A 72,089-nucleotide genomic window follows, 5' to 3' on the forward strand; every position below is an offset into this window, starting at 1 on the left:
CCCTCCACTTATCCCCTAGTACCTTGGAAAAAGGATTTCACTCTTTCCTTTCTTTGCTCCTCAGGCCATTTCTACTGGTCCTTATAAGAGAAAGACCAGATCATTCTTAGGCCCTGGAGGTGAGTGTCCCAAGAGGTTACTCTAGGCTTGGGTGTGTTGAAATGCAGAGCTCAGCGGGCCGACCCTTCCAGCTGCTAGAGAACATTTCGTGGAAACACATATTCGGTGAACAATAACATTTCACCAAAGACAGCTTGAGCTCTGAAGACAATTTTTCTTTGCTACGGCTGAAAACCACATTTTCCCAAACCAAATTACAATGAAGGTAAACCAGAGAAGTCCCACTTTTGTTGCAAACTCGACTGTAGGGTATAATTTTGAAGTTTAGAGGAGTTTGGGAGTATTTGAAAAATTTTTCTAATTACAGAAAACAACATAGGCACAGAGGAAAATCTGTAAAAACCTGGACTAACTGGCTAGAGGAATCGAGCAATCAGGTCACAGCCTGAAAGCGGAGAGTTGCTCAAGGCTGATACGTATCTTGGTATATTTTATCTTCTGTGGAGATTTTGGAGTTAATTCATTTTGCGATGGTTCATCTCATCTCAGCCCGGTTTTCTGGGATTCCTCTAAAACGGACCATCGTTTTCCAAGTGGACAAAAAGTGTCAGCTGGTATTTAGGGTGATGCATGATGGGAAGTGCAGTCACAGATTTCTTGCATGTCTCAAGGAGAAAGCTGGGCTCTGAAGTTTTCTCTTCCACATGCTCAGAGGCATTCAGGGACATGGCAGAGAAATTAGGGTGCAGAGGATTACTCATCTTATCTTTAAGGTACCGTCTTGCGCTGCTCTGCAATTATGAGGAATGTTCCCGCTGCTGGTGTTGGTTGGGAGAAGGCTGGATGGCAAAGCAGCAAGATAATTAGGCACAATTGAATTAACTAAAGAACAAGTGTCAGCCTCAGTTGCAGTCCCCCTCATTTCATTATACTCAACCCTGTAATGTCTTTTTAGTTTTTGGTTTCATTAAATCATTTTTAAGCAGCACCAGAAACACCAAGAAGACAGTGAAAAAGTGAAACTAAGTGAGAAGAATGTATATTCCCTTAGCTCCATCTGGAAAATATTTAATTGGATTAGCTCCTTTCAGGCGCCACTGTAGTAGAATTGTTAGCTTAGAGTTCACACCCAGCCAAAACATTGTGTGTGTGTTTCCTTCCTCCCTTCCGCCCCTCCCTCCCTGCCTCCTTCCTCCCTCCCTCCCTCCCTTCCTTCCTTCCTTCCTTCTTCTTTCCTTCCAATTCCATTCTGTACAATGAACATTTATCAAGGTCCTCATTGTACTGTAACAGAGCAGGACCCTATGCGGCCTTCCTGGGACCCACCCGTCCCATGTCCTTCACCTGCTTCTTATTTGTAGAAAAACTTTAGCCTCCTAGGCCTTCCCTGAGTTCCAAAGAATAAATTTAGTCAGATGTGAGAAAATGTAGAAACAAAGAAAAACAGTGAAGCAAGACAAAATAATAATAGTTTAGCTGTTACACAAGGTCAAGGACCTTTAGTTCCTCCTCAAGGGTGATAGATAATAATATTCTGAGCCATGTCCCTGAGCTGTGTTGCAGATACTGAAACTCCCACCAGGTGGAAGGAGTTAACTGTCTGTTGCCCACAAGCCTGTAGACCCCAGACCAGTTGGAGCCAGAAGGCTGATGGGGTTGACTCCTGATTACCTCACCAACAACCAGTCAGAAGAATGTCCATGAGCTGATCAGGCACCCCACAACCCTCTCCCTCACCCTGTCTTTAAAAACCTTTCCCTAAAAGCTGTCAGGGAGTTCGGGCTTTTTGAGCATTAGCTGCCTGGACTCCTTGCTTGGCACCTGCAATAAACCCTGCACTTTCCTTCACCACAACCTGGTGTCAGTAAATAGGCTTTACCACTCGGGGATGAGCAGACCCACGTTTGGTTTGGTAACAGTTCCAGGTCATGTGCTGGTTGTTAGGAAACAGAGTCAAAACTAAGCCCAACTCTTTGGGTTCTGAAAGGCCATGTTAGGAAGAACGGGAGGTCCGTCAAAGCTGGAGTTTTATCCAGAAGCAGGCTCGGTAGATCCAGCAAACAAGTGTTCTTTGAGGGCTAGTGGTGACAAAGGAGCTGTAGGGAGCACAGACATTGTCCCAACAGCCTTCCTCTGAGTTTATGGTATTATCTGAGGAACCACTTCTGGCTCTCCTGCAGGTATGTAGCACTCCCTTGATCTTACCTATTTTTCCATTATTTTAATTTTCCAAAACTCATCCTTTCATGTACTGTTTGGTAGGATGATGGACCCACTTTTGAGGTAGGGTTGACAGATTTAGCAACAAAACAAAACAAACGAAATAAAAATAACACCTCCCCCACCCCTACTGGCCCTGGAGGATGCCCAGTTAAATTTGAATTTCAGATAAGCAATAAATAATTTTTTAGTACAGGTAGACCATGTGCCATATTTGGGACATACTCATACAAAATTTTTGGTTGTTTATCTGATATTCACATTTAACTGAGTATCAGGTATATTTTATGCCAACTCTTCTCTGAGGAACTCAGGAGACACGATTTAAACTCAGGGGTAGTTTAAGAGATGCTTAGGTTTTATGCCTCCATCTTTTAACTTTTAAAGGAGAGGCTGAAATACATAATATTTAAACTTTTTAATTAAAAGCAACAGTGCAACTGCAGAGTATAGAGGAAAGGGCACAGGCTGTGTGATCAAAGAGACAAGGATCCCATTTTGGCTCAAAGACACCTGCTATCTAATATGAGGTCCTGGCTCTGTTTCTCCTTCTCTTCTCTCTGTCTCTCTCTTAGCACATGGTAGGATGGACTTTCTCTGCCCACTGCCAGTTAGCTGGCTGTGCCCAAAGGACTATGAAATGAAGGTGAAATCAGTCATTTCCAGGTGGCAGCATGAAGAGCCAGGGCACCACTGGCCATGCCCCGTCTCAGCCATGGTGCCCCCAGTGCTCCAGATAGGGGCTGCCCTCTCAGTCCTGGATCTGTCCTCTGGATTAAGGATGACCCTGACTCAGAGCTCCCAGCCCACCTGCGATGGCCACGTAGTGTGAAGGCAAATAAATAGGTGGTGTATCAAGTCCCTGAGATGGGCGATTGCTTTTCCGCAGCACAAGCAAGCCCACCCTGACTGGTACACTGCGTCAGTGCACCTTGGGCAAGCCCCCTACCTTCCGTGAACTTGGCATCCGTATTTGAAAAGATGGGGATAGCATAACCAATCTTGTATACAATTTAAAAATTTTGAAGTAGTCTAAGACTCACAAGAAGTTGCAAAAATAGTGCAGTGTAGGCTGAGACATGAGTAAAGAGCATTAAACATAGTTTGTGGAAAATCCTGGCTTGGTTCACCTGAGGCATAACTCTTCCTGGTAATCGATGGATGTGCTTAAAGCCAAAACGGTTGAAAGCTGGTTCTCAAAATGTTCCCATAGTTTACTGGGGAGACAAGCACCTCGTATAGCGAATAACCAGCCTGCCGCTCGGCCGTCACCATCCCAAGTCCAGCTGGTGAAGGGCAGCCCTGTTGAAGAAGGATCTGCTCTTTATTAACTGCAAGTTGACATTTAAGGTTTCTTCTTTCCTTAGGGAACTGATCCAAAGGCTTATGTAAGTTTTCTCTCTTACACACATTTTAAAAGCATGTTAAAACAATACAGCATGTCTACTGAAACCACATGAGAGCTGAGAAAGCAGGCAGAAGCTCTTCTTTCCACATATAACATACCCTTGATGGGCCGAGGTCTTTGGCTACATACATCATTTTAGAAAGGTCTGTCCTGTGTCTGGGGCTCTCTGATGGCAAGTCATCCCCCGCCACACATTTTGGCCAAATGGGATGTGCAGATTCTCCCCCCTTTTAAGGGGAGCTGTTAAGATGGGGGCAGTTCAGCAGGGTCCCAGTGAGCTCAAGGACAGAGAGTATTAGAGAGTGGTACATTATTTCATATTTTCATTGGTACCCGTGTCCAGGAATGCCCTTCTTGTCATCACATATTTATTATGCATCTATCTCTGAGTCCTCGGACTTTAAAATGAAAGGTCGGGATGCTTTTCTTTCCAAGTTTCTTTCTAGTTCAGGAGCTCTGTGTTTGTGGATCCTCCAACACTTAGAAACTCCTCCCCATTTCCTCCCACCAAACCAGGTGTCTGTATACAAAGCCTGGTCAGGAAGGGATTGCATGCTCAAGGGGCCCTGAAGGCCGACTCTGTCTCCCTCAGGAGTTCGATTATTTTATTAGTCTTATCACACCAGCATTTAAATCATTTCAGTATTTACAATTTTCATTATTTAAAGAGAAGGCTAGACCCTGGAGCTTCTAGAAAGATAGTGTGAAACGGGAGAGGAGTATCATTTTTTACTAGGAGCTGTTTGTTCCAAGTGACAACTGAAGCCTCTTACAAATACTGGTTTACTCGTTAGCTACATTTCAAGGCCTGCAATGGATGGATTTACTAGTTCCCAGACTTGTGCTGCACCTCAGCTCCTGTGGTGTAAAGACCATAGCCTGTTTCTTGGACTAATTTCCATGTATTATATAATTTTTTTTCTGGATGTGCTTTTTTAATGCCATGTCTCGATTCGGAGCGTGGTCTCTGAAGCTGCCAACGGTTGCCTGTTCTGCTCTTGGATCCATTTCAAGTTGCTGAGCTGCCTGGGCTGAGGATTCCTACCCAGGTGGTGGAGAATGAGAGCTGAGCCTGTGGGGACTGGAGACAAATTGTCTCCGTGAGCCCAGTCTTGTAACTGAAGGACTCCGGTCAACATCTGAGGAACTTGAGCATGAGAAGAGGCGAGCCAATGGGCTGTTATGTTGTTCCTGAGAATCTTGGAATTGTATACTTAGGTGCACCCCACCCCCGTCTCCTGATGGGTTTTGGTGGCAGCCCCGCATACCTAATGGCATTTTCTCCCTGGCTTCATCACTTCAGGTTGACATAACAAAATAGCATAGACTGTGTGGCTTAAAAACAAACACGTATGTCTCACAGTTCTGGAGGCTGGAAGTCTGAGATGACATTGCCAGCAGACCTGATGTCTGGTGAGGACCCACTTCCTGGTTTGCAGACAGCCACCTTCTTGCTGTGTCTTCATGTGATGGAGAGAGAGCTCTGGTCCTTTCATCCCCTATTAGGGCATCACTCCTATCGTGGAAGCTCCACCCTCATGACGTCATCTAAACCTAATTCCTTCCCAAAGACCCCACCTCCAGATACCATCACATTGGGGTTCGGGCTTGAGCATTCGGGTTTTGCGGGGATGCAAACATTCAGTCCATGGCACTGCCTCTTCATCCCCTTCTCCTCCCACATTCACCGAGTACCTTTTTCCTGCCCGGCTGGAGGCTGAGGCTCCACACATTGAGAAGACCTGGTTCCTGCCTCCTGCAACACACACTCCCGTGGAGATAGAGGGTAAACCAATCCTCATGAGTCAGTGCGGCAGGGGCTGAGCTGGAGGTGTGCACTGATTGCCGTGGTCCATCTTAGAAGCGTGGGATGAGCTCCTGAGTTCTCTAGAAAGCAGAGAAGTTATAAGGGGCCTCAGCAGAATGTAGCAGCGTGAGAGGACACGATTTGTTTAGGGAAACAAGATTGACCCATGTTGGGTCATGAAGGCATGGCAGCAGATCAGATGGCGCTTGGTGGTGTTGGGCCTTGAATGCTGAACTAAGGGGTTTGGAGATTAAATTATAAATTAGTAACAGAAAGAAATCTTCAAAATCTCTGAAATGTCAGAATTTTAAACACAATCCACACTTCTAAATAACCCGTGGGACAAAAAAGATATCTCAGGGACAATTGAGAAAATTTTTTGAGCTGAGTACAAACCTGACCACAGCGTATTCTAATGTGTGAAATGATTGGGGGGAACACGTATCACTTTAAATATTTATATTAGAAGAGAAGAAAGATCCTAAATCAACTACCACTTTAAGCTAGAGGAAAAAAGAGCAAATTGAAATCAAAATAAGTAGAAAAAAGAAAATAAGATAGGTAAAAGCAGAAATCAATGAAAGAAGAATGAGAAAAAAAATAGAGAAAATCCATGTAACCAAAAGCTGCTTCTTTGGAAAGATCAGTGCAATTAACAAATGTTTAGTAAGACTGAAAAAGAAGCGTGAAAGTACAAATTACTAATATTAGGAGTGAAAGAGGGGAAATCACTGAAAATCCTACAGAAATTTAAAAGATAACAAGGCAATACAATGAACAACTTTAGGCCATACTTCTACAACTTAGATGAAATAGACATATTCCTTACATTAGGTTTTTTTAAATTGAAGCATAGTTGATTTACAATGTTAATTTCTGCTGTACAGCAAAGTGATTCAGTTATACATATACATACATTCTTTCATATTCTTTTCCATTATGGTTTTTCACAGGATATTGAATATAGTTCCCTGTGCTATACAGTAGGACCTTGTTGTTTATCCTTTCTATATATATAATAGTTTGCATCTGCTAACTCCAAATTCCCAGTTCATTCTTCCCCTACCCCCACCCCCACCCCCTTGGCAGCCACAGCTCTGTTCTCTATGCCTGTGAGTCTGTTTCTCTTTTGTAGTAGGTTCATTTGTGTATTATTTTAGATTCCACATGTAAGTGATATCATGTGGTATTTATCTTTCTCTTTCTGACTTACTTCACTTAGTATGATAATCTCTAGTTCCATCCATGTTGCTGTGAATGGCATTATTTCATTCTTTTTTATGGCTGCAGTATTCCATTGTATATATGTAGAAATGGACGTATTTTTTTTGTTGTTTGACGTATTTCCTGAAAGACAAAAATAACCAACACTGATTTAAGAAGAAATAAAACAATGGAATAACTCCATCGCTATTATTTTAACTGAATTTGTAATAACACACTTTCCCCCCAAAATTCAAATTCAGATGGCCTCACAGGTGAATTATAGAAAATATTTAAGTAATGATATTAATCCTACACAATTTCTTTCAGAAAAATAGCGGAAGATGGAAAAACTTTTAAACTCATTTTATAAGGCCTGTATTAGCCCAGTACCGAATGCAGGTGGTGTCTTTTTAGGAAAACTGCAGACCAGTATCCCTCATACACTTAGAAGCAAAAATCCTTAATCTTTGCTTATTTTCAAAGCAAATCTGATAATATAATAAATCGATAATGAACTATGATCACGTGTGATTATCCCAGAAATGTAAAGTTGGCTTAACATTAAAAAAATTAATATAATTTACCATATTCACAGAACAAAAGAGAAAAACCATACGATCATATCAGCAGTTTCAGAAAAAGTGTTTGACAAAATTCAGTACTCATTCATGATAAAAACTCTCATTAAGCTAGGAATAGAAGGGATTTTCCTCAATCTGATAAAGAGCAGTTTTGAAAAGCCTACAGCTAGCATCATACTTAATGGTAAAAGACTGAATGCTTTCCTCCTTAAATGAGGAACAAGGCAAAGATGTCCACTGCTTTTTATTCAACATTTTATTGGGTGCCCTAGTGGGCAATACAAAGAAATGAAAGGCATTCAGAAAGAAAAAGATGAAACAAAACCATCTTTATTCACAGGTGACTGATTGTGTAAGAAGAAAATCCTAAGGAAGCTATTTTTAAAATTTACTAGAATTAATAAGTGAGCTTAGCAGGATTTTAGTATACCTATAGTATCACTATATACTGGTAGCTAATTTATAGTAGCTTAAGAAAAGCTTGGAATAATCAGGGATAAATTCAACAAAATATACAAAGACCTGAATGCTAAAAATTATGATATATTTTTAAGCAAAATTAAAGGAGAGCTAAGTAATTGAAGGGATATCCCTGCTTGTGGACTGGAAGACTTGGTAATGTTAAGACGTCCATTATCACCAGATTAATTTATAGATTCGGTGCAATCACAGTAAAACCCCTAGTATGTGTTTTGGTTGAAATTGACAAGTGATTCTAAAACTTACATGGAGAGTCAAAGGACTTAGAATAGCTAGAGCATTTTGAATAAAGAATAGCAATGCTGGAGGGCTTGGGCTGCCCAATTTTAAGACCTACTATCAAGCTACAAGAATTGAGATAGTGTAGTATTGGCTTGAGGACAGACATATAGATCAGTGGAACAGAACAGAGAGTCTGGAAATAGATCAAGCATGATCTATTGACAGGTGATCAATTGAGTTTTGATAAAAGAACCAAATTTCAATGGGGAAAGGAAAAGTTTTTCAACAGTTGGTGCTGAAACAACGGGGTATCCATGAGAAGATATGAAACTGGACTCTTGTTTCATGACATATGCAAAAAGTTATCGCCAAGTGGGGCATTGACCTATACCTAAAATCTGAAAGAATGAAACTTCTGGAAGAAAATGTTAGAAAAATCTTGTGATCCTGGAGTAGGCAAAGTTTTCTTAGGACACATATACACAAATCAAAAATCATAAAAATTAATTTGGAATTTATCAAAAGCATAAACTTGCTTTTCAGAATACACTGTTAAAATTAAAAGGTAAGGCAAAGAATGGGAGAAAAGGGTCTTCCCTGGTGGCTCAATGGTTAAAACTCCACGCTCCCAATGCAGGGGGCCCAGGTTCGATCCCTGATCAGGGAACTAGATCCCACATGCATGCCGCAACTAAGAGTTCACACGCCACAATTAAGGAGCTGGCGAGCTGCAACTAAGACCTGGTGCAACCAAAAAAAATAAAATAAAAAAAAAGAATGGGAGAAAATATTCATCATACATATCTTACAAAATCCTGTCTGTAGCATGTAGCATGTAGAGAGAGCTTTAAAAACAGTAACATGGAGACAGATCCCTTTAACATTGGGAGAATTTATCTGGCGACTTAAAATGGGCTTATTTTGTTGGATGTAAATTATAGCTTTAATTCCCCAAAGCTGATACAAATATTTCTTTTGGTGCTTCTGCTTCCACACAAGATAGAGTCCCAGGGACTGGATTTATCCTCATGCCTGAAACAGCTAAAAAACTAAAAACTAAAAACCAGACAAGAGGTATACAAAAACAGTTTTCAAGGCACTGGGTAATCACACAACAAAGGACATGGATCCCTGAGAAATGGTAAGGGATTGAGTGAGCCCTAGGGTTGCCCTAGCTTCCTTACTGCTTTGACAACGTTTCTGGGCTGCTGCACATGGATGTGGAACCCAGACAGGGCCTGGCTGACTTGCCGAGTTGAGGACAAGGAGCAGAGGTCTAGGGAGACCAAGGCAGCTGAAGTTTGCAGGGCAGAGCACTGGAGAGCAGAAAACTACATGTGGCGAAGTCGGGAGAACTGCAGGAGTTCAGCAGAGCGTGGTCAACACATGCATGTGAGGGAATTACCTGAAGCTGGGAAAAATACATCCAAAAGGCACGCATACAGGACCAGGAATAGTGCCTGTTCCCATCAGCTGGACTGGAAAAACTCATAACTCATGGGCATTGGTAGAATTCTCAGGAGAGTCTTGCCTTCCTAGTGGGGAATAATTAGACTTAGACTGAGCTGTGTTCCAAACCCACCTAATAAATCATGAAAAAAGACCTGAAGGAATCAAGTTTTCCTAAGTAACTTAATGTCATCCTCAAGTTATGCCAAGAAAGTGCAAGAATATTTATAGAAATAAAAAAGTCCAACACCCAACAAGGTAAAATTCACGTCTGGTTTCTAGTTCCAGATTACCAGATATGCAAAGAAGCACGAAGATACGGCCTGTCATGAGAATAATCAATCAACCAACCAATAAATCAAACCTGACCCAGAACCAACACATACGTTAGATTTAGCAGATAAGGGCATTAAAATGTTATTATAACTGTATTCTGTATGTTAAAAAGTTAAGCAGAGACCTGGAACATATAAAAATGACCTGAATGAAACTTGCAGAGATGAGTGCTACAATGTGTGAGAAGAAAAGTACACTGGATTGGATTAATAGGAGATTAGACATTGCAGAAGAAAAGATTAAGGAACTTGAAGACATAGCAATAGAAACTCTCCAAAATGAAACACACAGAAAAAAAGAACAGAGCATCAGTGATCTGTGGGAAAACTTCAAGTGGCCTAATATAAGTGGAACAGGAGGTCCTGAAAACAGGGAAGGATGGGAGATAGGAAAGGCATATTGAGAAATAATGGCCCCCCAATTTCATAGAATTTGGTTTCCAAATTCTATGAAAACTATACACCTATAGACCTGAGAAGCTCCATGAACCCCAAGGACAAGAAATAAGATAAAAACCACATTGAGGTACATCATAATCAAGTTGGTCAAAACCAATAAGGAGATAGTATTATAAGGCACCAGAGGAAAAAGACACATTATATATGGAGCAACAAAGATAAAGATGACAGCAGATTTCTCCTTGGAAACGACATGAGAAGAGCAACATCTTTAAAGCACTGCAAGTATATATTCTCAATCTAGCATTGTGTATCCAGAGAAAATAGTTTTCAAAAGTGAAGGGGGGTTTCAGACATACAGTACCCAAAAGAGTTTATCACCAGCGACGGGCACTGCAGGAAATGTGAATGCAAGTTGGTTAAGCAAAAAGAAGATGATACCAGATGAAACAGGGCTCAACACAAAGGAAGGAGGAACACCAGAAATGGTAACTATGTGGGCAAACGAGGAAGACATTTTCTTATTATTTCCATCTCTTTAAAGGAGAGCTGGCTGTTGGAACAACGATTGTCACAATGTATTTTGTGCTTTAGGACATATGTGTACGTTAAACGTATGAAACAACAGCGTAAAGATTGGGTCGGGAGAAACGGAAGTAAGTTTCCTATACGTGCGGTGGTATAATTCAGTATAGACTGAAAACCGGTCTCAGGGAACTTTGGGGGATGATAAAAATATTCTGTACCTGGTTACTTGAGTGTATACATTTGTCCAAACTCATGTGGAGACTTAGAATGAGTCCATTTTATTGTATATAAATGATTCCCTTAATCCCCAAAGTGGATTAAAATGATTTCTTATGTTATCACTGTCATCATCATCATCACCATCACCATCGTGACCACCACCACCAACAATACCACAACAATAACAGTAGCAACATTATCAATACTTGTCATATGCCAGGAACTGTTAAGTGCTTTATGTGCGTTGGGTCTTTTAATTGCCATTTCATAACCATATGAGTCACGTACTTTTATTTCTCCCAATTTAGTGATGAGGAAACTCAGGCTTTCAGAATCTTGAGATGGAGGTTTAATTTCTGGCTGTCCAACTCAAGAGGCCAGATTGATATCTCTACCACTTTGCCTTCCCTCTCCATAGGAATGACAGTTACATTTCTACATGAAATTGGGTCATAGAGCTTAAAGCACTACACAAACATAAATCAGGGGCTTGGGATGAACATATGCACACAACTATATATAAGGTAGATAACCAACAAGGGTCTACTGTGTAGCACAGGGAACTCTACTCAATATTCTGTGATAACTTATATGAGAAAAGAATCTAAAAAAGAATAGATACATGTATATGTATAATTGAATCACTTTGCTGTACACCTGAAACTAACACAACATTGTAAATCAACTATACTCGAATAAAATTTTAAAGGAAATAGGAAAAAAAACCACATAAATGCTATTAAAATCGTTGTAATTCTTCCCCAAAGCGCCAGTGGCCATGTCCTGGGAAAGTTCATCTGGTTTGTACTTGGCTCAGGACATATCTCATCTGAAGGATTAATACATTAAAGAAACAGGGACAGTCACAGAGAACTTCGTGAAGCCATTATCACCCCAGTCCAGACTGAGGGTGTGGCAGATGTGGTCATAGGCTCAGAAGAGAAAGGCAAAGTGTTATCTTTAAAATGAGGGGAGTAAAATAGACAACTGATGAGAACATACTGTATAGCACAGGGAGTTCTATTTAATGCACTGCAGTGAAAAAGGAAATCCAAAAAAGAGGGGATATATGTATAGCTGATTCATTTTGCTGTACAGTAGAAACTAACACAACATTGTAAAGCCACTATACTCCAATAAAAATTAATTTAAAAAATAAAATGAGGGGAGTATCAGTGTTTTCTTTGATCAGTCAGAAAGTATTCAGGACTGTATAAACACTAAGATAGCAGTTAAGTAGAAAAAGCTGAGTACAAACCCACACATAAACCCATAGCTACACGTACCCAGAAAAAAGCACCGAAGAGAAATGCACCCACCGATAAAGCTACGATCTTTATGAGTTGGGATTGTGTGTGCTTTATACTCCTTTTTTCTTTATGTTTGTTGGTGCTTTTCATATTTTCTATAGTAAGCATATGTTGCTTGTATAATCAGAAAAGCACTGACTTTTAGGGAAATCAAACGTGCTTTTAAAATGAAGGAATTAAGTGCTGTGGAGACAGGATTCCAGCCCTAGATATGGGGGCTTAAGTGAAATGAAAGCTTTCTCAGAACACGGGGGTGGACACTCTTAGCAGAGTCTCGGTCAGACCTCCCCGTGTGGAACACTTCTGCTGGGCTTTGGGATGTGTTATCTTGTTTATGGCTGCCAACATGCACAGTGTTGCTCTGGAAGGACTCAGGAATCCGAGACTAAATATTTAGAGAAATTAAGGCTTTCCTTACAAAACTGAGGGCTTACACATGGGTTTGCATTTTCACCTATCAAACTGCTGGGGGAAGTCTCAGAATGCTGGGTGTCCAAATGCTTTCCAGGGGCCGTCGCCGCAGTGACTTTTATTTTTTCTGTTCATTTTCCATGTTCACTTCTGCTAGTTTGGCCTATTACCATTAAATGAGAAGATATTTGGCACCGATATAATTTAATCCTTCTTTTCACTGCGCGGCACCTCCTTCTTTAGCGAGCTCGTCAAGAAAGTGAGGTGATGTGGAGGGGACGGAGAGCAGGAGGCAGGTGTGGGCTCTGCACCCCTCCTCCACCTCTTACCTCCATGACCTTGAGCCATTACCTAACCTCTCTATGCCTTGGTTTCTTTTTAATTAATCTCGTTCTTTATGACTATTTAAGATACGTGAATCATAAGAGAGCTTCTATGTTACATGTATTTAGGTTGTAAAGCAGAATGATAAACAGCCGTGAACCGGTAACTTGGGGCCTCCTATATGCTATCTGCCTGTCCCAGAAATAAACTAAATCAGTTTCTTATACTTTTACTTAAAAGAAAAAAACTCACTTGTGTATTTATGCCTAAGTATGTGTTTAATTTTTATTTGCTTCTGGGCTCTAAAAAAACGTTATGTTGCTGCATGTAACTGTAGTGTATTTATCATCGTTGATACATAACATTCTATTGTGAGGGGTGTTTGGGTAGGTTTCTCTTATGCATACACCTGGTAGTGGGACTGTCAGGTCGTTAAGTATGTGAATGGCCAACTTCACAAAATAATACCAAGTTGTTTTCTAAAGTGTTTGTATCAATTCACACTCCTACTAACAATGTTTAGGACTATCTGTTTATCTATACCCTCTCCAACATGGTATAGTCTGACTTCTTAATTTTTACCAACAAAGGTAAAGTGATAGCTTATCAGTGACCTTGATTTGCATTTTTCTGATTATTAATGAGATTGAGCCCCTTTTCATAAATGTATTGGAATTTGTGCTTCTTCTATAAAATGCCTATTAACATGTTTTACTTATTTTTCACTTGGATTTTTGGTTTTATTTTCTTTTGTTTTGAAGGAGTTCCCTATATGTTTTGGATGCTAGTTCTTTGTCCTTTATAGGACAATGTGTTTCAAACATTATATCCCAGTTTGTGGCTTTTCTTTTTACTGTTTTATGGTAACTTTTGATGAACATAAGTTATTAATTTTAAAAACTTAAAATTTATTAATATTTTATGTTTAATACTTTTTATGTCTTATTAAATACTTTCTTATACAGAGTAGCCCCTGCTTGCCGCAACTAGAGAAAGCCCGCATGCAGCAACAGAGACCCAACGCAGCCAAAAATAAATAAATAAATAAATATTTTCTTCTAACAGTTTTTGTTTTGTTTTCCACATTGCAGACTTTAACCCATTTAGAGCTGATGATGTTATTGGCTTGAGGTGGCGGTCTAGTGTCATCCCATCTGAGCAGCTGTTGGTACCAGCATCATTTTAAACAGTTCCTGCTCTCTCTACTGACCTGCAGAGCAACCTCTGTTATATCTCAGAGTTCCATGTTTGTTTGGGTCTATTTAGAGGCTCCGTGTTCTGTTCCAATGGCCATTTTGTTGATATCTGCACCGATATCACACTATTTTATTTGCTCTAACTTTATGAATGAACCTTTGTATTAGGACAAGTCTCTAACTCATTCTTCAAAAGTGCCTTATCGAGTCTTGACCCTTTGCTTTTCCATAGACATTTTAGAGTCAGCTTGTCGGTCTCACAAAAAGCCCAGTTAAAGTTTGATTGGGATTGTAGACCTCCTTTCAGGAAAGACTCACATCTCCATGATATTGAGTGTTCCTATCCATGAACATAGACTACCTCTCACTTATGTAGGCACTCTTTCGTGAATTTCAGTAGAGTTCAAAAACTCTAGAGTTCAATAGAGTTTAAAGCATACAGATCTTACCCATTTCTAATTAGATTCATTTCTGGATACCTTTTGACTTTGGTCACTATTATAAAAGGTGTCTTTCTTTTTACTAATTGACTCCAAGTGTTTTCTGATGGTCTATAGTAATGCAATTTATATTTGTATATAGCCAACCCCTTGCTAGACTTATTACCCTAATGATATTTTATTTAGATTCTTCTGAGACTCCATGTAGACAGTTGTCACATTTTCTTTATTTAAAAATGGACATAGTACTACTACTAATAATTCACCTACTTGTAAGTTATAGAAGTAATACATGTAAAGTGCTTAGAATTGTGAGCTATACATATTGTTCCCATTATTATTAGTTTAAAGTAATGGCTTTATTGTTTTTTTCTAAAGGTTTTACATGTGCATTATAAAAACTAAAGCAATACAGAGAAGTGCAAATAGAAAACCAACAAATCACCCATCACCCAGAAACAAATAGGATAACATTTGGTGAACGTCATGCCAGGTTTCTCTCTATGAATAGATAGAAAAATAGGTGAATGTATAGACAAGATGAACTAATTTTTATAAAAGTAGTATCATGTTTTGCATGATTAAAAATATTAAGTTTTAGGGCTTCCCTGGTGGCGCATTAGTTGAGAGTCCGCCTGCCGATGCAGGGGACACGGGTTCGTGCCCCGGTCCGGGAAGATCCCACATGCCGCAGAGCGGCTGGGCCCGTGAGCCATGGCTGCTGAGCCTGCGCGTCCGGAGCCTGTGCTCCGCAACGGGAGAGGACACAGTAGTGAGAGGCCCGCGTACCGCAAAAAAAAAAAAAAAAAAAAAAAAAAAAATTAAATTTTAATTTGATTTGATTTTTTTAAAAATCTGATAGCATAGCTGAACTTTAATTTCCTCACCACAAGACATATCAATCTTTAAAAATCCTATTTAAGAAAAAAGTTTTGAAAAACCATTAAGTTGATGAGTCATTAGGTTGTTTTTCAAGCACATGTTTTGGTTTTTGGCAGCTGCTCTTGACTCTCCACTATAACTATAGGGTGAGCAGGTGTCTCGCGCCACTCCGCTCCTCCCCCACTACAACCATAGGGTGAGCAGGTGTCTCGCGCCACTCCGCTCCTCCCCCACTACAACCATAGGGTGAGCAGGTGTCTCGCGCCACTCCGCTCCTCCATTTCCCATCTACCTGTTTTTGTTACATATATTATTTTCGTTTTGCTTGGTGTGCTGGCATGGGTTCTTTGAGAATAGCTGGAAGTACAAAAGGTTGATTGAGGGGTGACACCTGCAAAAGAAAAGGGCGGGGGAGCCGTCAGTCTGTGGTGCAGACCTGGCTGACCCTCTGCCCATCCAATGAGGAGTTCCAGGGCAAAGGTTGTCCCTTAGAGGGATCCCACGCTGGGCAGAACTGGCCAGACCCTTCCATCACCACCCTGCTCAGTCATTGGCTGTGACCACCCCGAGAAGAACATGCCCTCTGCTCAGAAGCAGAAAGAAGGAACAGCTGGAGCTAACTCCTCACAGCTGCATCTGCAGGGGGCTCTGAGAGGAGCATCTCCCTGTCTCCCAGGGTTTATAATATTTACCATCGTCATAGCATAATCCTCCATTGTTTCATTTTAGCCATAGTTGTATTTGCATCACTAACCACCAGCACTTTTACCATGCCATGGCTATGCTAGGGTTCTTAATTTTGGCTTGTCTTTTGTTTGCTTGGATTTCTTGTCCAATATTTCTTTCAAGAAGGATTCACGTGTTCTATATTCCTGAACCCTTTTATATTCGAGTATGTCTGACTTTTGCTTTCTTCCTGATGGACCACTTGGTTAAATCAATCACTTTTTCCCTCTGAGTTGTTGTAGACATTGCTCTTTGGATGAGTGTGAAGTTAATGGATTTTTTTTCCTATTGTAAGTTATGTACTTTTTTTCTGGTTGTATGCTTACAGAATTAATTCTTTAACTTGATGTTTAATAACAACCAGGGGATATCTCCTAATCTTTTTGTATCAAGAAATAATCTTTTCCCTGGTATATGTGTGTTCTTTCAGTTGGTACATCTACTTTTTCCTTCATTTTGGGAAAAATATTTCTTGCATTGCATCTTGGACTAATTTCTTCTATTCCACTTGTTATCTACTTTAGGGGAAGTGTTTTCCTTTTATTGGAATACGCTGCTTGCCCTCCATATTCATTATCTTCTCTTTGATTTACTTTTATCTCTTCGTTTTTTTTTTTTCTCTCTCACATTCTGTGACTGCTTCAGATATTAACTCCATGTCATTTATTTGATTTTCAGCAATGTCTAGTTTCTTCTTGATTATCATTTCTTTATTAGATCTATAAAATCTATAAATTGTCTCTAAATTTGGTTCCTTTGCTGGGCAATATTATTCTTTTACTTTATAATCTCACTTTTTGGTTTTTGTGAAATTGCACTCATTTTTAAATATATATTTGGTGTGCAAAACTCACAGGGACTCTGCTTCTGTGTCTTAGGTCATGTTTTCTTCTAGACTTTATTCTTCCACTGTGTCTCATGTTTCTTTCCTCCCTCCTCCCCCTCCTTCTTTCCTTCTGTGCCACCCTCCTTTTGGCAGGATATCTTCATTTGTTGCCTTACTGTTCTTTCAGCCTTTTCATCACGTGACAGGGCTGCTCAGTCTAGCCTTCCTATTTGTGTGATACATTCTTCCATCTTGCACGGGACTAATTTGTCTTTCCCTCTCTGAGCTATGCAGTCATCCCTCAGCATCTAGGGGGAATTGGTTCCAGGAGCCCCTCGGACACCAGAATCCGCGGATGCTCAAGTCCCTTACATAAAATGGCGCAGCGTGATGAACACAGTTTGCTGCTGGATCCGCGGATTTCTGCCTCCTCAGATTCAACCAACTATGCATCGAAATTTCGCATCGGTTGAATCCGTGGATGTGAAACCCTTGGATGTGAACCCCGTGGATGTGAAACCTGCAGGTAGGGAGCACGGACCATAATTTGAAACTCCACGTCCCTCTCAGATTTCCTGTGGTCACCGTTTGGGGGCGGTGAGGGGTAGCAAGCCGCCCTCTGCCAAGGCTGAGTGCGGTTGGCGCCAAGAGCCCCAGTTCTGACGTCTTCCTTGAGTGTCCTGTCCCAGGGCCCACTGACCCAGCCAGGGCACACTCTTCCTGCCAGGGGCACCAGACTGTGACTCCAGCTCAACACAGTGCCCTGGTAGGGTTGCCAGAAACAATGTAGGCTGCCCCGTGAAATGTCAATTTAACTTAAAACAATGAGTAATTGTTTTGGGTAAGCGTATCCCACATGGGACATCTTGGCACATTTCTATGCTTTCAATCTGGCAACTCCATGCCCTGGAAAATGGCAAAGTCTTGTCCCCTCTGCTGAGCTCCTTCTAATAAGCGGGGACTTCTCCTCTTGAGGGTTTTGCCTTCACTTCTGCCAGGCTGCCCGTGCCCACCATCCCTACCAGCCGCCCATTGCAGGAGCTGTGTGAGAATTCTCGGCATTAATGTCTTTCCTCAGAAAAGCTTCCAGGGCTTAAGGGTGGGGTCAGGAACCACACGTCTTTGTGCCAAACTGGAAATCTCCTGCCCCTTTCTCTTAGCTGCGCTTCCCAATGCTTCTGGCATGAGGTGGTTAGTGCTGGTGAATTTCGTTTTTCTGAATGTTTTTCTCTTTGTTGGGTATCGGAGGACAGTGAGTCTGTGATTCTTCTTCATTCTGCCATCTTCACCCGGAAGTGCTCCCTTTAATTGTTTATCCATTCGAATACTTAGTGCCTCAGTGCCTACCATGCATTCTCTGCCTCTGAGGGAGAAGAGGTGATCCAGGAATTCTCGCCCATTGTGACAAGGCTATTGTAGGTGCCAGGAAGGATGACCGCATTTTACAGTTCATCCTGGCACCTGGGTTCATCTCGTCTCCCCATTAGACTGAGAGCTCCTTCAAGGCAGGAGTGGGGTGTTAGTCACCTCCATCCTTACCTGAAGGGGTCACAAATGTTTGTTGCACGGATGACTGAATGAGTGTCTGAGATGCAGGTTTGCAAGAGTAAAAGGGGGGATCTCTAGGTACAGTAGATTTGGGGGGACAAGGACATTAGTGCCCTGATCCCTCCGACTGCCAACGTGGCTTTGGCACACAAAGATGGACATGCTTGGCCCTGCTGGTCGAGGCTCACTGGTGGAACGGGGGTGGAACAAATCAGTAACAGAGTTCTAGCTCTCATTTCGCCTCTGTTACCATAGACCAAATGCTAGATGAGTGGAAGGAATCTAGGAACAAACTATCAACACAAAGCTGTAAAGGCAGGAAAAATGTACCAGGCAATGGGGGCTTAGGAAGCAATGAGACCCAGGGGGTTTCAGGGGAATTTGTCATAAGGTGGGGAAGAGAGTGAGACAAGCCTGTGGGTGCAGAGGGGCTCAGTGGGGGCAGAGAGGACTGGGTGGGCTCTGGGCGACCAGCCAGGAGGAGGCTGGGGAAGGGACCGACAGCACTGCATGGAGGAGAAACTGGAGCTGCGTTTTCAGGGTCGCTCAGGGTTCGCCAAGGGAGGGAGGCTGTAGAGTGGGGCTAAGGCACAGAGGGTCTATTCCTAGAGCTGTCAGTGGGGCCCGGAGCAGGCAGGGAGGCTGTCAGCAGAGGGCAGGTTGCAAGGCCTGCAGGCCACACTGAGGGCTTGGACTGAAGTCAGTGTAGGGTCCTACACAGGATGGAGCAGGGGTAACGGGATCTTTCTTCTGGTGCCTCCTTTAAAGAGTGTTAGCAGATTTGCCCAAAATAGCTGGGCTCACACCATTCTCCAGCTAATCGCTAGATACTCGGGAAACATGAGCAATTCTGTAGCTGAATTCCTGCCCAGCTGGGAAAGCTGTTACCCCATGTGCATTTTGGGGTTGAAGGAGGAGAAGGCGAAGAGGAGAGGTCAGCCGTCTCTTATCTGGACCGCGCCCGCTCTGACGTTTCTGCCTCTGCGATTCAGGGGGCCTAAGCAGCTAGTCTGTTTATAGACGTGCAGTTTGCCCGTTTGGTTCTGGGTAACTCCAGAATCATCCAAAAAATTATAATTTCTCTTCTCTACTTTTAGCTAACTGGAAACACACTGTCGGAATTCTCCTTTTGCATATACATAAGGCGGCATGATGTCTCCAAAAGTGTGTTCCAGGAAGAAAGCCTGTGAGCCTTCCCTCCTCTGGGCGAGGTCCACCCCGAAAAGCCACTTGGGGAGATGTCAGGGTCTGTCACAGGTGAGTCCAAGTGGGTGGTTGGACTGAACAGGTGCAGGTTTGGAGCAGGTGTCTACAGCAGGTTGACAAGCATTTAACAAGGATGTTCTCTTCCGAGCACTGTGCTGAAGGCGGGACACGGAGCTGATTGAGGCTTTGGTCCTTGACCCTGGGGAGCCCAACAGAGGACATCAGATAAACACGCATGAACCTGTCACGAGACTGCAAAACGATACCCGACATGCTGCCATGCACCGTACACCATGCCTGGTGTGGGAGTAGGACGCTGCTCCCTGCTTTCAGAATCCCAGGATTCTCTGGTGCAGTGGGCAGGGGCCAGGGCCATCATAAAACCACACCCCTCGCCATAAGCTCCAGGGGGTTTCCTGCTGCATCACACAGACGCAGCTCTGTAGGATTAAACCTATTTTGGAATAACAAAGAGGAAATCTGAAACAATACGTAGTGCGTTTGAGGGTCTTCCAAAAATTCATGTTCATCCAGAACCTCAGAATGTGACCTTATTTGGAAATAAGATCCTTGCAGATGTACTTAAGGTTTGGCTGGAGATGAGATTGTACCGGGGTGGGGTGAGCCCTAAGTCCAGTGACCGATGTCCTTAAAAAGACAGGAAGGGATGCAAAGAGACACAGAGGAGGAGCCATGGGAAGATGGAGGCAGAGACTGGAGGGATGCTGCCACGGGCATGGAGCAGCTGGGGCCACCAGAGGCTGGAAGAGGCAGGAAGGAGCCTCCCTTAGAGCCCTAGGAAGGAGCACGGCCCTGCGACACCTTGGCTGTGAACTTGGGGCCTCCAGAGCTGTGAGAGAGTTTCTACTGCTTTAAGCCACCACGTGTGTGGCAGTCTGTCATAGCAGCCACAGGAAACCAATACACAAAATTATCTAGTTGTGAAAAGGACAGCAATCCCAGCGTGAATTTTAAATCGTGGCCTCACTTGTCTTCCAGTGACTCAGCTGGGACTGTCAGCAAAATGGGCAGCCGAGGGGAGGGCAGAGGTGGACCAGACCACTCCACTGTCCCTGCTGGCTCTCTCTCTCGTTCTGCCCCCGTCATCTCCTCTGTACCACCAGGCGCTTCTATCCTCATGCCCTCTTCCCCGGCTCGCTCCATGTGTAGTTGGAGGTTGCCAGGGAGTGCTTGCTTGCTGTTCTGAGTTCCAAGATGGGACCCATGACCACTACTGGGCTCACGGTCACTTAGGCAGGGTTGCTGGGAAGTTCAGCTTTGAACACCAGCCGTCGGTTAGAACCACCCTTCTGCACAGCTACCACCCTGAGGTGCCAGTAAGTTTATCACATGCCTGCGGTGCCCAAGAGACCATAACAATGACCTGCAGAGATGCTTAGAGGCTCAGGGAGCAAAGGGTTGAGACCCAGGTGATCAACTAATTAGATTATTGGTCCGCTATCGACACGGACTCTGTAGGTGGCCCCATGCACGTCCTGCCATGCCTTCAAGCTCGTTTCTTCGATTGGGAGTTAGGCAGCAAGGGATTTTCGTGAGATTGGTGTGAAAACTAAATGAGGCAAAAGGCATGTGAAGCCCCTTTATAAATGTACAAGCAATACATAAATGGAAGGTTTTATGGCTATAATTGGAAGGAGCTGAAAAATATAGGTTAAATGTGTAAGACTACAGTCCAATATTTTTAACCCCCATGTGCAAATTGTTCGCTAGACACCAGCTGGGGCCTTCAATGGAAGAGTTTCTGTTGTCCCCCTGGCACTCCTCCCCCCCGCCCCCCCAACCAGCTCAGCTCCTGCAGGCAAGCCCGGAAATCCAGTCTGGATCCTACCTGCAGCTCAGGTGGGCCAGCCAAGGGGGAGGATGCCGGTCACTGTCTGCATCCGGGATCAGAGGGCCATCTGACACCACGGCAGGGGCCATGAGGTATGGGCTGGGGGAGACCGCATGTGTCCCCGTGTTCACATAGGGCAAGACAGGCACACTCTTTCTGTAGGGCCCGGGCGGGTGGTAAATATCTCAGGCTCTGTGGGCCTCTGTCTTAGTCTGTTTGGGCCGCGGCGACAGATTCCCAGAGGCGGGGTGGCATATGAACAACAGGAATTTCTCACAGTTCCGGAGCCTAGAAATCCCAGGTCAAGGCACTGGCCCTTTTGGTGTCTGGTGTCAGGTTCATCAATGGCCGTCTTCTCGCTGTGTCCTCACGCGGCAGAAGGGACGAGGGAGCTCCCTGGGGCCTCTTCTATAAGGGCACTAATCTCACTCATTAGGCTCTGTCCCCATGTCCTTACCTCCTCCCAAAGGTCCCACCTCCAAACACCCTCACTCTGGGGGTTGGGATCTCAACCTACAGATTCTGGGGAGGGACACAAACATTCAGACCAAAGTACACAACCGACAATTCAACTCTACTGACAAAACAGCCATAGACCACACGTCAGTGGGTGGGCGTGGCTGTGTGTCAGTAAAACTTTATTTACAAAATCCAGTGGGGGGTTGGATTTGGCCCTCGGGTTGTGGTTTGCCGACCTCTGATCGGAGAGGTTTGGGGGAAAGTTTGGGTGACTTTTAGTTTTTCGAGTAGTTTGATTTCTGTGACTTTGGTCATTAGACTAAAGGTTGCCAGGGTGATACAACCTGCTGAGTTGGGACGGAAGCTTCATGATGAGATTGTCTTCTGGAAGGGCTCCCCAGGGCACGTGTGTGAGGCGTATCTGCGGGGACCTGGCCGGGCTTACAGGTTGGCAAAGCCCCTCACAGTGCTAGAAACAGTTGGTGACTTTCTTTTCTTTCCTGCACTGACGTGTCCTTGCACCACAGCGGCCGGACCACCAGTGGTTTCTGGAACTGAGACGAAACAACTCCTGCAGGGGAATTTCTGATTCTACTTGTCCCCGGGTCTGAGAGGGCAGAGAGAAGCCACGAACATTTGCCAGGGACATGGTGTGGCTAGCTAAAATTGTTGGATAATTCACACTTTCACTTGAACACAGATGGCTGCGTCCCCAGGAAACCTGGGCGTTGGCTCCTGGTTAATCTGAATTCAGAAAACTCTCCTGTGTGACCTGCTCTGTTTCCGTTCTTATTATGACTAGTTAACGTGGGCATTTATCAAGTAGTGTCACAGAGCCAAGTGCTTTGCCAGGCACCTTATATGCATCTCAAATCTTGACAACAGCAGTCGAGGTAGCCGGCATTAACTCCAGTTACAGCCGAGGGAATAGGGACTCAAGCAGGCGAAGCTGTGTTCTCTCCATCAGACGACTGTTTAAGTGATGGGCTTCCACCCAGGTCCCAGGGGGCGTCCCTGGTACCACTGCACGGAAGGCCCATTCGCCTGGGTTTCCACTGGGGGAGACCCCAGCTCTGGGCCCTCATTGCTTTCTTGTCTGGGTCCCTTTTGCTCTCCTTCAGAGGATGGGCAAGGCTAGCTATGCAGAGGGTGTGCTGCTGCCTGCTTGCAGCTCACTGGTCCATTCAGAAAGTCCTGGACTCCCTCTCTAGTTGGCCACAGGGGCATGGACATAGCCCGGGAGCTCCGGGGGCCCTGCACCTCGGGAGACCCGTGAACCAGCCCGAGGAGCATCACTCCTCCTGGGCGAGCACCTGCTTTCCATCCTAGATGAAGCTCCCACATCCTCCGCGGCCAGACTACGGCCATCCTGAGGCCAGGACCCAGACCTCCCTCTCCTGGGTGTCCCCAGTGTCCTGCACGATGTCAGGTACACAATAGGCTCTCGGCGAATGTCTGATGGATGGACCAAAGAATAATTGAATTTGAAAGAACTTCCACACGGCTTATTTAATGTCGTTACCATAACAATTCTGCAAAGTGGCAGAGTGTGTACGATCACCCTCCTCACACACACAGGGGCCTTTTTCACGGGGCTGGCACAGGTCAGACAGCGGTTGTGAGACGAAAGCGATGGCGCATTGACTCTTCTGTTTACTGAGCACGCATCGCCCCTGCGGGGTGCTTATCCCAGCCTGGGTGGCTGAGTTGGGCTTAGGATGCAGAGACCCCTGGCTTTCAAGCTGGGGCACCTGGCCTCAGACCCTCACTGATTTTGTGGCCTTTCACCTCTTAGAGGCTCAGCCGGCTTCTCTGTGGATCAGGGATTTCAGTGCCTGCACTGCAGGGCTGTCACAGGCTTAGGCGGTGTGGCAGGTGCAGAAAAAATCATGGCATCACTGCTGCTGTTGCCCCGTGGCCTTCAGCGACGTGGACTTGTCTCCAAAAAGAATCACTGAAGGAAACCCAAACCCGGAATGTGTCGGAGGATAAGGCTGGAATGGAGACAGAGTGAGCTGGGGAGATTCTGACACATCCTTTTTTAATTGCTGTTTTAATTTTAAACATTGTGAAGCACACATACTGTACAGTTTACTGTCTTCCTCTGACTTCCGGGCTGGGACGTCCTGCTCTGGAAATGCTTTCGTGGCCTCTTCGAAGGACTAACGTGGACTCAATCCTTAGCAAAGGTAGTCGTTATCACGGAGCCCCCTACCATGTGCCGGCGGTTGCCTCTCCTTCTCACGACAGCCTGGAGGCAGGTGTGGTTGCATCCATGTCCCAGGTGAGGACACCAGGGTCCCCATATCAAAAGGACATGCTGAAGGCCTCGCAGAGCTGAGCTGCAGAATTGGGCTATATGCGTCCAGCTCCCCTCGCCTTGTTCTGTTTCACCCCCAGCACGGCTGCCCCTCTTGTTTTTGCTGGCTTCTAATGCGCTTTGAAATGATTTACCAGACACATTAGGAGTTTTCATTAGCCTGCTTTTTTTTTTTTTCTTTCTTTCTTTCTCAGTTGTTATTTTGCATCAGGAGCAAAAATGAAAAGAATTTAATTCATCATTAAGTGCTGAGGAGGAAAAATGCAACAAAGAAACTGCAGCCAGGGAACAGCATGAAACTAGAAGGTGAGGCCGACGGAGTCCAGTGGGCGGGTGGCGGAGGAAGTCTTGCATCCACTGCTCTGCCCTTGGGGATCCCACGCGGGGCTGTTCCTGGACCTTCATGGCTAGCTCCGGGTGTTCCTTGGCCAGCTGGCCGCTCGGCAAGGGTTCACGGGCAACGCCCATTGAGAGGAAATGTCACACTCTGCCGACTGCCCGCAAGCCATGCAGGCAGGCAGGGTGGGGTGGGCAGGGCACCGGGGGCAGGACGTGGGCTGCGGGCCCTGGATGCGGGCTCTGACCCCGGCTCTGGCCCTCAGAAGCAGAGGACCCTGGGGAGCCGTCTTATCTCTGAGTCAGGACCCCAGCGTCCCCCTTGTGGGGCTCACAGGAAGACGAAAAGAGACCATCCCTGGCCGTCCACGCGGTAGTTCGCGTGCAAATGCGCCTTGATGGTTCCGGCCCGCACCCGCGTGGACCCGAGCCAGGGCACTGAAGCCCTCGGGGCCTCTGTGTTCAGCTTATCTGTGAAGGAAGGATTGGACTGCACGGGTCCCCTGGCCCTGTCCAGTTTTACAAATCTACATTCCTCATCCCCACGTCATAAGTTATTTGACTTGGGGTGCAGGAGAGGGAAATTTAATACTACAAGAGTGTCTTTAAAGGGGCGGCTTGGGGGCTCCTCTGTGGAGTCCCGCTCCGCCCTGTGCCCGAGAGTCCTGTGCACACCGCGTGTACCACGCACGCCACGTGCCGCGTGCAGGCCGCCAGCCCTTCCCTCCCCGCACCAGCTCCAGCCTCTGGGCTCCTGGGTCTACCTCCCATGCCCAGGAGCTCCCGGTGGCAGGAAGCCCCACTGGCCCATCGTAGCACCTCGTGTCTGAGCTCCTTGTATGAAGAGTTCAGAGCCCTTGCTGGAGGCAGGGCCACCACAGGGCACCAACAGCAGTTGGAGTTAAACTGCCCGACGGAGGTCAGTGCATAAAACTCATTTCGTGAGCAAACTTTGGGAAACCCACCAGTGCCAGACATGGCGCCCGGGGCCTGGGGCCCTGACTTTAAGTGAACACTTGCCCGTGCCCCGCGGGAGCGAGAGCTGGTACCTCTTCCCACATCAGGGCCATTAAATGTCCCGTCACAGAGGTAGGTGTGGTGGCAGCTACCACCCTGAGGTGCCAGTAAGTTTATCACGTGCCTGCGGTGCCCAAGACTGCGTGCGGGAGGGGAGGCCAGGGGCTGGGGTGGAGGCGGGGACAGGGCGAGGCCTTGCGGTTGTCAAGGGCCAGGATCCCCTTCTGTCCTCTCCTGGGCGCCAGCATCCCCGTGCATCTGCTTCATCCTCCCGACCCCCTGTTCTCCCACCGAACTGTGTGTTCAAGCCCCTGTTCATCTCGACCCCCCAGGGCTTCACTGCTTTTCTCAGGCCCTCCTCTGCCCGAGGGGGGGATCCCTATATCCTTAGTTCCAGCCTTCCTTCCCCCAAAGCTGTGTCCTGGGTGAAGAGGAGGAGTGGGCCACGCACACGCAGGAGGTGGAAGTTGTAGCGGGCTTCACGGATGGCTGAGTCCCAGCTGTTTTAAATTATTTTTAAGGGTAATGTATATACATGCTTCAGTGATGATTAAATTCTTCAGAAACGTACAAGAAGGAAAAGTCAGTGTACCTCCGCCCCCAGCGCGCCACTTCTGCCTCGGATTCTCCTTAATTACTCCATAGCTGTAGCAATAATACTTCTCCTAGATGTTGATCTTTTAACTCATCTGCTACCTCCGCTCCCCACCGTAAAAGATGAGACTTGGGGGCTTCCCTGGTGGCGCAGTGGTTGAGAGTCCGCCTGCCGATGCAGGGGACGCAGGTTCGTGCCCCGGTCCGGGAAGATCCCACATGCCGCGGAGCGGCTGGGCCCTGAGCCATGGCCGCTGAGCCTGCACGTGTGGAGCCTGTGCTCCGCAACGGGAGAGGCCACAACAGTGAGGGGCCCGTGTACCGCAAAAAAAAAAAAGAAAGAAAAAGAAAAATAAGATGAGACTTGGTTCAGTCTCACTCACGCCACCCCTCCCCCTCCCCACCTTTATTCATTATTGCTTTTGTTACTGTCAACATTTTAAATAGGTTTATGCAGGTTCTACGCAGTTTATAAACATCCTGAATTAAATTATCCAGGCGACGTCATATTTTTGTAAATACTTTAAAGTGTAGCCCACCTTTTTTCCCAGGTTTTTAAAATTGTAACATAGACAAACCTAAGATTGATCAGTTTAACTATTTTTCAGCACACGGTACAGTGGCATTGAGTGTGTTTACACTGTGGGGAGGCCGTCACCGCCATCCAGCTCCCGCATGTTTCTGTCTCCCCAGACTGAAACTCCGTCCCCATTACACACTCACGCCCACTGCTCCTCTTGTCCTGAGCCCCCTTCAAAGCCAGCCGCTCTCCGGGTGACGTGTCCAGGGGCTGGAGTAGCACACCCAGGTGAGGACCGTGTTTGCCTGTGGGATCCAGGGAGGCGCCCTGGGCTCTGTGCCTCTTTCTTGGATGTTTTTGGGGGTCGGACGCAGCAATTGATCCTTCACTCCAGAATTGTCACCTCTATGTGCCCCACACCACTGAACCCCTAGAAATTCCACTGAGGGAGAAGGCCCCGAACATGTTTTTCAACTTCTTAAATTGTGGTAAAATACATAGAACATAAAAGGTAGCATCTTAACCACTTGTAGGTGTACATTTCATTGGTATTAAGTACATTCATCATGCCATGCGGCCATCACCACCAGACCTCTCAAGGACTGTTTTAGCCCCCCAAACTGAGACTCTGTCCCCACTAAAAGCCAGCTCCCCAGGCGCCCTGACACCCCCGCCGTTCTCTCCAACTTTCCAGTTAGACTCCTCTGGTTCCTCACATAAGAGGGGTTGTACAGCATCTGTCCTCTGTCCTCGCCCTGTGCTCCCTCCTGCGTGAGATGGGACATTCGTCACGGGCCCCATGTCACATAATGACTAGGGCTGCGGTGCCGGGGCGTCAAAGGTGGGTTGCTCTGGCTCCGAAAATCCTCTAAGTCTCCATCACTGCCCTTATCCTTGTCTGAACAGGTGCTGGGACTTCAGAGACGAGAGGCCGCTCGGGAACGCCCCGTCTTACGGAGACGCACGGCTTGCTGGGCGTGTCGCAAGCGGCAGCTCTGTCCCGCTGGGCACGTGGGACTCCAGGGCCTGTGCCCTCCCTGAGAAGGACAGGCCGTGTCGACCTGAAGCCCGGGTCCTCCTTCCCAGCGGTTTCAGACTCGAGGTCAGGGAAAGAGCTCTTCCGGGCTCCCATGGCTCTGGGGATGGGGGCAAAGGCTCTGAGGCTCTGTTTGCAGGCAGCCGCCTTGTTTTTTCTGCTTTTACCGTTTCTTCTGGCAGAGCCTTTCCCCAGCCGTGGCCAGAGCCGTCCCAGGACAGCTGACCGTGAGCTCGCCTGAGGTGGCTCAGGAGCCTGGACGCAGCCTTCTGCTCTGAGGAGCAATATTCCTGGCCAGACATGAAAGGGGAGATTATAACAGCCCTTCTCTCCAGCCAGCTTATCCCGATTAAGTGGGAATCCAGCAAAAATCCCCACGTCCCTCCTTCTCATCCTGTACCCCTCCCCCATCTGCCTCACCCTGACAGAGTCTGATACTCCCCTCGGGAAGTTTCGGGGTCCGCTGAGCTCGTGCCGTGCACCCCACGTGCCAGGTGCTTCTTATTCTCATCCCGTGGAAGCAGCAGCCGGTGGGAGAGGCGGCACCTCGTGCCCACGGTGGCCTGGCGGCGAGTGGCGGGGCTGAAACTGGAGTGAGACCAGCCTGCCGGCAGCACCCAGGTTCCTTCCTCCCTGCTGTGCCCGAGGGGTTGGGCTTGCCTGGACATGGTGTTCTCTGCAGCATCAAAACGGAGTTGTGTAATCCCGTGGCCGCGTGCGGTGTGTGGGACGCTGAGTGTGTGGGCCTCTGCGGGGGTCAGGCCGGGTGAAGCCGAGCCCCAGGCCTGCAGCATCCGGTGGGGTCCTCGGCCAGCAGCCCCCTCACCCTCGTGTGAACCAGAGCGGGAAGCGCCCGGTAAGGAGGCCAAGGCTCTGGGTGATTTATGGAGGGCAGAGCCCTCGGCAGTCCCATTGATACAGCGCTTGCAAACTCCTGCTGGTCATTCCACAGGACCTCAGCCTGGCCCTGCTATTTTCTGGGCTAAAACCACACCTATTCTGAGCAGTTTTACTATTTTCCTAGGGACGGTGGGGACAGATGATTTACGCTATCTCTGCCCTCCATCTGGAGAAGACGGGAGACCACACAGATGGGGGAGAAAAACTCCGGCCACGAGCCCCAGTCCCACTGCCTGAATCAGAGGCCAGGCCAAGCCTGTCCTCGGAGCCTGGGGTAGGAGCTGCGATTTTCCAGAACACTGTGTTATTAGCGATGAACTTTGGAACACCCAGGCCTGGTGAAGGAGGCTCTGAAACCAGCGGCTGAGAGGGCAGAGCGATCTGGCTGGTGTGCGGGCCACACTGGCACCCTCCGGCCTTTCCATTTTAGTCGTAACTCACCGGTGAGATGGAAAGCGCGTTGAGATAACCGGAGCGCGCTGGCCTTCCACCACATAAACAAAGCAGTTTCAAAGGAGCCTGTGGAGCCAGCCAGGCAGCAAGCCCGGCTCGGACGCTGCGCCTCAGCTGAAGACGAGGCTGCCGGCCGTGGTCACTGGCTCGCTCTGCACGCAGGACTCTGCGTTGCGTCCTCGTGGGAAGAGACACACCCCGCCAAGGAGATGCCGATACGACCCGGAAGGGCTCACGGGCTGCGGACCCCCAGCCCCTGCGGATGTGAATGTGGCCTGGCCGAGGTGGGTGCAGCCCCTGCTGGGAGCCGGGGGACAGCCGCTCTGGGGAGGTCAGCAGAGCTGCTGCAGAGAAAGGGGAGTTGAGGGGTGAGGGTGATAGGACCGTGACGGGGCGGCGGGCGTGGGTGCTCTGGGCAGGAGCTGTACGTGTGAAGCTCGGAAACAGCGTGTGGCACGCGAGGCAAACGGTCTGGGGAGGCTCTGAATGAAGCGTGGCCTGTCGAGGAGAGGCGAGGCGACGGGTGTCAGCTCGCAAGCGCTCAGAAGCCACACTGAAGGTTCCAGGTCTGGTCATCAAGGCACCAGAGGAGCCCTTGGCTTTTTCAAAAGAGAGGACGCTATGGTCCAGTCGACAGCTGGGCTCACGCACTCCTTGTGGACCACCTTGGTCAGGCGCTGTGCTGGGGCTGCCGAGAAAGCGTTTGGGAGACTGTGCTGGCGCTGGGGGCGGGGATGCGGGGTGGTGATGGGAAGCGGAAGGTGGACTGGAGATTGTGGGAGATGGAAGAGCGCAAGTGTGGCGACCCGTGGATGTGGCCGTGGTGGGTGGGACAGAGGTGTGGGGAAGAGGGAGAGGCAAGGGTCACTTGGGAGTAACGAGTCTCAGGGACCAGACATGGAGACTGAAGGGGATGGCGAAAGTTCGAGGCTTGGATGTGTGAAACATCAGGTCCCGGGGAGCACACAGGAGCCACCTCGTACAGAGTCTAATATGTGTGTCTCAGGAGGAGGGGACAGGACTGAAGTGACGGTGGCCGAGGGGTGGCAGGGTCAGCCGGGTTGAGCATGTAAGTGTGCAGAGAAGAGAGGCGGCCGTGCTCAGGGTCCAGGGCCTGGAGAGGTTGGGCCCAGGCAAGGAAGTGGCCAGCACTCCGAGGCCATCTTGCTGCATCCTGCCAGGTGAGCGGCCTGGGCTCGAGATGAAACAAGCTCGTGGCCATGGAGGAAGCCTTGAGAGATGGACCTCACAGGCTGTGATGATCGTGTTTAGCCAGAGCTTGCCGCCGTTGGGGGATGGAGAGCCTCACTGGTCTGGTGGGAAGGGTGTGCCCCAGAGTTACAAGACGGGTTCACATCAAGACTGCCATCTAGGGTGTGAAACATTGGGTAACATCGTTGACCTTTAGGGTCCCTGTCCCTTAGTGGGGGATGCTGCCCACCTTCTGGGGTTTAGGGACGATTAATGAGCCCACCAGATGCGGTGCCGAAGGGCTGTAGAGCGTGCAGGGCTCCTCGAACCTTGACAATTTCAGCTCCACCCAGGGGGGCTGATGGCCAGCAGCTGCTGTCTATAACGTCAGAAGGAGCGGGACAAACGAGCAGAACAAATTCTAGGCTTTGGACGAACCCATCCTATGCCTGCGAACACATTCCCATTGGGGCAGGGACTCTCCGAACCGTCGGGAGGGGATCGGTGCCCTACTGGCGGGAATGGACTTTGTCAGCCCAGAGGCCAGAGCCCTTGATCGGCAGTGCGTCTCCGAATGCTCAAGAGGTTTTAGCAGTGATTCACTGATGGGAGGGCTGGCTGAGGGTGACCTAGGGAGACTTCCCAGGGAACGCAGGTCCCTGGAGATTCGCTGGGAAGGAGAACACTTAGCGCAAAGCCAGTGTGCAGAGGACGTGGCAACCTGCAACGCTCGCCGGGCTGGCGTGGACTCCAGCTCACGGCAAGGGACTCAGGGGCAGGGAACGTTGCCTTCCTGTCCCTGTTCCAGTGATTTATGGCACAAGAAAGGAATTAGGAGATGCCACGGGAACACTTGGAAGAGCTGAATGGGTGGAGCGCAGGAGCGCTCTGTTGACCTCCTCCTAGAGGCCCAAGTCCGGTCACTGCAGGGATAGCGGGGTGTCGGGACTCACAAGTTCCCGAACGTCTCGCCAAGGCCCTGGGGGGCAGCCGAAGGGTGACCGTCCACAGAGGGCGTGGCTCAGGGCATAAAGGACTGGAAGCCTGGGGGATTCGGAGCATTGAGGCCCTGGCTGGTTGACCCTCCCATTTTCCAGAGAAAGGGAATCGGCCGCGGTAAGGAAGGCCTGCTGAGTTCAAGTCTTCTCCACTTGGCATCCGGCGGTACGAGGCTCCTAGCAACGTCGTCTTTCTGGTGGGATGTGGGAACACTTAGGTCCTGATTGCTTAAGATCTGTCAACGATTTCCAGGCCCTCTTTGACGACGGCCGTGGCACAACCTTCTGTGTGGTTCCCTGTCTGCTCAGCATCTTCCTCACTGGCTGCCGTTGGAAGCTTTCTGTCCGTTTCCCACAATGCTGCACTTCACTCCTAACCCAGTGGCGGTCAGGCTGGTGAACTCCATTCTCCTTCGGCAGCATGCTCTTCTTTCTTCTCTGGCCTTTACTTTCATGGTGAGAGTGTGCCTTTCTGTTCCTCCAGTACCGTGAATCTGGGTTGCTCACGTGCAGGGCCCAGGGACCCAGGCCCACCTGCTTGCATCATTCCTGCACTGTGCACAGGGCTGCACGTGGCAGATGCCCCGTCTCTCCCCATCGGCTCTGCAGACCCGGCCACAAAGCAGAGCCAACTCTGTTCCCCGGGTCCCCAAGTGACTTCTGACCTTAATCCAACTCTTTGATAAGATTTATTAATTACCACTGCTTGAGACAGCTTTGTGCTCAGAAATTCAAAGCATCTTCTAACCTTAACCCATTAATCCCATTAGCATCCCAGGGAGAGCGGAAGGCGCCCGCCCAGTCCTGTGACTCCCATCCACCCGGCCTCTATGCATGTCGGGAGGGGCCGGGCAGACGAGCAGAGAGGGTTTGGCCTGAGAATCCTCGCTGAGTCAACAGCAAGCCTGGAAAAGAAGCAGAGTTTCCCCACTGAGGCCAAGGGCCGCTTTGCCAGCGCAGGCTTCCTTCCTTACAAAACGGCCATTGTCTCCCAATTCATCCCACTACCCCCCTTCCCCACATTGTCCCACCTCACTACCCCCCTTCCCCCCATTGTCCCCCCTCCAAAGATGCACCCACCCGCGGTCGAGGCAGTTGTCAATATCTAAGTACCAGCGGCACGAGGGCCGTTTGCATTGAGCTCCGGAGAGAGAAGTTTGATCGTGGGGGGCAGCCAGACGAGGCCCTCTCCTTTCTCTGAGCTCACCCAACACTCTCCCACACTGGAGGGTTCGGCCTCCGAGCAGAGGCGGCCCTGGCCACCTGTGTGGGACTTGCCGCAGCTGTGCTGTCCCAAGAGCGCTACCTATCAGGGCAAAGCCTCTCCCTGGGGGCGCTCGGGAGGGGACCCGCCGTCAGAAGCAGCTGGATAGGGAAGAAACAAGATGTTCTTACTCCTGCCCGTGCTGCCTCTGTGCTCTCAAAACTCTACATTGTTTTTAGTTTTCAGCCTAATTTTAGTCCAAGAACTTGGTGAAGCTGGAGGAGACTCTTAAACCCTTTTCTTTTGTAAACAAGTGTGCTTTTCTGGCCAGATGTTTCTTTTTCCTGGTTCTTACGGGGCTGCGCCATTGAGCTGTCCGGCTGGAACGGAATAAATCTCTGTTTTATGGCTCCTTTGCTCCTTTACAGCTATAAGGGCCTCAGGAAGAAATCAGATCTTTTCATCCTTCTGGTCTCAGCCTTGAATGACCTCGCGAACGCACCATTGGCTGAAAAATCTTAGAGAGATGTTTCTGGCTGACCTGACAGCAGGTTACCAAAGTCCAGGACCCTGACACCGGGGAGGCTAAGCATGCTGGGGTGTCATAACGAGCCAGGGGTTAGTAACCACCCCCAGCAGGGGACCGTCAAGACTCAGAAGCATTTCTTTGTCACGAACATGAACGGTGCGTCTCGCGTGATTAGGCGCACCTTGCGGTCGGCAAGACGGGAGTTGCTCTGTCTCCAGCTGGATGCCGCATTTCAGAGCTGAGCCCTGAGTCCAACATGTGCAAAAATGCGTCCTCAGGACAGCCTCTCGAGGCTCCAGGAACCGGTCTCATACGCAGCGCGCTGGGGGTTAGGATGACACGGCAGTAGGTGAAAGCTTGAGGTATGGCGAAATGTTTTCATGGTTCCGGGAGGGCAGGCTCATTTCAGCTATTTTTACTTCTAAAAGGACCCTGGCACCAGGACAACCTTGTAAAATCTGTTGTGAGTGATACAGCTGCGGCCAACCGCAGAGCACTCCAAGTGTTGGAGAGAGCAGGGGAGAAATCCGGGTCCAGTTTTTGGACAGGTTTCCATCTGGGAGGAGAAAAGGCGATTGCTCAATCTCGAAAGTTGAGTCGTAGGCCCCAGGCGGCACATCAGACCGCAGGGCGGGCCTCAGGCGACGAGGAGAAGGGGGCAGCGCCAGGGCTCCTCTCCACCCCTCTGCCTGGTGGGCTGCCCCGGGAGCTCCAACCCATGGCAGTAGCATCCCAAGCTCTGGACCTCTTAGACGTTGCAGCAGATTCACCGTCTTTTGTTCCTCCCTCTCCGGAAGTGCACTGCGTCTTTCCTGGCCTCATTTTTTGCCCTTACCTTCCCTGCCACCCACCCCCTCCCATCACACTCTCCTCTCCTCCCACATGTAAGCAGCTGTGCAATCATGTCAATTCTACCTCTGTGACGTCCTTGCTCAAGTCCCCGTCGCCCAGACCGTGTCCGCAGCCTCCTGACGGCCCGTTCTGCCTCCAAGCTCTCTAACCTTCATCTGTCTGCACCTGCTGCTGCTGACTTTTCCTAACCTTGGCCCTGACTCTGGCACTCACTCCGCACTCCTCAATGGCTCCCTATTGCCGCGAGAACTGTGCTTTGCGTACCCTGGATTCCGGCCACGCTGGACAGAGGCTCATGCATCCCTCTCCCCATCTGTGCTCACTCTATTTCCCCCACCTGGAGGGAACCCCTCTGGGATCGCGGGGGATGTTCAGAGGCCTCGTCAGCTGCTGAGAAGAGGAGGTTAGGCTCGGGACAGAGAGAGAAGAAAGCGGCTGAAAAGCCTCTTTAGTTCTGAAACAAAGAGAAGTGTAGAGTCTTAAGAAAACCCAGGGAAGAAGTTTTGATGTTAGCCCTGTTATGCAGCTGTTTTGACATCCTTGCACTGCAAGCCGTTACACCCTCAGCTGTATTATTTTACTAAGTGATGTGCAAAACGGACTGCCAGACCTCATGCCACAGCCTCACCCCTTTCAAGCCCGCCCGGAGGTGGGAAGGATGGTGGACAAAGAGATGAAGTGGGCGTGAGGCACCTTCTGGGAAACCACAGAAACGAGGTGTCCGGGGTATTTAACACTTCATTTCAGGGGTGCCTCTCGGCAGCTCCCCCATTATGAACTAGGGTCCGTTCCCTTGTCACCTGATTCTAGGCTGGGGACTTGCTCTGACCAGTAGAACGTGGGGGACGCGAGGCCTCTGGAGACTTGCGGCTTCTCCTTGTGGAGGCAGCTTAGCCCCCTGGGGCACGAGACGCCATGCAGAGCAGAGACCAGCCCTCCCACCGGAGGCCTTCCGGCCAACCAGCCCCCAACGCCGAAGCATGAGAGCGAGGCCTTGTTCGATCCACCAGCTGACCTGCCACCTGATCACGGCCCCGCGAGAGAGTCCGGCGGAGGTCAGCCAAGCCGGCCCGGCCCGGAGCAGCCCATCGATGCACCCGCTCGCGAGTTTAATAGAAATGGACGTTGTTTCAAGCCACGGAACGCTGAAGCCGTTTGCTGAGCAGCAAAGCTGTTGACACAGCAGCCGTCGATCATCCAGGCCAAGTCTGTGCTCGTGACACGGGCTGTGAAGAGTCCGACCCCTCCCTCGGCGCTCCGTGGGTCTTGTTCATTGATTTTCAATTAAGATATAAAATTGGCTGCTTCATCATGCAGCTATCCTGGTTTCCATTTGAAAATTCATAGGCTGGACCCTTGTATATTTTTTTTTTTGGATGGTAAAGTACAAATAAGGTAAAATTTGCCATTTTAACTGTTTTAAAACGGACACTTCGCATCACCACTCTTAGTTCCGGCACTTTTTCCTCATCCCCCACGAAACCCCGCACTCATTCAGCAGCCACGCCCGTTACTCCTCTTCTCTCCGCTCCCCTCCCCCCGTCCCTGGGTAACTAATTATCTACTTTTCGTCTCATCGATTTGTCTGGACATGTCATATAAACGAAACCGTTCAACGTGCAGTCTCTGGTAATTGATTTAACACAATGTTTTCAAGATTCATCTACGTGGTAGCCTGAACCACTCTTTATTCCTTTTTATGGCTGAAGGACCCAACCTGTTTGGCTCTGTTGCCCTTATTTGTGCTCGTAGTTACGGCTCTGATGCGCTAGGGACTGTTCTGAGTGTCTTATGTTCTCTACTCAGTGGTTACCTGTTGAGCTCAGAGCTGTTCTTCTCTGCATTTGGCAGGTGAGGAACTGAGTAACAAAGAGGTTAAGTGCTCGACCAAAGTCGCACAGCTGGCGAAAGGCACTCAAAGATGCTAATGGAGAGAACTGCACCTTGCCCCAGGGCTGCGCTTCTCAGAGGTTTCCGGGTAGTGGAGGGGGTTGCACTGCACAGGAAACTCTCTGTTCAACTTCCGATGGTCCGTCAAGCATGTGCGGCAACACGATTGTGTTATTCGTTTTAAGATGTTTGGGATTTTTTCTGATTATAAAAATAATACCTACTTATAAGAATTCGGACAAAGCAAACGTAAAGAAAATGAAAGCCACTGATTAAAAAAAAAAAAGAAATGAAGACGTAGGAAGTGGAATTGGAAAAGGAAGGAAATGTAGAGAATGGAAAGGAAAGTCTATCGTGACATACTTGGAGAAGGATGTTGGATGGAGTAAGTGTCCGGGAGATTTGTTTATGGACATTTTAAGTAATGGACATCCAATTTTAAGTAATTGACAAGGTCATTTTGACATAGATGCAAAAACTCCCTGGCAACACAACAGCCTGGTAAGAGTTGAGCGTGTGATGGTCTGAATCAGAGAAAGGAAGACGGTACCAGCAGTCCTGTCCTCCAACTTCTGCAGGGCTTAAAAAGAGGACAGTTGAGCCTGATGGTATGTTCAAGCTTTTGAGTGCCAGGGACTTGATGCTTTTACAAGTAATATCTCATGAAGTCTTCCCAATCACTCTCTGAGGCAGGTGTTTTCAACTGCAGGACATAGATGAGGGGCAGCGGTAAGACGCCCTCTGCAATGTCACAGCACCCAGTTTCCTGCTGCTCCACTTCGTGCTGTTCTGGCGGCTTTGCAGTGTCCGCCTTGGATGAACCAAGAAAGCCCCTTACGGCCCTGATTGGCCGGGGCAGAAGGCTGCATAAGGATTGGTCTGGTCTTTATTGCTCACGAGAAGTTGAAAAATAGGTCAAAGATCATTTCTCACTCGTGATCTCCCCAACATTAGCTCCACTGTGCTTGATGTTCAAGGACATCAGCATCTTGTCACTGTTTTATCGTCAGTGGTTTTGAAACGACATCCCCACTTCCAGCCCCACGCCTGCCTTGACGAGCCCCTCTGGTTGCTATGGATTTATTTCTATTATATAGGCACACGCTGAAGCAAGAATAGATAAAGAAAGCAAGACGTTGTGCTTTGTAGGCAAGGGTGCACGGTCGTAAGTCAGAGGAAAATCAGTGCACAGGAAGTGCTACCTGATTCTTCCTACATGCAGCTGAGCCCTTAGCACCCAAAGCAGAGAGAAGACTGCCCACTCACAGGATGGTCAAGGCGCTTTCCCTAGCCGTTTCCCTTGGCACTGAGCTTTCTCCTCTATACCACCAGCTAGAAAGGCTGGAGGGTAGCCAGGGCATCCTGATCATGGTTCCAGTGACAGATCAGCCGTCCTGGTAGGCCATCTGGCTGAAGGATATACACATGGTTGTAGAGGTGTGGGGGGCAGTACTTAACCTCCTGCTTCATATTATAGGAAATAGCCGGAGCTCTCTGCAGAGACACAGCAGTTCACAGAGCGCCAAGGAATGGAGAGGATCTTAGGGATGGAAGCAGGGAGAGACCCTTAATGAGGGGATGGCAGAAGGTATGGAAGGAAGACCCAGAGAGACCCCCCTTCCCAAGGAGGGGCTCACTGCTTTGTTGAACCATCAGTGTACTCACCGAATGTAGGCCCCCTGGGTTTCTTTGAAAATAGGTAATGTACATGCATGTTTTTAACCTCTCCTTCCCTCCTTTTTTTTAAGCAAAAAATGCTGTCATGGAACAGATAGAATTTATGACCAAACATATTGTCCTGAATTAAAGAAGCAAACAGGGACTAATTACCTCTATAAAACAAGAGCTTAAAGCAGAGACGGACCTCAGGGAAGACGTGACAAAAGAGAAGAGGAAATGAGACACGTTTGCAGAACTCAGGAAAGTGTGCAAGAGAAAAATGCAACCATTCACAGATGTAAAAGGCACGTTGGTAGCAGCACAAACAACAGACACTGCCAGAAACATAGCAGGGTACGTGGAGGACAGGACTGAGAAGGAAGTACACAAGATAAAATGGAAGCAAACAAGCTATTTAAGAGGATTTGAGGAGGGGAGGCAGGAAAAAGGATCCCAAATATTTGTACCCAACGAGTCTGAAGCATAAAAGAACTAAGATCATGAAAGAAAAAAAGGGAAAATAAAAATGATAATTTAAGAAGTGTTTCTGGAAATAAAAAGGAGACTTGAAGCTGCACGTTGAAAGGAAATATTGTGTCCCAGGGAAATGAGTACAAAGATCACCACTAAGGTATTCCTGATTAAACCTATTAAATTTCAAAGATAAAGAGGGAATCAAGGGAAACAATCAGGTCACCTAGGAGGGGAAACACATCAATCTGGCTTTAGTTGTCTTCCAGCCAGAACAGAGAGGAGCAACCCCTATGACATACCAGAAAGTCATTTCATACCCCACCGAAGTGTCATGCAAGTATAAAGGCAACAGATCCTGGTGAATATGTAAGAACTTGGGATGTGTGGTTTATTTGAGCCTCTCTTGAAGAAGCTACTAGAGGTAGAATTTTAGCTAATCAGGGAGGAAAGAAGAGAATTGGTTCTGAGTATTTGAACTTTAGGGTTAAGTCATAAGAAGGTGATGAAAATATTCTGGTCGAGAGAGAAAGTGAATAGTGTGGGAGAGAGGAGAGAGTGTCTGGAGCAGTGCCCTTGGGGGATGTGGAGAGATGGTTCTGGAACACAGCTGGAACGGTATTCAGGTTGCGGCGTTTCTCCAAGTCCGTCACTAGAAATAGGAATGGAGGTTGAGCGTGTGGTTGCAGGTGCTGGCACGCAGGTGGCCGTGCACGTGGAGGGTTGTGGGAGAGCTCTTTGGACCGTGGCCACTTCTCGAGGCAGTGTCAGTGCAGAGTGAGAATGAAAGAAGAGGGGCCGGACTGTGAGGAGAAAGGAGAAGACATGAAACGGCCATTTGGGTCGTGGGGTCTAATGTGTTGTTCGATTCATCCATTGAATTAATTATTTCCAGAATGATACCTTTCGATTCTAGAAGTTCCTTTTGGTTCATCTTGAGATCTGCACGGTCATTCCTTATATGGACCCTTATTGCCTTATCTTTAGAAGTTCATCCTTTTGTTGACAAAGCATATTCTGCATACTTATCCTATATTCCGTTTCTGCTAATTGTAGTGTCTGCGGTCCTCAGGGTCTGCATCTTTTCGTCGTTTCTACCGACTCAAACACCTGGGTCCACCTCCTCTGTGCTTGGTGATCTTTGTAAACGCATACAAGCGTTTTGCTCTGTGGGAATTCTGATGGCCCGGACGGGGAGGGTTTTCCCTCTAAGAGTACCTGCAGCCAGGTCTCCACGCTCAAGGGGCCTGGACTTGGCGGGGACTCCAGGCTGGCCCGCCGCCGCAGAGCTCCCTGTCCTGAGGCGGTGCTGCAGTTGGCGCCTTGAGAGAGGGGGTGTCGCTCAGCCCCCACTTGCTTTAGCTCCAGGTTTCTTCCTGTTCCCCCCATGCTGGCTCTTCTTTTATTGGTATGTGTGTGGGGGTGGGGGTGGGGGGTGGTCTTTAGAGATTTCACTACTTCCCGTGAGTCCAGCAACGCACCAGAAGGGCTTCCCTCCTTTTTTCCTTTGTGTAGGTGCAGGATCTGGTTATTTCATAGCGGTCCCCCAAGTCTCACCAAAGTGAAAGAGGAAACTTAGTTTTCACTTTATGTCCTTTGAAATTTGTACCACAGCTATTTATTACCTACCAGGGCACACAAATAAAATAAGGGATTCAAAAAGGTGGATTAGAGCTGTCGTATGCTTCAGCGTGCAAGCAGAACGCTAAGTCATACCTTTGGGCCCCTGCTCTGAGCAGGTCGTGCTGGGTATTAGTACCCACAGCCCCTCCCCACCCATCACACCACACTATTTACAGACCTGCCTTGCCCCCGGTGCCTTTTCCCAGGATGGGCCTTTTCTGGTGCTGCCTCGCCTGTAGGGCACTCACTTCTTAAACCCTTGGGTGAGCTCTCCTCCTCTGGAAGTCCTTCCTGACCGCTCCCCTCTTCGCCTCACTGCCCCCGTGACTGTCTCTCCTCTCTTTCCTACTCTGGATCCTCCACCACCCGTGAGCTCCTGGGGCTGGGCTGACCTTCCTCTCCTCCCTCATCTTCTCCTCGTAGCACAACACCCAAGCAAGGGCAGGTGCACGGCTTTCTGTTGGGGTGAGTGAATTGGGGTACGCAGATGGCCTCCAGTCGCTTTTCAGTTTGCCCATCGAAGACACTTTCTGGCACTGATGAAACAACCGCCTACAAAAGCAAAGCGCTGAAGCCAGAGAGGCCTGCATTCCGGAACTTGCCCGGCCCAGGAAGCCCGAGTTCCTGGCATCCAGGCGGGCGTTGGCAGGTGGTGTAAAGCCAGATTCCCACGAGGGCTCTTCTGGCGATGCTGATCCGGGGACTGATGGGAATGTGGGGGAGAGAAAGGAATGCTCGTTTAGGAATGAATTGTGGTTACTGGGGGCAGGGGCAGGCGGTGCTGCACTCAGTCTTTCTGGAACCCTGAGGGACCCTGTCCAAAAGGGGAGATGCTGCGTGAGTCAGCTCAGTTCTGGTCGAAAGCTCGAGCCCATTGACGTGGACATTTATCTCCTCTTCGGCATCTCAGGGAACAAACACGAGTTTGGTACGGTTGCCTCTGCCTCTCCTTGTAGACCTTCCTTACTGTGAGGGTTGACGCTGGCCCAGCCCTTCCTGCAGCCTCTCCTGTGGGTCCTGGGGAGGCCAAAGATGACCCTGGCCACCTGAGAAGGCCCTCCTGAGCCAGAAGGAGGAAGACGTGCCAGTGCTCAGCTGGAGGCTTGAGTGGGTCACTTCTCTGTCCCCGTTTTCTGAGCAGCAGGAGGGCTGGCCTCTGGGCTAGAGGCAGGTCAAGCTTCCTGGCTCCTGGACCTTCCACATCAGCTGTTTCTACATCTTCCGAAAGGAAGCCTTGTTCCTGCCCTTGTTTGAGACCTAGTCCTACCCCTGTGCTTGTCATTTATTCACCAAGCACATTTCTAGGGCCAGGCATTGTGCTGTGACCTGGGGCTGTGGGCTCAAGTTGTCCACAGTGTCCTAGGGTTGACCCACTGATCGTGGCACTCACACCAGACTGATCATGAATGACAGTCAAAGTCCCAAACCTGGCCTCGGTCCATGGAAGAGGTCCAGGAGGAGCTAAATTTTGAGCTGAGTTTCCTCAAACCAATAGCAATTAGCTGGGCAAACAGGAGTGGCTGGGGCAGAGGGAGGGGAAGCTTGTATTAGTCTGAGTCCTGCAGAGCTGGCAAGGCTGGGTCTTCTAGGAGCCACCAGATGCCAAGGTGGACCCAGGAACAGCCTCTAAAACCCTGGTATCCTGCTTAGAGACTATTCCTGAATCTTCAAAATGGGCATAGCTTCACCTAATAGTTAACAGAGGTTAGATGTGCTTTTTAAATTGGGTTTTTCAGCTTTATTGAAATAAAATTGTTTCAATAAACTGTACATATTGGAAGTGTACAATGTGATGAGGTTTTTTTTGTTTGTTTTTTGTTTTGTTTTTTGTTTTTGCCGTACGCAGGCCTCTCACTGTTGTGGCCTCTCCCGTTGCGGAGCACAGGCTCCGGATGCGCAGGTTCAGTGGCCACGGCTCACGGGCCCAGCCGCTCCGCGGCATGTGGGATCTTCCCGGACCGGGGCACGAACCCGTGTCCCCTGCATCGGCAGGCGGACTCTCAACCACTGCGCCACCAGGGAAGCCCCAGTGTGATGAGTTTTAACACATGTTCATGAGACTATAACCACAATCAAATGATGGGACGTAATCATCACTTCCTAAAGCTTCCTTGAGCTCCCCTGTAATCCATCCCTCCATCCTCCCCAACCTTAGAAAACCACTATTTACTGGCCTCTTTATTCTGCTGTATTGACCTATATATACGCTTTTATGATACTGTCTATATAAACATGTCTATCTATTTGCTAATATGATACTCCCTTGATTAGTGTAGTTTCGTAATAAAGCATGAAATTTATTAATTTAGTTTAAGCCCTCTGACTTTGTCCTTCTTTTTTTCAAAGTTTGTGTGTGTGGAGTTTTTCTAGGGGCTTGTATTTTAATATAAATTTTAAAATTAGCCAATCGGTTTCTACAGTAAATCTGCTGAGATTTTGACTGAGATGATATTGAACCTGTACATTTGTTTGGGGAGAACTGAAAGCTTAACAGCACTGAATCTTCTAATCCATGAATGCAGTGTATCTCTCCATTTACAGAGGTCTTCTTTTCCTCTCTAATTATTTTGTTGTTTTTTGTGTTGTTTGCACATCTTTTGTCAAATTTAACCTCAAGCATTTTATCTGTTTTGATTATATTGTAAATGATTTTATTTTTTAAATTTCAGTTTTTTGTTCCCTTGTAAATATAGAGAAGTACAATCATTTCTATTGACCTGTATCTTGCAAACTTGGTAAACTCACTTATTAGTTCTGGTGGCTTTTGTTTTTTGTAGATTCCTTAGGCTTTTCTACGGTGATGGTCACGTCATAAGCAAATATGACAGTTTTGCTTCTACCTTTCAAGTGTTTATGCCTTTTATTTCTTCTCTCTACCATTTTGCATTAGCTAGAATCTCCAGTACAACATTGAATAAAAGTGGTGGGAACAGACATCCTTATCTTGTTCTTGAACGTAGGGGGAAACATTTAGTCTTCTACCATTAGTGATGTCAGTTGTCACTTTCTTGTAGATGCCCTTCCTCAGACTGAGGCATTTCCTCTAATATTAATATGCTGACAGTATTTATAAGGGATGAGATATTAGATTTTGTGAAATGAGTCTCCTGCATTTATTGATATGACCCCCTGTTTTTACTCCTTTATTCTGACAATATGGAGAATTACATTTTTTGATTTTCAGATGTTAAGTCAACCTCGCATTCTTTCATAAACTCCATTTGGTCACAGTGTAGTATCTTTTTGCCTCTTGTTGGATTAGCTATGCTCAAATTTTGTTAAGAATATTTGTATCTGTGTTCGTGAGGGGTATTATTCTATAGTTTTTATGTAATATCATTTTCTGGTTTTGGTATCAGGGTAATGCTGACCTCATATACGTTGGAAAATGCTCCCTCCTCTTCAGTTTTTTGGAAGGATTTGTGTAGAATTGCTTATGTTTCTTTCTTAAATGCTGGTTGGAACTCTCCACCTAAGACATATGGGCCTGGGATTTTTCTCTGAGAGAAGGTTTTTAACTACAAATTAATGTCTGTAATAGAGATAAAGCTGAACTATTCACATTATCTATTTTTTCTTGAGTGAACTCTGGGAGTTTGTGTCTTCCAAGTAATTTCCCCATTTCATTAAGTTACTGAATTTATATAAAGTGGTGCATAATATTCTCTCATTATTATTTTTTGCCTGTAGGATTTGTAGTGATGTCTCTCCTCTCTCTTATTTCTGATATTGGTAATTTCTTTCCTCTCTCTCTTTTTCCAGATCCATTTGGCCGGAAGTTTTCCAATTTGATTTATCTTTTCAAATACTTAGCTTTTGGTTTCATTGTTCTTTCATATGATTTTTCTTTTCCCATTTCATTGATTTCTAGTACCTTTATTATTTCTTGTCTTTTGATTAATTTAAGATCAATTTTCTCTTCCTTTTCTCATTTCTTAAGGTGGAAGCTCAAATCATTGTTTCAAGAATTTTCTTTTTTTAAAGTTAGATGTTTAGTGCTATAAACTTCACTTTAAGCACTGTTTTAGCTGCATCTTACACATTTCAACATGTCATGTTTTTATTTCCATTCATTTCAAAGTACATTGTAATATTCCTTGTGATTTCTTCTTTGAATCATGAGTTATTTAGAAGCATATTATTTAGTTTCCAAGTATTTGGGGATTTTCAGATATCTTTCAGGTATTGATTTCTAATTTAATTTCATTGTGGCCAGACAACATAACTTGTATTATTTGAATTCTTGTAAATTTATTCATGTTTTGGTTCCCATCTTGGTAAATGTTTGTGTGTTCTTCAAAAGAATGTGTATTCTGTAGTTTGGTAGCATATTCTATAAACCTCATATCGGGTCAAATTGACTTATAGTATTGTTAAAGACATCTATATCCTTACTGATTTTCTGTGTACTTGTTCTATCAATTAGGAGGGTTTCTGAAGTCCCCAGCTATAACTGTGGACTTGTCTATTTCTCCTTTTAACTCCTACCAGTTTTTGTTCCAAGTATTTTGAAGCTCTCTTATTAGGGGCATAAACATTTAGGGTTGTTATGTCTTCTAGGTGAATTGACTTCTTTATCATCAGTAAGTGATTCTCTTAATCTTGGTTAATACTCTTTGCTCTGAAGTCTACTTTGTCTGATATTAATGTAGCCATGCCATCCTTCTTCTGATTATTTTCAGCATGGTGTATTCTACTTCTATTCTTTTAATTTATCTATATCTTTTAAATAAAGTGGGTTTATTTTAGGCAGGATGTAGGTTGTTCTCACTTTTTAAAATTCAATCTGACAATCTTTGCCTTTTATTTGAGGTGTTTAGAGCATTTACATTTAATATAATATTGATATAATTGAGTTTATAGCTACTATATTGTTATTTGTTTTCTATTTGTCTAATATGTTATTTGATGTCTTTCTCCTGACTTCCTCTAGATTAACTGAGTGATTTTTATTATTTCAGTTTATGTCCTTTCTTAGCTTACTCACTATACCTCTTTTTTTTTTATAGAATTTGCTTTAGAGCTTATAGTATACATCTTAAAGTTCTCACAGTATATCTTCAAGTAATATCAGAGCACTTCACATATAGCATAATAATCTTACAAGGCTGTACTTCCATTTGTCCCTTCCCAGCCTCCATGCTATTGCTGCCACATCTCTTATTTCTACCTGAGTTTTATACCTCACAATATATTATTATTATGTTTGCTTGAATTAATCAATTATTTTTTTAAAGATTTTTTAAAATAAGAGAATATTTCTTTTATGTTTACCCAATATTCACTATTTCTGATGCTCATCATTCCTTTATGTATAATCAAATTTTTTTTAAATCATTTGCTTTCTGCTCAAAGGACTTCCTTTATCATTGCTTGAGTGAAGTTCTGCTGGTGATAAATTCTTCAGCTTTTGTATATCTGAAAAAGTCCATTTTTTTCTCATTCTTCCCCTCTGGATAAATAATTCTAGATTCCCAGTTCTTAAACTTTCAGATGTTGCTGTATTATCTTCTGGCATGTGTTATTTCTGATGAGACACTGGCTGTCATTCTTATGTTTGTCCCTCTGCACATAATGCACACCTCCCTCCTTCACTCCAGCTGCTTTTAAAGTTTTCTCTTTATCACTGGTTTTGGGCAATTTTATGATGAAGTGCCTTGGTGTACCTTTCTCCATATTTCTTGTGATTGGGGTTCATTGAATTTCTTGTATTCATGCATTTATAGTTTTCACCAAATTTGGAAAAATTTCAACCATTGTATCTTCAAATATTTTTCTCCCCACCCGCCTCTCCTTTAGGGACTTCAATCGCATCTACGTTAGGCTGTTTGAATGTATTCCACTAAAGCTTGGCTCATTTTTATCCCCATCATTTTACTCCTGCTGTTTTATTTTGGGTGGCATCTATTTCCATTTAGTCTCCAAGGGCACTAAATTTTTGTTCTGTACTGTGTAATCTGCTGTTAATCCTAGACATCTCTTTTTAATTTTAAAATTTTTTATCGGAATATAATTGATTTACGAAGTTGTGTTAGTTTCAGGTATACAGCATAGTGACTCAGTCATACATATACATATATTCATTCTTTTTCAGATTGTTTTCCCGTATAGGTTATCACAGAATATTGAGTAGCGTTCCCTGTGCTACAGAGTAGGTCCTTGTTGGTTATCTATCTTATATATAGTAGTGTGTGTATGTTGATCCCAAGCTCCTGATTTATCCCTCACCTCAGTGTTTCCCCTTTGGGAACCATAAGTTTGGTTTCAATATCTGTAAGTCTGTTTCTGTTTTGTAAATAAGTTCGTTTGTATCATTTTTTACTTAGATTCCATCTATGAGTGATATCATATGATATGTATCTTTCTCTGTCTAACTTACTTCACTTAGTATGATAATCTCTAGGTCCATCCATGTTGCTGACAATGGCATTATTTCATTCTTTTTTTATGGCTGAGTAATATCCATTGTATATATGTACCACATCTTCTTTACTCCTCTGTCGATGGACATTTAGGTTTCTTCCATGTCTTGGCTATTGTGAATAGTGCTGCAATGAATATTGGGGTACATGTATCTTTTTCAATTATGGTTTTCTCTGGATATATGCCCAGGAGTGGGATTGCTGGATCATATGGTAGTTTTATATTTAGTTATTTAAGGAACCTCCATACTGTTCTCCATAGTGGTTTTACCCATTTACTTTCCCACCAACAGTGTAGGGGTTCCCTTTTCTCCACACCCTTTCCGATATTTATTGTTTGTAGACTTTTTGATGATGGCTGTTCTGACCAGTGTGAGGTGATACCTCATTGTAGTTTTGATTTGCATTTCTCTGATGATGTTGAGCATCTTTTCATGTGCTTTTTGGCCATCTGTATAGACATCTATTTTTTTAAATATCTATCAATTCAATTTGTGTCTTTTAAAAATCTTTACATATCTTTTCAAAATTCTTACATTTTCCTCTATGCTCCTAGCATACAAAATCTACTTATAATAACTGTTTAGCCCCTTTTCTACTAACTTCATCATCTGTATCATTTCTGGCCCTGTTTCTATTGACTTTTTCCCCTTGATATGAGTCATGTTTTCCTGTTACTTTGTATTCTTTTTTTTTTTTTTTTTTTTGCGGTATGCGGGCCTCTCACTGTTGTGGCCTCTCCCATTGCAGAGCACAGGCTCGGGATGTGCAGGCTCAGCGGCCATGGCTCACGGGCCCAGCCGCTCCACGGCATGTGGGATCTTCCCGGACCGGGGCACAAACCCGCGTCCCCTGCATCGGCAGGCGGACTCCCAACCACTGCGCCACCAGGGAAGCCCTACTTTGTATTCTTAATATTTTTGATTGGATGTCCGGATCATAAATTTTATTTTGTTTTGGGTGCTGGCTATTTTATATTCCTTATATATTCTTGAGCTTTGTTTTGGGAGCCATTATGTTACTTGGAAACAGCTCGGTCCTTTTGAGGCTAACTTTTCAGCTTCGTTAGGCAAAAATCAGAATGGCCATTAGCAGAGGGCTAATTTTGCCCCACTCTTAAGACAATATCCTTCCGAATACTCTTCCTGACGCCCTGTGTATTACAAGGTTTCTCTGCTTTGGTGACAACACTAACTATTCGTAGCCCTCTGTGAACTTCAAGATGGTTCTCTGTGTTCCTTTCTGGAGGGCCTTTCCTGGTCTCATATGCGCGTGCTGACAGGTACTCATCTGAGGTCTCCAGGGAAGCCCTCTGCAGGACTACAGAGCTCTCTCTCCAAGCAACCTGCTCCTGTTCTGCAGGCCCTCCTCTCCGGAATGCTGCCTTGCAGTTCCAGCCTCCACGGCTTCCAGGATTCTCGACTCAGTGTCTCACGTGAGGGAGAGCCCCAGGCTCTGATTGGGTTGCCTCTCCCTGCAGTGTGACCTGGGAACACTTTCCAGGTAGCAAGTGAAGGCAACCATCAGGCTTGCTTTATTTGTTCCTGTTTCCCAAGGATCACTGTCCTGCGCTGCCTGCTGTCCTATATCTGAAGATGATTGCTTTTTTTCTTTTTTAAGTTGTTTTGTCTGGTTGTTGTTAATGTGGAAGGCTAAATCCAGTTCCCGTGACTACATCATGGTCAGAAGCAGAAATTCTACATATGTTATGTTTTTTATTGTGGTAAAATACACATAACATAAAGTTCACCATTTTAATAATTTTAAGAGAACAGTTCAGTGACATGAAGTACATTTGCACTGTTACGCAGCTGCCACCACCATCCGTCTCCAGAACCATCTTCCTCTTCCCAAACTGAAACTCTGCCCCCATTAAATACTAACTCCCCATTCCCTACCCCCCAGCTCCTGGCACCCACCATTCTACTTTCTGTCTCTATGAATGCGATGCTCCTCATATAAGTGGAATCATAAAATGTTTGTCCTTTTGTGTCTGACTTATTTCACTAACATAATGTCTTCAAGGTTTATCCGTATTTTAGCATGTGTCAAAATGTCCTTCCTTTTTAAGTTTAAGCTGAATAATATTCCATTGTACAAATATACCACAGCTTGTTTATCCGTTCATCAGTTGATGGACATTTGGATTCTTTCCATCCTTTGGCTATTGTGAATAATGCAGCTATAAATATGGTGAGCCAATATCTTTTTAAGTCCTGCTTTCAATTCTTTCAGGTGCACACCCAGAAGTGGAATTGCTGGATTATATGGTAATTCAATGTTTAATGTTTTGAGGCACCACAAGATTCTTCTACAGCAGCTGCACCGTTTTTCACGTCCACCAGCAATGCACAGAGATTCCGAATTCCCACATCCTCCCCAACCCTGGTTATTTTGTGTGTTTGGATAGTAACTATCATAATGGGTGTGAGGTGCATCACATATGCAATCTTTAAACTCTTCTGCAGGTGTGAAACAGCCTGTCAGTCAAGCAAGGCGATGGTGGTCAGGGTGCTCTCCAGGAGCTGAGTCCAGCACCCCACAACACTGCACATAGCTCACTGCACTGCAAACTCTCCGCGGCCATCTCCACATCTGGCACCCATCACAGTGCCTGACAAGCCCTGGCTGTTGCTTGGTTGGGAGACGTGGCGGAGTGACCAGCAGGCAGCTTCGGGGATTACGTGAGTCTGCGTGTGGCTGTAGCAAGGTCACAGCTGGGGAAGGGGTGGCAGATGGGGCTGGAAAGTCTCCTGTGGCCACACTTTCCTGGGCCTTCTGCCTGAAACTCAGGAACTGGACCTTCCTCACAGAAGCTACGGGAAGATTTTAAGTAGGGGGCAATCTGTGGTTCAGAAATCACGCTGACCACGCAGCTTGGAGGACATTTGAGAAGAAGGGACTAGGAGACCAGTGGGGGCACGGGAGCAGTTTAGGGTTAGGGTTAGGGTTAGGGATCATCCAGGCACTGAGCTGGACGGCGAGAGTCTGTTAACGGCGTCCCTCGCCCACACTGGCCGGGCCCCGGCCCAGGGGGACATGCATCCTCATGTACAACAGGTGCGGGGGATTCGGTGCATGTTGGGAAACTCACAGATTATACGAAAATAGACTAACCTGTGAAAGGGGAGAGGAGCCAGTCTCAATCTGGGTGGAAATCTTTGGTTTCTAGAATCTGCGAAGGTGATAAAAGGAATTTCTAAAGAAACAGAAGTTGCTCATCTTTGTAGCTCAGCAAACAAGAAGGATGAGATCAAGTTCCCTCCTGCTAAAAATGTGTTCATTGAGTTTCGGGTTTCCCCCTGTCCTTTTCCCCTTGCCTTCCTGTTATGGAAATGACAGCTTGACCCTGCAGCAAATAGGAAGTGAGAAAACACAGGACTTGTATTTGTTTTTCACTATGGTGCTAACGGCTTCTTCTGTTCTCAGATTTGGGTCTGCCTCTGGGTAATTGGCAAAGAGGGATGCGCCATTTGTCATTAAAAAATTAAAAACATTTGAAGTGAATGTGAGTTCTAAGTGTGTACTTATTACCGAAATAAAATAAACCTTCACATTTTATGAACTGATAATTTTGGCTACACCGAGCAGTGCATAAGGCATGCAGTTTTAGATTTGCGGACTTTAGGATTGCATCAGTGGAAAGGTTTGCTGCCCCTACTCCATTGGTCTCAAAGTTTCAGGACATTTTATGCCATTAGAAAGGAGCTCTGTGACAAACTGTAACCTCCACTACGCCCAGGACTGACTTCTCTCAACTCTGGCGGGCTTCCCGGCCCTGGGGGCTGAATCGGCCACACATCCACAGCCCTGTCATCTCTTTCTATGTGTTCTCTTTCCCTTCGACCCCCTGCCTCCTACCCTTCCCTCCTCCTTTCCCCTCATTCTCGCTCTCATTTATTTATTTGGCTTTGCTGGGTCTTAGTTGCAGCGTGCGGGCTTCTTAGTTACAGCACGTGGGATCTGATTCCCCAACCAGGGATCGAACCCAGGCCCCCTGCATTGGGGGCGTGGAGTCTTTACCCACTGGACCACCAGGGAAGCCCCCTCTCTCTCTTTTAAGAGTCCATTTACCTCTTGCTTAACTTACTCTAGATTTATTTTTTACCACGTGTGAAGATTGGTGGTCATGTTCTAGCAGCAATGACGGATCTCCCCGCAGTTTCTTGCTTGGAGGACGTCTCTGCTTTTGAAAAAGGGCCTCTGGTTATTCGGGAAAAAAAGCAGCTGGGGGAGCTGTGAAGAGAGGCTAATTCCTTTCCATTTCTAATGATATTTTTATGAAGTTCCCAGGGAGAGATGCGGAGTTCTGTTTGGGAAAATAAAAAACAAAAACTAAGCTTCCAACAATGCCATTAATGTGGATGGAGCCTTTATTCATAATTGAATGAACGATCCTAATTTTATAAAATACAGCCATTAGATTTGGAGTCTCCTGTGTATTTGGAAGCGTGGCTATGGTACAACAAACTTAACTGACTCCTCCCAAACAAGCACAGACTACAAAGTTCCATGGAAAACATGTACTGTGAACAGAATTTGAATATCAGAAAATACAACTGAATTCACTATTCTCCAGCAGAAGCAGGAACATCCCTTTAGGGAGGAGACCTTTGTGGATTTCCAAGGCCGACGTGAAGAGGAAGCGCGCCAGTCATTCCCACGGAGAAAACACGGGCTGAGCCTTGATGTCTCCCTTCCTGCCCTTTTCCTCTTAGGTAGTGGGTGTGGGTAAATGAGAGGGATAGTAGTGTGGCATGGGAGTTGGAAGGGCAAGCTTCCAGAAGGGGAAACTTCAGGCCACGGAGGGGAGAGGAGGGAAAACCTCATGACGTCATGTTAAATGTTTTCATGAGGGGGCCGTTAGATCCATCACTCCCCCCACTGCCACCCAATCCCCCCATTTGTGTGGTTGTTTCTTTGTATCTAACTGATGAACTATTTATTTTACCAATTTACTGAGTTTTCATGGGTGCTGTGTTGCCACTGGGCAGACAGTGGTGATCAGGGGAAAGTGAACCTGCCCCTCAGTGGGGGAAACACCCAACGCACAACCAGGTCACAATGAATGGTTTCATCTCGGTTGTTGTGGGTCACCTGCAGGAGGGGGCGAGAACTCTGCAAGGAGCAGGGCTGACCCCAGATTTCAGGCTGGGGGAGGAAGCCTTCCATGAGGAACTTGGGTTTGAACAGGATGCGTGCACGTGTCCGAGGTGGGGAGGGGTGTTCCCAGCAGATGGCGTGGCCCCTGGGGATCCCGATGCACGAAGGGGCAGGTTGTGGGGAAGGAGACGGCCAGGACCAGGGGGGAGGAGGGCTGTGCACCGAGCCGGACTGCGGGGGCGGAGGAGGGGTGGGCGCTCCCTGACCCTCAACAAACCTCGCCTCCTGGCAACAGTGTTTTGGCACCTTCTCCTGGCCGCTGCCCCATCACAACTCCTCAAATGTTATTCCTGGACCAGTTGGACAATTTCATCTGCAAGGTCTTGAAACACCTGGAAATGGACTCGGGTGGCCGAGGAAGAGACCCTCCTCCCATGAGCTGCGGCCCCAGGCAGCACCCCCTCCACTCTGGTCACGACTTGCTCTGTTCTCTGCAGACAGAGGTCCTTCTCCTTCTCCTTGAAGAGGCGATGGCAGCCGCCGAGGAGTCGAGTGTCTTCTTTGTCCCTGGCATCTGTTCCCAACACACCATCTGCCCTAGACAGCAAGCCCACGTCTTTCTTCTTGTTCTCCCTTCTCCACTTCTTGCTTGGACTACGGCAGTGGAGGAAGTCGTCCTAGCTCAGGCGCAGCGATCCTGAGAGGGTTGTGCAGGGAAAGGGGGGCTTTGGCAATTACTCTCTGCTCCGGATTCTCACATCTCCTCTTCTGGGCATCACTTGCCAGGATGCCCATCTTTGCTTTCCGGACTCCGCCCTTCAGATGGCTGGAGTGATGCAGGGAAGTGGGTCCTTCCCGGCAAACGGAGGAGAGGGGCTCAGCGTCCCTCCCTCTTCCCAGGTGAGCACAGCCCCAGCAGGCTGAAGATGTAGACCCTAGGAATCACCCTACATTAGCCAATATTAAAAAAAAAAATCCTACAAGCAAATTGGACAGAGGACTGATGCGGGGAGAGATGCTGAAAAAAACCCTGTTTTCTTCTCAAAGCGTTATCAGTGACACGCCATATGGTTTTTGCCAAACCATTTGGCTGCTCTGAGATTTTCTATCCTCAACTGTAAAACTAAGCTAATAGAATTCGCCACCCCAGCAGGATATCACGAGCGCTAATCAGAATGTCTATAAATGCCTTTGAACTCCTTGTGAAAAACACGCAAGCAAAATACCAAGTGAGATTTATATAAATGTCATCCTAACCCCAGATGTCCATTTCGAAAGTGGGAATTGAAGGCTTATGTGGACTCATTTATTCTAGTTCTCACAGAAGTTACACACGACTGGATGCCCTGAGTTTTATTTATTTATTTTTCAACAAGACTGTGAAATAGGCCGGGTCAAGGCTCAGAAAATTTTCGAATATAAGCTCCATTACGAAAACAACTTTGCATTGAGGAGGGTTGTCCGTGAACATCTGGGTCCATTCTATATGCCACGGTCAAGACCCCCTAGCCTTTTATCCTGTGATCTTTGGGGTGTGCTCTCATGTATCATCTTAATGCCCATGCATTTCTCTTTCTTTTTCTGCTGGGAGAATTAAGAAAAACATCTCTACCTATCGACAGATCTGCAATGGTTTACCTATGGACAGATCTGCAATGGTTTATCCCTTAGGAAGCCCCGTGACTGTGTATTTGACTCTCTGATACAGCATAATTACCCTTAAGTCTATGTGTTTACTTCGGAGATCTCCAAAAAAGAGTAGAAAGATCTAACAACCCCAAATTAGTTTAGGAACCAGCATGTCCCTTGCTTTAAGGAACACAGTAAACATTTCAAAAGAGCATGCCAGCTCGTTATCCAATTCTCTGTCTTCAGAGACTTCAGGGAAAACAGCAGTAGTTAAGCATTGTTTGCCAAAAGCAAATCTGGGAATGGGTGTTGATTTTAGAAGAGGAGAGAGCAGCTCGCTGCTGGCCGCAGGTTCTCCCGGTCGGTGGCGTGGAGGCAAAGGCCCATTTCTGCAGACTTTCCAGGAGGATCTGTGGCCCCTCCTTGACCTTCCAGCTCTGGGCGTGGGGGTCCCTGATAGATGAATCACTGAGGCGTGATGTGTCCAGCCGGTTCCTGAGACACAGCTCCCCAAGTCTGGAGAAACAGCTTCAGTTGTCCTCAATTGATTCTGCCCTAGAACCTGGGGATCAGCCCCACGGTCACGAGTTCCGATCCTGCAAAGAGCAAGTATGACTGTGCTTCCCACCTTGACATCAGACACCTTCCCACATTCCCCCGCCCCCAAGTATGCCCCCTTTAATACTCTGGCAAAATGTAATTAACACGTCTTCTGGCTATTGGAGAGTCTGGTTTCTTTAGAAAGAAGTAACTTCTTCAGAGAAGTGTGATTTTGTGATATGCATCTGGGTGTCTGGTGCAAAAAAAGTGAGCATTAGCCACCGGCCCCCCAGAAAAACAAGGACAACTGAAAAGTGGCACAATGGCTGTTCAAAGTCCGCCACGTTTCTTTCCAGCGCTTGTTCTTTTTTGCACCCTGGGGAGTTGGAAGTCTGGAGCAGCTGGCCAGCCATTGCTCTCCCTACCTCCTGGTGATATTTGAAAATCTTCATTTTGGTTTCTAGGTCACAGGTCAGCCCATCCATGTGGACTCTTGTAATTGCCCAAGACGTGCTTTGTGTGCCCCGATTACATCTTTTCTTTTGGACCCGAAGGGAGCCGTTCATTAGTCTGCTGCCCGTGCCTAAGGCTGGCCTGAGGCAGATCTTCCATGAAACTCCCTGGCGTTACTTTCCTCCTGGGAATCTTAATTATGAGGCTTTACTAGGACGGATGTATTACCTAGCCTCAATTCATCCTGGTTTGCAGCCTCGGGGGAGGGGCCCCTTGATTTTCTGTGCTCCTCTTCTGCCCAGTGTAAGGTGCCTGCGAGACTCTACGGCAGAGAGCCATGGACGTGGGAGTGTGATCGGGCCCCCAGCTTTGCCACCAGACCTTTGCAAACTGCTTCCTCTCTCATTGGTCGTGCTCTTCCTTTCTGCCAAAGGTCAAAGGGAAGAGAGGTCTCAGGTATGCCTGGACCTGGTTCCATACCACCCTCCCCATGTACGAGGCGACAAGGCCTTTCCATGCCCTGTGCCTCGGTTTCCCCAGCGGGAGGGCAGGATGGGATGGGAATATACAGCCCGGGCACAGTGCACATCTCCTGGCGGGGCCGTGAACCAGGCAGAGCCTAAGACTGTGACAGAGGAAAGCCACAGACTGCGTCCGTGTCCTTTTATACACCAGAGGTTACCTGGGAGCTCCTTGGTCCTGACCTGTCACCAGAGGTTACCTGGGAGCTCCTTGGTCCTGACCTGTCACGCTTGCCAAGGCCTTCTTAATTGTACATGCTTATTAGCCAGGCCCCCACTGCCTTGCGGGAAGGGACTCAGGGCCCCCTTGGCCACCCTCCCCTCTCCGGGTTTGCAGAGAAAGTTCTGGGAGGACGTGGGTGCATTTGCACAGGAGCCTCCTTGATGTAAAAGGGGTCACGGTGGGGCCCTCCTCCCGTCCTTATGAGAGAACTCGGAGGCAGCGTGTGCTGTCTGGGGGGCGCTCAGCAGGAACGATGCTGTTGGAACCCAGTCGGGGAGCAGAGTTGTGAGGCTCCCCACGAGGCGTCTTTGTGGCTGTGAGCCTGTGCCCACCAGACCAGGCAGGGCATCTCCCAGTGTCCCCACCCCAGCGCCCTGACAACGGGCACAGCAACCTCATCAGCTCTTCACCAAAGCCCGAGTTCAGCTCACACTGTTCTCCCCTTTTCTCTGGGCCGCCAGGAAGCTCAAGGATAACTAGTGCCACTCGTGATGCTGCAGCCACATAGGAGTTGGGCGCAGGCGCGGAAGGGGGGCTAGGGGCCCATGGACAGCAGGTGAGCCGCTGCCCCTCAGTCTCTCCTGAAGCGTTTCTCCAGTCACTGACTGTGGCCTGGGCCAGCGGGGGTGTCCCTGGGGGATGGCGCTGGAGCCGGGCCCTCCAGCTTGCTCCCTGTGCGTGAGACTGTGTTTAAGGTGGCAAAGGAGTTGCCAGGGACCAAAATTATAAATCACCGGAGCCAGGAGGCCAGAGGCAGCCTCAAACTTGGCTCTGCAGAGGTGAACGTCTCGTCAGGATCAACCTCTGACCCCCAGAGAGTTCCCTGAAAGAATTCACAGTTTTGAAGAGACAGAGGAAAGTGCTCTCGGGGATTTAATTTGGTTAGAGTTTAGCAAAAGCACTGCTTTGGGCGCTGTGGGTCTCTGACACAGGCCGTTTCTTCTTTTTCACCTCCTTTCCCATCCCACCCCTGCTTTCTGTTCTCAGCGCTGGTTTTCTCCCTTCCTTCTTTCTTCCTCCTTTAAAACACAAAGAAGTCCGTGAGAGGCGCCTTTATGTGCTCGTTATCACCTTTACCACCCATCTCTCCATTACCATCACGTGCACACACAAACCTTACAGCTCCGAGCAGTAACGGTTTAAGAACAACACGCCTTTAAGAGAGGTGCTTCCAGTCTGAGAGGCAAGGTTTGGGGTCACATGGGAGTTAGGGATTATTTGTATTTTCCAATTATTCAGGCCCATCCTACTAACCGTGAAGGGTAGGTCTTCCAAGCTGGAATGGATTTTCTCCTACACGTATCCCCCTCATATCCTTTCTGGAGCAAGGCGGGATATAAGAATGAATCAAGTAAATCCATTTTCAACACGTGCAGAGGAATACGGACATCCCTGCAAAGGACCTCCTTCTTCCAAGCACCCGGAGCCCAGCTCTGCTACAGATGTGTTAAAGAGAGACGTACAGGCTCAGGGAGAAGGATTTGAAAGACCAGTCAGTCGAGCCCCTCAAATGGCCCTTGAACTCTTAGCTTTCGCCTCTTCATGGCCAAGAGCAGGAAAAGGAGGTTTGCACCTGTGGGGGCAGGGTGCTGCCTCCCAGCCTTGGAGAGCCGGGAAGGGCCACCCGAGGAGGACCACACCGCTTACGCCTCCTGAGCACGTGTGAAACCTCACGCCTGGAACACACATAAGAGGTGCTTGAGGTCTCACTGGTCCCTTCCCACACCTGAGCGGCAGGGGTAGCCTTCCTATCTTGCAGAGGAAGGGAGTGGTTTGTGGGCTGATACAAGCACAGTTTGTGCCCAAGCGAGGCAAGTGGCAGAGCTGGACTTTGGTTCAGCATGATTATGGGTTGAATTGCATCTTCCAAAACCCATATGTTGAATCCCGGCTTCCTCAGAATGTGATGTTATCCAGAATTGGTTGCCAAAGATGTAGTTCGTTAAGACGAGGTCCTCCTGGACAAGGTGGGCCCCAGATCCAATCTGACTGATGCCCTTATAGAAAGGAGAAATTTGGACACACACACACACACACACACACAGAACACCACGTGCGGATGAAGGCTGAGATCGGGGGATGCTGCTACAAAGCAAGGGATGCGGAAGATTGACAGCAGAAGCGGGGTGGGGGGGTGAGGACCAGAACAGACCCTCCCCCCCAGCCCTCCGAAGGAACCAGCCCTGCCGACGCCCTGATCTCAGACTTCCGGCTGCCAGAACGCTGAGCACAGAGCTCTGCTCTTTAAGCCGCCCTGTCTGTGGTACTTCGCTACGGTGGCCCTGGCAACCTGCCACAGGCACCAGATCCGTGCCTTTTCCACTGTGTTTCCCTGTGAAACACAGCTGAGTGATAAGAAGACTTCGGGGGAACCTTCGCACCTCTCCGGGAGCAGGGGTAGGAAGGGAGCAGGCTTGTTGTCTGGGGTCCTGCAGCTGAATTCTCGTTTGACCACCTGAGCCGCCCTCCCTCCTCCTCTGCCCGGGCACCATCCACCCGCACCTGCTGCTCCGAGGACCCTCCCGCGTCTGCACTTGCCCTTGGGCTGAGGGTCTCGAAGAGGGCTCCCTGGGGGCTCCGTCCATGACTGCACGGAGGCTGCGAGGAGGGGAAAGGCCCGCAGAAGTCGTTTAAGCGCAACCCATTGTGCGGCCCTTGAAAATGGTTGGGTTTTTTTTTTTTGCAATTTCTTGTGCTTCTTTTATTTATTTATTTTTTAAAATTTTTATTGGCGTATAGTTGATTTACAACGTTGTGTTAGTTTTAGGTGTATGGCAAAGTGAATCAGTTATACATTACATGTATCCACTCATTTGTAGATTCTTTTCCCATAGAGGCCATTACAGAGTACTGAGTAGAGTTCCCTGGGCTATACAGTAGGTTCTTATTAGTTATCTATTTTATATATAGTCAGGTGTATATGTCAACCCCAATCTCCCAATTTATCCCTCCGCCCCCTTACCCTTGGTAACCATAAGATTGTTTTCTACCTCCATGACTCTACTTCTGTTTCGTAGATAAGTTTATTTGTGTCATATTTTAGATTCCACATATAAGTGATATCATATGGTATTTGTCTTTCCCTATCTGACTGACTTCACTTAGTGTGATAATCTCTAGGTCCATCCATGTTGCTGCAAATGGCATTATTTTGTTCCTTTTCATGGCTGAGTAATATTCCATTGTATACGTACCACATCTTCTTTATCCATTCCTCTGTTGATGGACACTTGGGTTGTTTCCATGTCTTGGCTATTGTGAATAGTGCTGCTATGAACATTGGGGTGCGTGTAGTTTTTGAATTATGGTTTTCTCAGGGAAAATGTTTATTTTTTTATAACGGGCTTTTTTTTCTTTCCTGGAAACGTATCTCTTATTGGAAGCAAGTCAACAACAGCTAACCTTGGACTCTGGACTCCTGGGGGGTCTGGGGGCTGGGGTGGTGGGCAACAGTGGAGCAGGAGGGATGCGAGGCAGAAGGTCTGATAGCGGCCGCAACCCTGCAGAGCTGCCTGGCATGGGCGTGGCCCTGTGGGTCACGGTGGATCGGAGCCATCTGGATCCATGCAGAGCTCCTCAAAGATGGACTCGGGTTCAGGAAAGGAGCTGATTTTCTAAGGAGAGGGTTGGCATAGGTGGGGGTGATTGCAGCAACATTGGCTAAACTTTGGACGCTCGCCAGTCGCTTTCCTGGCTCTGATCTCCGGAAACCCCTTCAACACCTCGGAGCCACCCCCTCCCCCCGCCCCTTGACCGGAGGCTAACGGCGCCCGTCTCAGGGTCCCTGAGGGCTTAGGTGGAAAGCTCAGGCCAGGACCCTACTGCGAATATTATAACTCCCCCCCCTTTGTCTCCCCAGGTGACCTCTGGACTTGGAGGCAGGTGCTGGTCTCATCTGTGCCCTGTTGAGTTTTCTCTGTATCTTGGACAGACCGTTTCCCTTGGGTCCCTATTCCCCAGCTCCCCCATATAATGACACCTGAGGTCCCTTCCAGCTTCAGTGGGTTTTCTGGGAAATTATAGATGTGCTCTGGAGGGGCATCTGGATCTAGGAAGTCAGGTCCCTCGTGGGGATAACAGCCCCCCTGGAAGGAGACACCAGCTCCTGTGCCTGTGTGTGTGTGTATACGTCCCTGAGCCCCTTAGAACCATGGATGAGTATGATGACTCAGGTTGTTTAGGAGGCTGGGATGCCAGGACACTGTCAATACTTTGTGAGCTGAATTTGGAGATTTCGGTATTTAACTCAACTCAGTGGAACATAAGAGATGCTTGAGGTCTCACTGGTCCTTTCCCACACCTGAGCGGCAGGTGTAACCTTCCCATCTTGCAGAGGAAGGGAGTGTTTTGTGGGCTGATACAAGCACAGTTTGTGCCCACGCGAGGCAAGTGGCAGAGCTGGACTTTGGTTCAGCATGATTATGGGTTGAATTGCATCTTCCAAAACCCATATGTTGAATGGGTTTCTGTTCATTGCAGTTAAGGCAAAATGCCACGAGATGGCAAAAGGGCCTGAACCTCTGTCCTTTATCGTGAATGATATCTGTGGTGTTTACCTAGTGGCGATATTAGCTATTTTCCACTGTAGGAAAAATGGGAATCTTTACTAAAACAACGAAATATTATTGAACATAGTGATTCATAAGTGACAGCTATATGGCACGACTTTTAAAGAAAGTTTATATCGAAATGATTTCGACAGTTTACTATTTCTTGATGACTTCGGCCCATTAGCCCCCAACCTCACATTGCCTTGTAATCCACGCTCTTTGCAACTGACGCAAACACGTTCCTGGGCCATACGTGGGGGCCTAGGGGTTGGGAGTGAGAGTTTTCTCTCTCTGATCTCTGCTAATAATATTGAAAGATGCAGGCCTGGCTTTCCAGCATCCCCTCTCTGAGCCCCAAAAGCTCAGGGAGAGAGACAGAGAGAAGAGGCAGAAAAAGCTCTGGCCACAGGATATTTCTGTGCCTTTGAGGGTGTTAATCCCTGTGGCTTTCCCCTGAGAGAATGGAGCAATTTTCCACTCTCATAGAAAAGAAAGAAGACTTCTCGCTCCCGACAGCAGCTCGCAGGGGCTCTGTGGTGCTCTGTCAATACTGTAGATAGGCATATACATTCAGTACTTCTTAGCTGGTTCCCTAACAACCACTCTGGGGTCCACAGCCTGCCTCAGTGACACGCTGCATTAGTGGTACCATCCAAGATGACGGTTTCAAAAAGAGCTGCATGCTCGTGGCACAGACCAACTCCTGGTGCGAGTGTTTAGGCAGGAAATGACATGGCATTTTAGGCAGCATTACTGTGCCTGACTGAGCTGAGGCTTACCACGTGGATGCAATTGCTTGGTCCCTTGTACTGTTCAGCTGTGGAGGATGTGATGGCAGTGGGGGGTCCTCATCTTTCAGCAAGATTTTAAGCTCATGAAGGGCGTGTCGTGTCCTGTGCTTCAGGGAACTCACTAGGCTACTTTCTCTGACTTCAGTGGAAATACAGTTGGAAATTAGTATAAAATGAGTATCAGCTGCAAGAGGCAGAGGGGTGTTTTTCTGTTGTTCACAGTTGTTTTATCACAGCCTAGAAGAGATCGTGGTACCAGACTCTGAATTTCAGGCATAGCAGTTAGAATGCATTCCATGGAAATTAGCAGAGGACCTAAGACAGGATGTTCACCGTTCTCCGAATGTCTGAAGGTGGGGTTTCCAGTTCAATATATTCATCAAGGATCCAAGCCCTTTCTTTTCTTTCCAAGCCCTCTGTTCCGAATTCTCATTACGTCGGCTATTTGTCCTCATGGTCCCAAGATGATGATGATGATGATAGCATTAATAATAATAATTATTATTATTATAATGGTAAAGATACTTGGTCTGAATTACTTTGTGCCGACCATCGTTCTAAGCCTCTCCCATATTTCTACTCATTAAATATTCACATCAATCCATAAGGTAGGTACCACTATTTCTCATTTAAAGATGGGGAAACTGAGGCCAAGAGGGATTCAGTAACTCGTCCCAAGTGGAATCGTTCCTAGCTGATGGAGGCAGGAGCTGGAGCGAGACACAGCCCATGGTCGGTGATTACCTTTCTAAGTTGTACTGTGTGTCCAGATGTTGCTTTTTCCCAGCCAAAGCAGAACGAGAGGGGCCAGAGGGGTCACGTGGCTACCCTGGTCCCAAAGGGGGCTGGGAAAGTAACTGGCAGTGGGAAGCAAGAGTTCCAGGACCACTTTAGACAAATCGTGATTCATGCCTTAGAGCTGGGCATATTGCCACCCTGAACAGAATGCGGATTCCTACAGCAAAGAAGAAGTAGGAAATTGCAGTCAGCATCGATGAATAATATTTCTGCCACATTAGGAAAGAATCCATCCATCCGCTTGCAAATTAAAAAACAATTTTCTAGATAACTTGAGTTTAAAAGAAAATTAAAACCAAAATTAAAAGCCATTTAGAAATAATTGAGAACGGATGAACTAAAGTGTACCTCCCAGAGAGGAAAATTCTAAAAAGAAAAACAACCCATAGAAAAAAATGCAAGAGGTAATAGGAGGGCTGCACAGAGAATCAAAACAAAGCAACACAAAACACACCCAAAAAACAGGCCCACACGACTTCAGCAGGCGTGCTGGAAATTTTTAAGGAATAGGTGGTACCTAGATTATACGTCCATAAACTATTCCATAGAACAGAAAAAGATGGTTTCCAGTTCATTCAGTGATATCTCTGACACTAAATCCGGACAAGCCTAGCATAGAATATATATAGGCCACCCACTTATAAAAATGGTGCAGAAAGTTCCAACTAGAACCTTAACAAAGAAAATACAGCAGTACATTGGAACTGGGGTCCCCAACCCCCGGGCCACAGACCAGTACCTGGCTGTGGCCTGTTAGGAACAGGGCTGCGCAGCAGGAGGTGGGCAGTGGGCGAGCGAGCGAAGCTTCATCTGTCGCTCCCCACTGTTCCCCACTGCTTGCGTTACCGCATGGACCATCCCCCCGACCAACATGGAAAAATTGTCTTCCACAAAACAGGTCTCTGGTGCCAAAAAGGTTGGGGACTGCTGCATTAGAAGACCACATTTATCCTAGGAATGAAAAGTTGGTTCAAGTTTAGGATCTCTATTAGTGTAATTCCCTATAATAACAATTAAAACAGAAAAATGATACGACCACCTCTCTACCCGACTTGCTACCTGACTCATCCCTGTAGTGTGAGGGCTGGAAGTCTGGAAGCTACATGTCCCAGACTTCCTGCCAACAGGGCCCCTGTTTAATTTCCACCGATGAGAGGCACTCCCTGTTTGGGGAGCAAAAGAAGGAGAAGGCTAGACAGCACATGTGGGACAGGACTGTTGAGGAGCTGAGCAGGCACTAGACTGCCTGGCCCTGAGGCCACCTTTCACATGAGAGGCTGTGATGTAAATGCACTTCTGGAACAGTCTGCAGGAGAGTGGGCATGCATCTGTTCAAAGTATTGGGTACCGAGAGCTCCCCCCAAAGATAGAATCTCCCTTCTGTCACTTGAAGCAATGCAAGAAGTGGAGAAAGTCCTCTTTCAAAGAATTGTGATGTAGACACCGTTTGCATCTGTGTGTGCGTCTGTGCATGCAAGAAAAATAGTCCTATTATTTTTCTGTAAAACATTTGGTACAATAAACTCCGATTTGGGGGGAGACTTATGGATAACATTTTCGGAGAGGTGTCTCATTGACTCAGATAAGTTCGTGACCTGTAGGAACTTCTAGCTCTGTTTAGCATGTGTCTGCATTAACTAAAGGAGTTAGAAGTGGCAGACTTCAAGTCTGTGCAGGTAATATTAGACGCAATCATTTATTGACATCGAATGTCTTCATGGCAGACATCGTGCCAGTTGCTTTTCCAACATCATCTAAGTCAGTCTGCACTGCTTATTGATTTAGTCCGTGAACTTTAGAAGAGGAGCTACTATGTGAAAAACACTCAGCTAAAGTCAGAGGATGCACTGATTAATAAGCTGGACTGAGTCTCTGCACTGGTAGAACTTGAAATGTGTCAGGGAAGAAAGATAAGAAAAAGGAATTGGGATGGAAATGGAGTGAGCACGTTCCACTCTGTCTCCCACTGAATGAACCTAACCCTGGGACAGGGCTCGTGCAGTAGCTCTCCGGGGACCCCTAACTGTGAGCGGTAACAGGCTGGTGGAGGAAGCCCTCCCCAGGTGGTGAGTGCCCCCCCAGCCATACATTTTCCTTTGTTTTCCAGCCTCTCCTGGTTTGGACTCAAGGCAGCTGAAAGCTTAGAAATACATACCGAGTGTGAACAGAAAAAGTCCCAAGTCTATTTCTGGTCTGGGGACCACAGTCAGAGAGAGTGAGGGGAACCCCTCCTCTCCTGTGTGTTTGTTGTTCTTTCTTGCCCCTGTGTGGGGACAGTGGCTCCACGACTCCAGATTTCTCCCACAGAAACCATGAGGGTCAAGGGCGGTGGAACATTTGTAAACTGCTGGAAAAAAAAAAAAAGAACTGCTAACATAGAATTCTACATCCACTGGAAATATCCTTTAGGAATGAAGGTGAAATGAAGACATTCTCAGAGGAAAACTAGGGGAAATTCTCACCAGCAGACATGCTTGCTTATTTGGTTCCTAAGTCTCCCACGAATCATCATAAATAAAATCAGTGATGACCGCATCATGGAAGTCGTTAGTCTCATCCTTGTCCTTCAAGATAGCACCACAGCTTTCAGACCCAGACATTGATGCGTCTTTTGAGCCAGCATTAACTTGTTTGCCTGAGGCTCCACATCTGGTTGGTGACTGAGAGAGCCGGTGCGGGGGGCGGGGGGGGCTCGTTCATCCAGGGATGCTGATTTCGGGTGATGTGAGTTGGCCCGGTTCAGTCCAGGTTCTCATTCTTTTAGACAGGCATTTGTCGTCCATTGATTCCATTGCACGATCGACCTGAGGCTTTTCTATTTAATTTCTATACGTTTGGTTGCTCGTCTAGTTTGCCTTTATTGCAGTGCACTCCGTAGGGAGGGGCGTAACTGCAAGCATGTTTATTTGTAAACAGGGAAGGACAGAGTTTATATGCTCACTTTGGAGACACCCTATCCCTTCTAAAAGTAAACCACCTATTTTATGTACATAAAAAATTGTTGTCCCTTAATTTTATTAAGGGACAGTTCCATAAGGTGTGACAAATGTGACCTGCGGTAGCTACCACCACAATCAAGATAGAACGTTTTCCCCCCAAAGTTCCCCTCCTTGCTGCCCATCTCCTCCTCCTCTACATTGTGTAGGATTCCATCTTGTCACAGAAAAGATGGAATCCTACCCAACGCAGGCTTTCAGGTCTGGTTTATTACATTCAGCAAAATATTTTTGATACGCGTCCATGTCACTGCGTGTATGAGTAGTTTTTTATTTTAGTGCTAAGTGTAGCAACAAAATGATGGAGGTGCCGTCATTCGTTTATCCGTTCACCTGTTAGTGGACCAGTTTGGGGCTATTATGAATAGTTGTGCTTTGAGTATTTGGGTGTGTTATGTTTTCTTCACTTAAAACAATTTTTATTGAAAAAAAAATTTTTATTGAAGTATAGTTGACTTACAATGTTTCAGGTGTATAGCAAAGTGATTCATTATACATACATATATATATATTAGTTTTCAGATTCTTTTCCATTATAGGTTATTACAAGATATTGAATATGGTTTCCTGTATTATACAGTAGGTCCTTGTTGTTTATTTTATATATAGTATGTGTACCTGTTAATCTCAAACTCCTAATTTAGCCCTCCCCTACTTTTCTCTTTGGAAACCACAAGGTTGTTTTCTATGTCTGTGAGTCTGTTTCTGTTTTGTAAATATGTTCATTTGTGTCATTTTTTTTTTGACAGGTAAATAAAGAAGATGTGGTATATACACACAATGGAATACTACTCAGCCATAAAAAGGAATGAAATATTGCCATTTACAGCAACGTGGATGGACCTGGGGTTCATCATACTATGTGAAGTCAGAAAGAGAAAGACAAATACCATATGATATCACTTATATGGGTATGTTATTTTATGGACATGTATTTTCATTTCTCTTGGGTAAATATCTTATACATGGAGTTTCTGGGCCACAGGATAAGCGTATGCTTAACTATGAAGACATTTTCAAACTGCTTTCCAAACTGGTTGTACCATTTTCCGCACACAGCCGCCACGTACGCGTTTTTCGGTTTTATTTTGTGTGGATGGTGCCAGTTTGCCCGCGTCCTCGCCAGCGTGTGGTTTTGTGTCCTGGTGTCTCCCTGGGGTTCTCCACTCGCCCTTCACATGGGACCCAAGATGCTGCGTATCTTTCCACTGCTATCAGCCATGTGCGTATCTTCTTTTGTTAATGGTCTATAAAAAATCTTTTATCCATTTATAAAATTAGTTTGTTTGTCTTCTTAAATTTTAAAAAGCGAAGAGGAGTAGAGCCGGGGCAGGGCTCTGGAGGCCACTCACAGGCAGACCAGGGACAGTGCAGTCGGGTCAAAGGAGACACACCTCAAGGGCACAGCCATCCTCACGGGGAGACGCGCACCCACGCACACCCGGGCAGGGAGACAAAGGGTACACGTTGCGCGTGCAGAGAACACGCCTTCACATACAGGCACACGTGCACGCACAGGGACCTGGCGAGTGATACCCTGACGCACGGCCATGTGTCGCTGCAGGACGGCTTCCCGCGCCCCCAGCCACCGGGGCAGGCGGGTTACGGGGGAGCGGACGTGCAGGTGGTAGAGGACGAGGTGGAATTTCTCACCCTCCTGGTCTACAAGGCAGCAGCCTGAGCCCTTTCTGCATGCCATCGATGGACAGGCAGGAACATTACTATCAGGAATTGCAAAGAGGCATTGAAACATCACCTTCTAGAAGTTGCTTGGGAAAGTAGCACATGAGAAGCACCCACCTCCTGGCTGCCTGTCCCTGGGAGTGAGAAAGTAACCTCAGGGAGAGGACATAAGAAAGGGGCCCCAGGGGATGCAGCCCAGGGAGAGCCAGGTCAGGGGAGGGCCTCTTCCAGCTGTCTTCACCACTTCCTTCTTGGACACCCCAGGACCAGGGGCGGGTGCAGACCTCCCTTCAGGGACAGTCATAGACAGTGCCACTTGTGGCAGGACACGTTCTCTGTGTGGCCGCAGTAGGGGCCACAAGCCAGTGTCAGGCTGGGCCAAGGCTGTGTGGGGTCTTGAATGCCAGACCTGGGCTGGGAATGAACCTTTGAGGCTTTTTCTCTTTAATTAGTAGACTTCACATTTTTAGAGCAGTTTTGAGTTTCCTGAAACATTGATCGGAAAGTACAGAGTTCCCACACACTCCCTCTCTCCGGCTCAAAGTTTCCCTGTGGTTTCCATCTTGCATCAGTGTGGTCCGCACATCAATTACAATTGACCTGCCTGTCTTGGTACATCATTATTAACCAACGTCCAGAGTTCTCATGAGGGCGCGCTCTTGGTGGTGTGCATTCTGAGGTTCTGACGAGGGCTTAATGGCATGTGTCCACCATCACAGTGTCATACAGAATAGTCTCACTGCCCTAGAAACCCTCTATGTTCCACCTATTCATCCCTCCTTCCCTCCCTCCAAACCCCTGCCAACAACTGACCTTTTGACTGTCTCCATAGTTTTTGTCTTTTCCAGAATGTCGTGGAATTGGAATCATACAGTATGTAATCTTTTCAGGTTGACTCCTTGCACTTAGTAACATTCATTTACATTTCCTCTGCATCTTTTCATGGCTTGAGAGCTCCTTGCTTTTTAATTGATGAATAATGTCCTATTGTCAGGATGTACCACAACTTACTTCTCCGTATCTTATTGGTACACCTCCTTTGGGGAGGTGTCTGTTCAGATCTCTTGCCCATTTTTAATTTTTTCTTAATTGTTGAGTTTCAGGAGTTCTTTCTATGATTTGGATACAAGTCCTTTATCTGACATATATTTTGCAAATATATTCTACCAGTCTGTTTTTTCTTCTCACTGCACAGTGTCTCTCATAGACCAGAAATTTTAATTTTAGTGAAGCGCAACTTGCTGATTTTTTTTCTTTCATAGATTGTGCTTTTGTTGTTGTGTCTGAAAAGTCATCATCATATCCAAGGTCATCTATGTTACCTCCTCTGTTATCTTCTAGGAATTTTTAGTTTTGTGGTTTACATTTAGGCCTGTGACCCATTTTGAGTTCATTTTTGAAGGATGTAAGTACGCACGTAGATTTATTTGTTTGCATGTGTATGCCCAGTTGTTCCAACATGATTTGTTCAAAACTATTTTATTGAATTGTCTTGCTCCGTTGTCAAAGATCAGTTGACTACATTTGGGGGGTGTATTTCTGGGCTTTTTATTCTATTCCATTTATCTGTTTATTCTCCCATCAGTACAATACTGCCTTGATTACTGTAGCTTCATCATAGATATTGAAGTCCTTTGACTTTTCTCTTCTCCTTACATATTAAGTTGGCTGTTCTGTATCTTTTGCCTCTTCCAATAAACTTTAGAACAAGATTGTCAACATTCACAAAATAGCTTGCTGGGATTTTGATTGAGATTGTGTTGAACCTTTAGATCAAGTTGGGAAGAACTAACAATTTAATACTATTGGTCTTCCTATTCATGAACACGCACTAGCCTTCCATCTATTTATATCTTTTATTCCTTTCATTAGAGTTTTGTTGTTTTTCTCATATAGATCTTGAACATATCTTACTGGATTTATACCTAAGTGTTTCTTTGTGGGGTTTTTTTGGTGCTAATGTGAATGGCATTGGTTTTTTTTTTTTTTTGGAAAACATTTATCAGATCACATCATTTTCCACTCAAATTTTACAACAGATTCCCATCACACAAAGAACAGAGTTGTCACGCATGTCTACCAGGCCCTAAGTAATCTAGTTACCTAAGTTGTCTTTTGGGCTTATTGCCTGCTGCAGTTCCTTTTTTATTTTTTAATTTTTATTTTATTTATTTATTTTTTTAACATCTTTATTGGAGTATAATTGCTCCACAATGGAGTGTTAGTTTCTGCTTTAGGCATTGGTTCTTTTAATATCAAACTCCAGTTGTTCATTGTTGGTATATGAGAAAGCAATGACTTTTGTATATTAACTGTGTATGCTGCAAACTTGCTGTAATTGTTTATTAGTCCCAGAAAGCTTTTATGGATTCTTTCAGATTTTTGCATACACGATCATGTCATCTTCAAAGTTTTCTTTCTTCAGTCCTAGTCTGTGTAACTTTTATTTCCTTTGCTGCCATGTTGCCTTAGCTAGGACTTCTGTACAGTGTTGAAAAGAAGTAGTGAGTGAGCTGTGACAGGGCGAGAGAGAGTCATGGACGTATATACACTAACAAACGTAAGGTAGATAGCTAGTGGGAAGCAGCCTCATGGCACAGGGATATCGGCTCGGTGCTTTGTGACCGCCTGGAGGGGTGGGATAAGGAGGGTGGGAGGGAGGGAGACGCAAGAGGGAAGAGATATGGGAACATATGTATATGTATAACTGATTCACTTTGTTATAAAGCAGAAACTAACACACCATTGTAAAGCACTTATACCCCAATAAAGATGTTAAAAAAAAAAAAAGAAGTAGTGAGAAGGGACCTTGCCTTCTGCCTCATCTTAGCAGGAAAGCATCTATTTTCTCACCATTAAGTCTGATGTTAGCTGTCTTATTTTCTGTACTTACTCTTTATCAAGTTGAGGAAGTTCCCCTCTATTACTAGTTTACTGTGAGTTTTTATCATGACTGGGTATTGGATTTTTCTTCAAAGGATTTTATTGCATCTGTTAATATGATCATAAGATTTTTCTTTTTTACCTGTTAATAGGATGAATTACCTTAATTGATTTTCAAATGCTGAAACAGTATTGCATTCGGGAATATCCCAGTTGGTCATGGTGTATACTTCTTTTTATTCATTGTTGGGTTTGATTTGCTAACATTTTGCTGAGAATTTTCCATCTATGTTCATGATTATAAATCTGTATTATCAGATTTGTATAATACAGATTGTTCTGTAGTTTTCTTTTCTTGGAGTGTCTTTCTCTGTTTTTTTTACTAGGGTAATGTTGGCCTCATAGAATCAGTTAGGAGATATTCCCTCTGCTCTGTCTTCTGAAAGAGACTGTAGAGAATTGGTATAATTTGTTCCTTAAATGTTTGGTCGAATTCATTAGTGAACTCATCTGGGTCTGGTACGTTCTGTTTAGAAGGTTATTATTTACTGATTCCATTTCTTTCATAGATACAAGCCTATTGAGATTATCTATTTCTTCTTGTGTGAGTTTTGGTAAAATGTATATTCAAAGAATTGGTCTCTTGCATCTAGGTTATTGAATTTGTGGGAATAGAGGCGTTCATAATATTCCTTTATTATGTCATTTTAATGTCCACGGCATCAGTAGTGATAGCCTCTATTTCATTACTGATGTTAGTAATTTGTGTTTCTCTTTTTCTTAATTACCTTGGCTAGAAGTTAATCAATTTTATTGGTCTTTTCAAAGAAGCTGCTTTTGGTTTTGCTAATTTTCTCTACGCATTTCCTGTTTTCAATTTTATTGATTTCTGCCTAGTTTTTATTATTTCGTTTCTTCTGCTTACTTTGTTCTTCTTTTTCTAGTTTCTTAAGGTAAAAACTGGGATCATTGATCTTAGATCTTCTTTTCTAAGATATACATTAAATGCTAAAAAGTCTCCTCTAAGCACTGTTTTAATGCATTTCACAAAATTTAATAAGTTGTATTTTCATCTTCATTTAGTTCAAAATATTTATTAATAGCTCTTGAGATTTATTCTTTGATTCATGTGTTGCTCAGAAGTGTGTTGTTTAATCTCCAGTATTTTGAGATTTTCCAGTGTTTTTCTGTTACAGATTTCTAGTTTAATCCCATTGTGGTCTGAGAGCATGTTTTATTATTTTTATTCTTGTAAACTTCTTGAGGTATGTTTTATGACCTAGAATTTGATCTATCTTGCTGAACATTCCATGAGAAGAATGAGGGTTCTGCTGTTGGTGGATGACGTATTCTACAGATATCAGTAAGATCCAGTTGATCGATAGTTCAGTTCACTTCAACTCTGTCATTACTGATCTTCTGCCTGCTGGGTCTTTCCATTACAGATAGAATGGCGTTGAAGTTTCCAACTAGAACAGTGGATTAATCTATTTCTTCTTAATTTACCAAATGTTGTTATGTCTTCTTGGAGAACTGACCCCTTTGTCATTATCCAGTGCCCTTTTTTTTTTAATCTCTGATCATTTTCCTTGCTCTGAAGTCTGCTTGGTCTGAAACTAATAGAGCTACTTCAGCTCCCCTTTGATGTATCAGCATTGTGTAACTTTCTCCATCCTTTTAATCTATCGGAGTCTTTATATTTAAAGTGTGTTTCTTGTAGACAGCTTACAGTGGGTCTTGTTTTTATCCACTCTGACAATTTCTGTCTTTTAATTGGTGTGTTTAGACCATTGATGTTTAAAGTGATTATTGATATAGCTCGTGTCTTAGTCTATTCAAGCTGCTATGGCAAAATGCTACAGGCTGGGTAGCTTATAAACAAGAGAAGTTTATGGCTCACAGCTCTGGATGCTGGGAGTCAGAGATCAAGGTTCCAGCCTGGTCATGCTCTGGTGACGATCCTCTTCCTGGTTCATAGCCGACCCTTCTTGCTGCGCCCTCACATGGTGGAAAGAGTGAGAGAGCTCTCTGGAGCCTCTTTTGTAATGTACTAATTCTATTCACAAAGGCTCAACCCTCATGATCTAAGCACCTCCCAAAGGCCCATGTCCTAATGCAGTTGACCCTTGAAGAACAGAACTTGGGGGTTAGGGGCATCAACCACCGCACAGTTGAAAATCCTAGTATAACTTTACAATCAGCTCTCTGTATCCGCAGTTCTGCATCTGAGGATTCAATCAACCACTGATTGCATAGTGCTGTAGTACATATTTATTGAAAAAAAAATCCATATGTGAGTGAACATGCACAATTCAAACCCATGTTGTTCAAGGGTCAACTTGGGGGTTAGGAAGAATTTCAACATATGAATTTTGGGGGGACATGAACATTCAGAACACAGAAGGTGGGCTAATATCTATCATGTTTTTTACTATTTTTAATTCATTTTTATTCATTGCCCTTGTTTTTTTGTTTCTTTTTTTGTCTTCCACTCTTTTTCTGCATTCCATAGTTTTAATTGAGCATTTTATATGATTCCATTTTCTCTCCTCTCTTAGCATATTCATTATACTCCTTTTTGAAAAACATTTTTAGTGGCTGCCCCAGAGTTTGCAATATACATTTGCAACAAATCCAAGTCCATTTTCAAGTAACATGATATTGTTTCATGGAGAGTGCAGGTACTTTATAACAGAGCATTCTCAGTTCTTCCATCCTGCCCCTTAAAATATTGCTGCCATTCACTTCACTTTTCCATAAATAAACTCACTGAATTCATTGTTGCTATTATTTTATGTTAGTTCAATTGAGAATAACAAAAACAAAATATTTTATTTTACCTTCCGCTATTCCTTTTCTTATGCTTTTTCTTTTTTGTAGATTTGAGTTTCTGTTCTATATCCTTTTCCTTCTCTCTGAAGAACTTAATTTTAACATTTCTTTCAAGGCAAGTCTACTGGTGACAAATTCCCTAAATTTTTCCTTGTTTGAGAAAGTATTTCTACTTCACTTTTGGAGGATAACTTTACTGGATACAGAATTGGTCGATATTTTCCTTTCCACACTTTAAAAATTTCACTCTAGTCTCTTCTTGCTTCCATAGTTTCTGAAGAAAAGTCCAGTGTAATTCTAATTTTTGCTCTTTAGTGATTTTCTGTGTACTTGTTCTCTCAATTACTGAGAAAGTAATATTAAAATCTCAAATTAATTGTGAATTTTCATTTCTTCTTTCAGTTCTCTCAGTTTTTTCCTACACATAATCTGATGCTCTGTTATTAGGAGCATACTTTCTTTTTTATGTCATTTGATGAACTGGGAGTTTTATCATTACAAAATGTCCCTCTTTTCCCTGGGATTATTACTTGTCCTGAAGTCTACTTTGTCTCCTGGTAACATAGTCACCCCAGTTTTCTTATATTAGTGTTTGTATAATATCTCTTTTCCCATCCTTTTATTTTTATTCGTGTCTTTATACTTAAATTGTCGCCAGCATATAGTTTGGCCTTATTTTTTTCTTGCCTTTGAGATGCCCAACATGATGAAAGCCCAACATAATGTAACTGGTGATAATCACTGAGGTAAATAGGCCTTCTTAGTGTGAAGTTTCATGTTAATCTATGAGTTGAATTGTGTTCAGTGTTTGCTATCAATATAAGTTCCAGAGGCTTCAAATTCCTCTAGTGTCCTTATTTTTTATCTTTCATCTTATCTTTGGATTTCTCCAGGAACTACTTCCTAAATATAGTCTGTGCCTTGCAGCTGTTTCAGCTGTAATCCACCAGTGTTATATTGTAGCCCTGTTGACGTGGT

The sequence above is a fragment of the Stenella coeruleoalba genome (genome assembly GCF_951394435.1).
Source record: "Stenella coeruleoalba genome assembly, chromosome: 2".
Classification (NCBI taxonomy): Eukaryota; Metazoa; Chordata; class Mammalia; order Artiodactyla; family Delphinidae; genus Stenella; species Stenella coeruleoalba.